General features: G+C 40.0%; 1 long non-coding RNA gene across 1 annotated transcript; it reads left to right on the top strand.

Annotated features, from left to right (window-relative positions):
- Positions 1-20,814: 20,814 nt before the first annotated feature.
- On the top strand, positions 20,815-51,490 carry LOC140463226 (uncharacterized). Its single transcript, XR_011954638.1, has 3 exons — positions 20,815-20,892; positions 26,606-26,801; positions 51,349-51,490. It is a non-coding gene; the product is annotated as an uncharacterized lncRNA (long non-coding RNA).
- The last annotated feature ends 20,599 nt before the right edge of the window (positions 51,491-72,089 follow it).

Here is a 72,089-nt window from a genome sequence, read left to right as displayed (position 1 = left end):
TGAAATTTTGGGGTGCTTTATTTATTGCAATTTGTAACGCATGGAATTGTACATTAGCACAGATTACCTATGGTACATAGTACAATGACTATTTTTCATTAGAGCCAAAATTTGAATTGAAAAAGAAATATTAAAAGATTATAGTAGATTCCCTGCAGTGTGGGAACAGTCCCTACAGCCCAACAAGTCCACACCGACCCTTTGAAGAGTAACCCACCCAGACCCATTTCCCTCTGACTAATGTATCAATTTACCTGACCTGCACATCTTTAGACTGTGGGAGGAAACCCACACAGGCTATGCAAACTCCACACAGTCGCCCAAGGCTGGAATTGAACCTGGGTCCCTAGTGATCTAAGGCAGCAGTGCGAACCACTGAGCCATCATGCCCTGCCAAGTGGAATGTGTTTTTACTTAATTTGCATGCAAAAAAAAGAGGCAACATCATTTCACAATCATATTTAATTTGTTTCACAAAATAAAGCGTGTAAAGTGATCTGTGAAAAATAGTCTGAAACTTCTAGCTTCATAGGTTTTTTCTGACAGTAACAAACTTGAGTTTGTTTTTGTAAACATTTTTGTTAACTGAAGTTCATAATTTCATAAGATACAACAGAAGAGCTAGGCCATTCGGCCCATTGAGTCTGTTCCGCTATTCGAACATTCCTCAACCCCATTTTCCTGCCTTCTCTCCATATCCCTTCAACCCATTACCAATAAAAATCTGTCTAACGTTACCTCCTTAAATTTACTCACTGTCCCAGCAGCCACCACAATTCCACAATATCACAGCCTGTTGGAGAAGTAGTTTCTCCTCAACTCTGTTTTAAATTTGCTATCCCTTATCCCAAGACGATGACCTCTCAAGATGCCCCACAAGAGGAAGCATCCACTCCACTATTTTATACACATCTTTTATCATCTTGAATACCTCAATTTGATCTTCCCTTATCCTTCTAAATTCCAGACAAAATAGGCCTAAATTGTTTAATCTCTCTTCATATGACAAATCCCTCCTAAGAACTGCCTCCAATGCCACTACATCTTTCCTCAACAAGGAGACTTAAATAGGAGAGAGTGTAAACTAGTTACTATGATGGAATTTCTTTCTAAGTAATGACATTCAAATGAATTGCTTTATGATAATAGCCCACACACTACATTGGATCTGAATGAAGTGGTGGGGCTCATTAAAACTTAGCTGTCTTATCTGTCTGCCTTTGTCTGACTTGAAAAAATTGCAATAATAACTATGCAACTGTTCTTCATTTTAAGCAATTATGCAGAAAAGGTTAGTTCACAGTTACACTTTCATCTGGATTTTCATCAGCATTTTGTGACATCAATATCCATAAAATATTGAACTAATCATAGAGGAAAATGTATAGTCACAATAACAAGTATCTGTATATTGACATTTAGCAATAAGGATAATAATAACAATAGTAATAATTGAAATAGTTTCTACTCTGCATAGCATTACATTATCAAAAGTGTGTCTATCAATTTTGATTGTGATTTTTGTGCAAGAGCATTTGAACAGCTTGTGCAATATTTTAAAGCTACTGTATTGGGGATTTATGATCCTGGACAAATGATGGAGATTCAAAGGATTTCCAGTATAATTAATATAAAATTATAAACATCAGCCCAGTCCCCCCAAAGATGCAAATTAGAGTAGTTCTTTTTATTCATTCACGGGATGAGGGCGTCAGTGTCTAAGTCAGCATTTAATGTCCAGTCCTAATTGCCCAGAAGGCACTTAAGAGTCACCTACATTGCTGTGAGTTTGGAGTCACATGTAGGCCAGAGCAAGGAAGGATGGCAGTTTCCTTTCCTAAAGGACATTAGTGAACTATGTGGGTTTTTCTGACAATCAACATTGAATTCATGGTCATCATTAGCCTCTTAATTCCAGATTTTTATTGAATTTAAATTGCACAATCTGCCATGGCAGGATTCAATCCCAGGTCCCCAGAATATTACCTGGGTCTCTAGATTAACAGTCTAGTGATAATGCTGTTTTAGGTACTTTATGATGTGGTCTAAGAGCACCCTAAAAAATTGTATCTGCATATGTTTATTTTGAAGGTCAGTTCAAAAATGTTAAAAATTGTTTAAATGGTCTTGTGTTCCTAGATAATGCAAATGTTTGGGAAGTTGCATCATTTTTAGCTGTTATTAAAGCCCTTTGTGCTCTAAAAGGCAGCCTGCTAAGACTTTTTGATGCATTACTTTTAACAGTGTTCCAAATACATGTGGACAAAAGTGTGAAGTAGTAGTAGCAAGTATGCTGTCAATTATTGAGATGAACCTTCAATGTAGTACTATGTTTCCACTTGAACAGGTCATTACAGAATCATAGACATGGCAACCATCATTTGCAGGCATGTGTGATGTTTTCTTCTATGCTATTGAAACTTAAATGGTTGCCATGATGTTGCTTTTCTTGACAGCACCATACAAACACAGGATTGTCAAAGAAGGGGCAACATCATCATCAATTATTTGTCATCGATTATTTATCGAAGATCAATTATCACCTCAGTGAGTGTATGGACAGACAATGTCATAAAATGATACCTGAGGAACTGTGTGAGATGTGGCTGAGCTTTACCAAGGATGCAATTCCACATATCTGTGGAATGCTGCATGGCCTTTTCGGTGGTGATAAAAGTTATTACAGCCTTGAATTTTTTTTTTGCTCATGGTTCATTTCAATGTGGAAATGGAAACCTGTGCAACATTTCATGTTTTGCTGCAAGATCCTGCATTAACCAAGTAACTGATGCAGTCTTCCATATGGGTTTGGCATTTACTGACTTTGACAAATTCACTGTGAAGTAAAATTAGAGGGTTTCTAGCTTTCTGCGGGATTGCTGGCTTCCTGAAGATGATTTTGGCTATTGATGGCACACAATTCTATTGAAGGCACCACAAATGGATACCATTTCATTTATCAACAGGAGAGGATTTAATTCTTTGAATGTAATAATTATGTGTGGCACAGGATTGAGGATTCTAATTGCAAATAAATGTGATAACCAGGGAAATGTGCATGACTCATTTCTCCTGGCAAACTCAAGGTTGCATTAGGCTATGACTTCGAAAACCAGGAATCACAGAGTGACTTCTGGGTGACAGGGGGTACTAATTAAAAACATGGTTCATGATACACCATTTTGCAGGAACACCACAGATGCAATGATGCAATATTTCTCATGCAGCAAAGGGCCAAGTGGTAGTCAGGACAATTGGAATACCGGAGCAGGAACTGGAACAGCAAATGGATGAGATACATGAAGATCACATGGAGCCTAAAGCACCTATGCCTCTTGGAGAACATGAGGCAGCACAAGAACCTACTGCTGCAAGGCAGTAAGAGATTGCCTCGTTGCTACAGCATTTATTTCTTAAGTTTGCCACACTATTGTGTTTGCATCCCTCTGTGAGCACTTCCTGTGTACTTCTCCTACCCCACCACCCTCAGCCTTATCTAACTCCCTCCTCATGTATCTCCCTCACTTCCTTGTATTTGAATCACCTCTGTGTATCTTCCTCCCAGACAATGTATCTCCCTCTTTCCCTTCTGGAATGATAAAGAAACTGCTGACAAATGTGTAAACAAATGGCTTTTATATAAAAGTGAAACATTATCCATAGGTAGTCACGTATATTACATATCTTCCATTGTGTTTATTTTTGATTTTTTGCTCATATTCATGTTAAATAAACTCTATTATACAAAGCAGTGCAAAAATGTGTCATTAGCATTTGAATTGTCATGACATAAATAAAGCAGCGCAAAATGATTTTACAGTAACAGTTGTTAACACACAAAAACAATGGAAATGACACAATATAGATAAGGGATTTGAACCAAGAGCCCAAAAAGTCCAATACTAAATGTGCCATTAGAAGTAGGCATCAACATAAATGGTAAAATGTTGAAATGGGCAGAATATTCTCAGGTATAATAGCCAAGCGGGGAATTGGTTGCAGGAACATTATTAGGTGGGATTCTTTTACTGATATGGACCCTTGATCATCCTACATCTGCCCTTTCTTTGTGAAGGGACCTCCTCTGTTCTGTATGTGAGCTCAGGACCAAGTGTCATCACTCTGGGCTGCATCTGGTCAGAAGCTATGAAGGGTTGCTCTTGATCAGATGATGCAGTTGCTGCAGTCCCAGCTAGAAGTTGCCGCTGGACACACTGCAGAAGCTGCCTCTGAAATTTCAACTGCTGCTGATGGTGATGCTGTGGAGATGGCTGATCCTGTGTTGACAATGCCACAGAATTCAGCACTTTTCAGTTGAAGTGACAATTCTGTCCAGGACCAAAGGATTTTATAATGTCTCACAAAATCCATGTCATTCACTTTACAAAAAAGCCTCTTATCAAAGTCAACAAATGATATATGTGTGGCTCTGAAAAATTATTTATACTCAATAATTCTCAAGCTATTTGAAGTCTTTAACGTAACTGACCACATCATCTTTTCCAATGTCTCTCCAGTATTGTCAGTTGGGTGCAACTGAAATTGTCTGATCCAAACTTTTCTAATTAATACTACAAGAAAACCTGCAACTCTCTTCCCACTCCCACATCTTGATACACCCAGAAGCAAAAGTCAAAAACGATCCATTCCACATGAAGAAGATTGGATTAATCAGTGAAATGAAATCTTAACCTGCTAGCAGAAAGAATTAACTTAGAGACATAGAGTCATAGAGATGTAGAGACCCTTTGGTCCATCTTGTCCATGCCGACCAGAAATTCTAACCAGCACTTGACCCATATCCCTCTAAACCCTTCCTATTCATATATCCATACAGATGCATTTTAAATGTTGTAATTGTACCAGCTGTTATGAAGGTGTGGAGGTACTGTACCTTTAAGAGAGTTGAAAAGCCGGCAAAACTGCCTGACACAGAACAAAATGTTCTGAACAAGATAACAATGTAACAATTGGTCGAAACAGCTTGCAGTAGCTGGGTTGCCATGAGACAAGAACAAATTCAAATTCGGTCAATCAGTTTAAATTATGCATTGAAAAATGTGGTGCTGGAAAAACAAGCAGGCCAGGCAGCATCCGAGGAGCAGGAGAATCGATGTTTCGGGCATAAGCCCTTCTTCAGGAATTTATGCCACAAGATACCAAATTCCAATCAAGTTTGAATTTAATATTTTGATAATATTAAAACCGATGAAACGATCTGATGTTTTGGGGTAAAAAAAACAGACATTTTTGAACAGTTGAGTTAGAACTGCCAAAAGACCAACAGCTGTAGACTGTGAGTTTAAGAGCTCTCTGAAAGGTACCTGTCTGTAGAAGACGCTTGCATAACTGAACATAGAAACTGACTTGGAAAGAATCTACAGAGAAAAATCTACAAAGGAGATTCGGCAAAGCTGATTGGTTTTGAAACGTGATTAATTTTTTTGTAAATCATAATCGGGATTTTTTATCAGACTAGTATTGTAGAGAGGATGGTAAAAGATAGGTTTAAGAGAAAATAGTTGTAAGTAGTTGTTAGTTAATATTTTCTGTTAGACTTAAAGAATAAAGTTGTTATTTTTTACTTCACATAATGACTTTTGGGATTGTTCTCTGCCTCTTGAATTTTAACATTAAAATTAGCAGAGGGGTTTACCCCATATCGTAACAGTTTGGAGGCTCATCCGGGATTAGAACAGTTTGGGTTTCGGACTCGTGATTTAAATAAGTTTGGACAGATTTGAACAGATTAGGGTACAAAAAAGCATAGTAGATTTAAACACTTGCAGGTTAGTGTCCTAGATCTTTAAATAAAATGTAGGTGAGATAGTTTATTTAATTTTGGTGACTTGTGGTTGATTAAATTAAAATTAAAAGAAATGGCTCTTAAAATTGCTAAGGAGGTCCTGGGATTTGAAGATGATTTTTAAATTTGCCAAGAATGTTTAGAAGGAAAGAAAAAGGCCATACTTTTAGAATTAGCAAAGTAGCTAGATTTGGGTTTAACCAAGGGCAAAGGTAAAACGGAAATTCTAAGGGAATTACTCAAATACTTAGGTGTATCAGAGAAACAGACAAGTGCATTAGAGGTTGAAAAGCTTAAATTAAAGGAAAATGGAATTAGAAGATAAAGAGAGAGAGAGGAAAGACAGAGGGAGAGAGAAAGAGAAAGAGAGAGAAGAGAGAAAGAGGAAAGAGAGAGTGAGAGAAGGTTATTTGCTGAGCAAAGAGAGAGAAAAGAAAGGGAGAGACAAAGAGAGAAAAAGGGAGAGTCAAAAAGAGAAAGATTTGAACTTCAGAAGTTGTGATTTAGTCAGCAAAGTCAAGTTAACAGGATGGAGATTAACAGAGGAGGTAGTGATATATACAAATATGTCAAAACTCTGCCACATTTTGATGAGAAAGATGTTGAATCCTACTTTATTTCACTTGAAAAATTGACTGGGCAGATGGAGTGGTCCAAGGATTAATGGGTAATACTAGTTCAGACTAAATTGGTAGGCAGAGATACTGAGGTATTTGCCTCACTGTCAGATGAGGGATCAAGAGATTATGAAGAGATCAAACAGGTTCTTTTAAGTGCTTATGAATTGGTACCAGAAGCATATAGACAGCGGTTCAGAAACATAAAGAAGGAACTAGATCAGACTTATGTTGAGTTCAAAAGAATTAAACATAGTCAATTTGATAGATGTGTGCATGCCTTAAAAATAGATAGGATGTATGAGGTTCTAAGAGAGATTATTCTGCTAGAGGAGTTTAAAAACTCACTTGCAGAGATGGTAAGAACTCATGTTCAAGAACAGAAAGTTTAGGAAGTGAGAAGGGCAGCAGAATTAGCGGATGAGTATATGTTGGTGCAGAAGACAAGCTTCCGGCCAGAATTTCATCCTGTGAGGGATAGAAGTTGGGAGAAGGGGAGATCCTACACTATGAAACTAAGAGTAAAGAATACTGGTAAGAGTTTACCACAGGTTAAAAAAAAGCCCACGAGGGTGGAAAAGCAGTGAAAGACTTCTGGTGTTTTGACACAAAAAATTACTGGTGGTTTCTGAAGGGAACTGGGAAAAAGTGTTTTCACTGCTAGAAAGTAGGACATGTAAAGTCACAGTGCTGGTTGTTAAAGAAAGGCACTGGAGGAAAAGATGTGGTGAAAGAAGCTAACGCACTGGCATTAGTGAAAATAGTAAAGGAAACCCCAAGAACAGGCGAAGAACTGCAGGAGAGTGCACAGCCTAGGAAGGGGTTGGGTATGGGGTTAGTATCTGATCTCTATAAAGAATTCACCTCTGTAGGTAAAATTTACACAGAAAGAATTTGGGGAGAAGAGCAAGAAGTTATAATTTTGAGAGATACTCAACCAGTTGCTGATAGTAAGAGATGAGCGAATTTGCACTCTTTCTGATCTGTTACCCAAGAGTGTGATAATTTGTAGGATAGATGGACAGAAATTTAGCATTCCGCTATGTAAGATCAGGTTGGAGTGTCAACTCAAGACTGGGGAAGTTACAGTGGGAGTGATTGACAGAGTGTCAGTTCCAAGAATTTGGTTTATTCTTGGGAATGATTTGGCAGGATCCAAGGTGGAAGTGACACGCTTTGGTTTGGAGAAGCCCGAGGAAGACCAAGAAACTGAGCAGTTAAAACAGAAATATCCTGATATTTTCCAAGACTGTGTAGAAACCAGATCCTGCTGTCATAGGTCACAGCACAAAGCAAAAACTAAAGAGAAAGGTGAAGGAGTTGAGGTTCAGTTAGTGGACACCCTGTTCACGTAATGGTGCAGGATAAACCTGCACAGGCAGATGGTCAGGCAGAAGTGGGCGGCACGGTGGCACAGTGGTTAGCACTGCTGCCTCACAGCACCAGAGACCCGGGTTCAATTCCCGCCTCAGGCGACTGACTGTGTGGAGTTTGCACGTTCTCCCCGTGTCTGCGTGGGTTTCCTCCGGGTGCTCTGGTTTCCTCCCATCGTCCAAAGATGTACAGGTTAGGTGAATTGGCCATGCTAAATTGCCTGTAGTGTTAGGTAAGGGGTAAATGTAGGGGTATGGGTGGGTTGCGCTTCGGCGGGTCGGTGTGGACTTGTTGGGCCGAAGGGCCTGTTTCCACACTGTAATGTAATCTAATCTAATCAAAGTGTTTAGTCCTGAAAGGCTAAGGGACTTGCAACAGAAAGACAAAACTATAAAAGATATATATGTGGATGCGTACTCTGAAGATGAGGATATTCCTGAGGGTTATTATCTGAAAGGTAGAATCCTAAGTCTGAAATGGAGACCACGGCAGGTTAGTGCAGAGGAGAAATGGGCCGAAGTGCACCAGATTGTGGGCTGGAAGCATACAGACAGGAGGTGTTACGGGTAGCATATGAACTACCTGTAGAAGGTCACCTAGGGGTAAAAGGTCTCAGGCTAAGGTACAAAAACATTTCTATTGGCCTGGAATGCACAAGGATGTAGTTAACCTTTGCCATACATACCAAGTGGTGGGGTAGTAATAGGCAGTAATAAAGCCAGCGCCTTTGTTACCAATTCCCGCATTTGAAGAACCTTCCATGCGGGTTATAATTCGATTGTGTAGGCCCCTCCTGAGAACTAAAAGTGGGAACCAGTACTAGTTAACCATAATGGATATGTCTACCAGATTTCTGGAGGCAATTCATTACAGAATTTCAAGGCAAAAGGGGTAGTAAGAGGAGTTAGTAGCTTTCTTCATACGGTATGGGCTATCCAGAGAGATTCAGTCCAACCAAGGATCAAATTTTACTGATAGCTGTCTAAGGAGGTTATGCATAGCTTAGGTCTACAGCACTTAAAATCCAGTGTGTATCATCTTGATTCTCAGGAAGCTTTAGAAAGGTGGCATCAAACCTTAAAGACCATGTTGAGAGCATACTGTCAGGATTAACCGAATGATTGGAATAAAGGTATCCCATTCGTATTGTTTGACATTAGAAATGCTCCAAACAAACCTATTGAATTCACTCCCTTCGAGTTAATATTCAGGCATGAAGTGAAAGGTCCTTTGAAATTAATTAAAGAAAAATTGACAGGACCAAAGTTGGAGATCTCACACTTAGATTATGTATCGGAGGTGAGAGAGAGACTAAATCGAGTAGGTGAGTTAGCTAAACAGCACCTAAAGAGGGCACAGTATAGAATGAAACAGGTGGCAGATAAATGCTCTGAGACACGGATGTTTTCCCAAGAGGATGATGTATTAGTACTGTTACCAGTGATAGGAGATCCCTTCAAAGCCAGGGTTAGTGGTCCCTATCAAATTGAGAAAAAGTTCAGACAGGTGAACTATCTCGTAAAGATGCTAGATAGGAAAAAGTGGTATCGGGTATGTTATGTGAAAATGTTGAAACCGTATTATACTAGGGAGAAAGAACTGGAGAAACAGGTGTTAGTTACTTCCTCACAGAGTGAGGCATCAGATCCAGATGATGTGATTTTTATGTGCCTCAAAATAGATTAAAAAAGAAGATATCCTTGAGGAGTGGGATAGGTTGGTAACCTATCTGTCTCAGGAGCACAGAACACAGCTGAAAGGTTTGTTACTGCAGTTTAAGGACATATGTAAGAATCAGATGGGGAGGACTAATGCTATTGTACATGAAGTAGACATAGGGAAAACTGCTTTGATAAAACAACATCCCTATTGGCTTAATCCTTTCAAAGCCAGAAGGAGGTGGAGGCCACGCTAGATAAGGATATCATCAAACCGAGCCAGAGCCCGTGGAGTTCGCCAATCGTCTTAATTCCCAAACTAGATGGGACTCAATGATTTTGCGTAGTTATCGGAAGGTCAACGCTTTTACAAAATCAGACTCATATCCAACTCCAAGATTGGAGGACTGTATCAAGAAAGTTGGACAAGCCAGTTACATCGCCAAGTTAGATTTACTGCATGGTTACTGGAAGGTACCTTTATCAGACGGTGAAAGACATTTCTGCGTTTGTAACCCCAAATGGACTATATCAATTTAAAATGATGACCTTTGGAATGAAGAACTCACCTGCCATATGCCAAAGACCCGTGAACAGAGTTGTGGTGGAGTTAACAAATTGTGCAGTCTATTTGATTGATGTAGTGATCTGTAATAAGTCTTGAAAAGATTGCATGGTACTAGTGGCAGAGCTCTTTGAATGACTAAGAGAAGCAAAACTGATAATAAACAAAACTGAATTGGCAAAAACAAAGGTGACGTGCTTGGGACATAACATTGGTCATGGAAGGTTGACCCCTCAGAATGTAAAGACAAGGCCATCGAGGAATGTCCACAACCAACCTCAAAAAAAGAGCTGCTTTGATTCTTGGGAATAAGCGGATTCTATCGGAAGTGTGTTCTTACCTTCAGCAGTGTAGTGGCAGTGTTAACCGATTTGCTGAAGAACAACACAAAGTTTCAGTGGAGAGAACAAAACCAGGAGGCATTCAACAATTTAAAAGGAATATTAACCACTGCACCAGTTTTAGCTACACCAAACATTTCAAAACTTTTCACAGTTGCCATCGATGCTTTTAACATTGGAATTGGAGCTGTAGTGCTACAGGAAGATGATGATAGGATTGAACTGCCAGTTGGTTACTTTTCGAAGAAACTCAACATCCACCAGAGGAAATACTCCACAACAGATAAAGAACTATTGAGTTTGGTACTGGCCTTACATTTTAATGTGTATGTCACAAAACCTCCAGTGACTGGAGGTTCACTGATAGTGTTACTGGTGACGAAATGTCTGTAAATGAACTTTTCAGTTTAGTGAACAAACTTACATACAGAACCTCAACCTGACCCACCAATCTTCTGAAAACTCACCAACTCCGAGAAAATCCATTCTTATCAAACAAAACATTTGCTTTTGAACAAATGGAACAAATATTTTATCATGAATTATTGTTAGGCCATTTTGACTACAATTTTGTACAGAGAGATTTCACACTCATTTAGCACCAACAGCTTTAAAACGTACAAAATCAGACCACTGAGAGTTAATTAATCTTCACTGGTACCAACATGGTGACACAGAGAACTGAACAACCATAAAATAAGTAGAGACAACATACATAAGTTCTTTTTTCAATACTAATTGTGCTAATTCTTTGCTTTTGGTTTAAAATGATTCACAGAAATTAGGAATGAACTCCAAGTTCTCCTTTACCTGAACTTTACTTGTGGCTTGGTGGAAGTCAAGACAATACTTTTCTTTGTGTTCAACCACAAAAGCAATTGAAGCATGACCTGCTTAAAGAGAGGCTCATCTCTTATCTGAGCAATTAGCAAGTTTTGCTGCCGACAGGACATCTTCAATATCTGAAGAGCTGCAAATGGTTCTGAACACTGTGCAATTGTCACTTCTGACCTTATGATAGAGGGATGTCAGTGATGAAGCAGCAGAAAATGACTGAGCCTTCAACATTAGCATGAAGAATTCCTACAGCATTGCCCTGCACCTGAAATTAATGGCCGCAACAAGCTTTGTGCTTGATATGTTCTAACCAGTGGAGAATTCCTATTGACTTCAATTTTACTAGGATTTCATGCTGTCACACTCAAGTCAAAGTCTGTCTTGATGTCCACTATAGCTCAGTGGTTAGCATTGCTACCTCACAGCACCAGGCTCCCAGGTTCAATTCCAGCCTTGGGTGACTGCCTGTGTGGAGTTTGCACATTCTCCCTCTTTCTGCATGGGTTTCCTCCCACAGTCCAAAGATGTGCAGGTGAATCAGCCGTGCTAAACTGTCACAGTGTTAGGTGCATTAGTCAGAGGGAAATGAGTCTGGGTGGGTTACTCTTTGGACTTGTGTTGGTGTGGACTTGTTGGGCTGAAGGGTCTGTTTCCACACTGTAGAGAATCTAATCTAACCTGGCATCTTGAATTGAATTCCATTGCCCATTTTTGAACCAACGCCATAATGAGCTCTGACACAAAGTATCATTGAACAGGTTATTGCTGACGAAGAGCTTTTTGATAGCACTGGCAACAACATTTTCCATCACTTCACTTACAATTGAAGGTAAACTGATGAGGTAATTGACTAGGTTGGATTTGTCCTTCCTTTAGTGGGCAGAACATACTTGCAATTTTACACATTGATGCCAGTTTTGTAACTATAATGAAACAGCTTTGTTAGGGGTTTGCTTTGAAGCACACGTCTTCGCACTACAGTTTAATGTTATCAGGACCCAGAATCTTTGCTGCATCCTGTGCCTTCAGTCATTTCTTTATATCACATGGAAAGAATTGAATTGTATGAGAACTGGAATCTATGATGTTGAGGCTCTAATGACAAGACCAAGATGGATCATCCACCCCACACTTCTGGTTGAAGGCAGTTGCAAATTTTGCTTTTTTGCACTGACTTGCTGGCCTACACTGTCATTGAGGATTATAATATTTGGGGAACCTACTCCTCCCTTTAGTTGTTTAACTGACCACAACTGGATATGACAGAATTGCAGAATTTTCATGTTATCCATTGTTTTGTGGTGGGTCATTAATATGCTGTTTCTAAAGCACAGTATGTTTATAGCACAATATTATCAATTACTTTCTTCCAAATCATCAATTAGGTTGATGGAAGAAGAATCAGTTGTTCCATGAAACAACAACTACACACCAATTCAGGGTCTGTCAAAGCCACTCGTTAATGTAAGCACAGACATGGACTCAAGGGCTAAGTGACAAATAAGAGGTGGTATCTGTCCCCAAAATCCAAGATCAAAATTGTCCAGGGATAGCACTGAAGGTCAATGTGGGTCAAAAGGAAAAGAGTACATTCTACAGAGTAATACCTAATACAAAAGAAGACTGTCATAGTTATCAGAGAATAATCAAAGTCCTAGACATCACTGCTGGAGTTGCTGCTGAATGCTTCCCACCATCTTCAGTTGTAATACTAATGATCTTCCTTTCATCATAAGCTTAGCAATGGAGCTGTTCTCTGAGAATTCCACAAAATTCAGCTCAATTATTTTCTAATAACTCCTGCAAGGGTATAACGGGATTTGAACAGCCAGATTTGGCCAACATATGGCAGGTATTGCACTACAATGATGCCAGGTGATATCCATCACGACAAAAGAAAACTCTCCAATGACAAACACCTGCTCCTCACCTTGGATGATTTAACTGACCGGAAGTTTAGTTGGATCATATAAATAATAACTAATAATGTGCATGAGTGCTGAAATGAAACAAAAAGCAGTGGAAAGAATCAGTCAGTTGCAAAGATAAAGAAAACAGCCAACACACCAAGTACCTAACTCTCTACTACAGATGTGTTTTCTTTTTGGACACATCAAACTCCTTCCCTGTTCTCTTCAGTGTCAGCTCTGATGAAGAGTCACGTAGACTCGAAACATTATCCTGCTTATTCTCCATGGATGCTGCTTGACCCGCTGCAAGCCAGGCAGCATCAGGAGGTGGAGAAGTCGACGTTTCAGGTGTAACCCTCCTTCAGGACTGGGACTGGGTGTAGGGGGAGCTGCAAATCATTCCCTTTGACAGTATTTGGTTTGCACCACTCTCCCCACCAACCCCTCTGAACCTCCAGGTACCATCCCCTGCAACCAGAAAAGATGCAAAACCTGCCTGTACACCATCCCATCACATCCACCCATGGTTCCAAACAGTCCTTTTAGGTTCACCTGCCTCTCTTCCAACCTAGTTTACTGCATCAGGTACTCCCAATGTGGTCTTCTCTACATCGGGAAGACCAATTGTAAATTTAGGAAAGGCTCACCAAGCCAGGCCCGCAGGGGCTAACCGGACCTCCCAGTCACCACTTAATTCCCCTTTACGCCATGACCATCTTTGGCCTCCTCCATTGCCACAACGAACTAAATCGCAAATTGGAGGAACAACACCTCATCTTCCGCCTGGGCAGCCTACAGCCCAGAAGACTCAACACTGAGTTCTCCAATTTCAAATAATGTCCCTTCCCATCTTCCAATTCTCTTTACAGCCCCTCACCCTCCCTTCCACTCCTCCTAGCCACCTACCAGATTCATTCCTCCCATTGACCAACCAGGTCGTACACTCTACTTGTCTTCACCCACCCCCACTTCACCACCCTGCCCTTGTCACACTCTTTATCTGCAGCTCCCCCTACACACACCCCCAATCCTGAAGAAGGGTTACACCTGAAATGTCGAATTCTCTACCTCCTGATGCTGCCTGGCTTGCTGTGTTCTTCCACAGTCCTGCCTGTCTACTTTGGATTCCAGCATCTGCAGTTTTTTTGTCTCTGACCCACTGTGATCTCCATCATTTTTTGCTTTCAGTACAGATTCCAGCATCTGCAGTAATATGCTACTACATTCAGAATAAAAGGCAGCAGAATGTCCAGGTGAAAATGATACATAAATGCCAGTGGAAGAATGAGAAACAAAATAAAAGTAGGAGATAGGAGAGCAGAAAAACATTGAACATGGTGAATGAATATATAAAGTACAGGAATTCAGTTAAACAATAGATAACAGTGCAGAACATTTAATAGCCTGTATGAAAATGTGATATTCCCCTATAGTGTGGCAACATTAAAAATTCAGTAACTAATGAAAATACATTCTGTATGTCAAATATATCAGGAAGTGATCATACAATGTCATACCAGCAGCGGTGTTTAACCAAGAAATCATGTTAAAAGTTATAGAATTATTAGTAATATTAAACTTTAATAAGGTCATATTCGGAACCCTGTGTTTAGTTTTAGACTTCATGTTGAATTGTCAATATTCAAATAATGATACCCATTCAGCATAGATTTATTACGACACTGCCTTGTACAATGAAATGAAAGGAATTGAAAAACCTGGAATATTTCCATCAGAAGAGATAATTAAGAGGTATTTCAAGTATGGGATAGGACAGACTAAGTAAACTGAAGCAAATTGTTAAAATGCAGCTGCATTCTGATGTTTTGTTTATTGGAAGATTCACCAGAAGAAGTTTTGTGTATCCAGCACTTCCTAAAAGGAAACTGGAGGGCAGGTATGCCAGGCAGTTAACTATAACTGTAACTTTAATACAATTCACTTCCATTCAATAATCCATAACACGTTCTTCATTGAATATTCATATAATAATATGCTTTCAAAGAAACTCATTAAAGTAGTAAATTACATTTTTCAACAATGCTTTCATTTAAAAATCAGGGGACCGACTTTAAAATCTGAATTATGATCACTTAGGCGATAGTCACTCTGTATTGGTACTCGTAAAAGCTTTATTCCTAATGCTTTGTACTTCCATATGTTTAGAAGGATGACTTAAATTTAACATACATTTCAAAATAGAGAAATTCTTTGTTTCATCATCTCATAAAAATGCATTAACTTTTCAAGAATAATGAATCTAAGTACTTTTTTTATTACTCTTATGCAGTAATAATGAGAATATGCAAATTTCATTTTAGAAGCAGCAATTGCAGTTCAGCAATTCTGAACCTTAAAGGAAATGCTGTAGATCCTTCCGTGAACTAAATAAACATTTCTCCTATTGATTTCCATGGAACCGGGAGGATCATCAATACATCTTGTTGCCCTCTGCTGGTGTCCTGGTGTATCACCCTGATGTTTACTGTACAGCCATGCCACTGATTTGCTTGAGGCAGGTCTTCTATCCCCTTTTGAAGGAATCCCTGCCACTCAATCAAATGGTTGGCAGCTCTCTTGCCCCGATGTGTCTTTGGGAGTGGTGGCTGCTGTTGGGACTGTGGACAAAAAACATGTTTTTGCCAGGGTTAAACTGGCAAAATGAGGCACCCTCCACTTGTCCAGCCACCAGTTTGTCAGGTTGAACCATGCCAATCTTTCATGCCATGTGTAAAGTCCCAGCAGCAGTGGGAGGAGGCCCTTACGTGGCCATTAATTGGTGGGTTAGTCACATCGCCTGGCAAATACATAGTGGCAGCTGAGAGAACTCAGGTAGGCAATGGGTTTGACACTACTGTCACAATGCTTAACTCTAGGTTCCATCTTCCATCACCCTCTCTTAGTTTGCATCCTATCGTCTGGTGGAGAGGATGGTTTAAATCTAATCTATGCAAAAGCAGGGCTGACAATCATTGCAGATTTGTAGCTGAACGTAAGAAAAAGACAGATCTAATATGCTTCGTGCCTCAATATCATATCTTCTTTAAAACATTATCAAACCATAATTGAATAAGTTGTTCCATAAAAACATAAGTAACTTCCATATTCCAGTAATACTGACATCAATAAAATAACTTGACCTTTAATTTACCTCAGGACAAACATATTAATATCAATTAATGGGAGTACCTCAGCAGAGACCTTAAACAAACAGTCCAAATTTTCAAATGAAGACCACACACTAAGACCCTCTTGTGGTGCAGTAATAGTGTCCCTATCCATGACGTTCAAGTCCCACCTGCTTCAGAGTTATGCTATAATATCCTTAAACAGGTTGATTTGGAAAACAGGTTAAACCAAAGAAAGTAAAAACCATGCACTTCATCCTGGACGACACAAGAAAAATACAATTGACATGTCGAAGTGCCATAGACCCTTTCATGAATTTTACATTTCAAAGAACAACCTTTACAGAGAAACTGCCCTTAAGAAACAAAAAGCATAATTGAAAATAAACTTATCTGCATATGTATGACAGGGTAGGGAATTATTTGTCAGTTAACAAGGTCAATTGTAGCTCTGGTACAGACTTAATGATGTGTCAAAATTATGCAATTAGCTGTATTTACAGCCAAGACAGCTCCAATTCCTTCCTACATCATTACTGCATCGCTCCAAGGTAATACTTTAAACATTGATATTATGTTATTTAGTAATTATTGTCCTTCAGAAATTACAGCTTCTGTACTTCACTAAAAAAATCCACAACTTTGCTCCAGAAATAACGCTGCATTCTATTGTATAATATTTCACTGCTAATAGATTGTAGACTTAAAGAAATTGTCTGTATTACAAGTTACCAAACCAGCTGGTCACAATAGTATCCAGATGGCATCAGTAAAATCCATATTTAAGTTCAATTATCCACAAAATAGTTTATTATCATTATCAATGCTTGTTAAGTTTGAACTATTGGAGGAGAACCAGTTAGCTCTGCATTTTCTACAATACTATGGTAACACTTCGTAAATTCCTTCATAAATTATGTCAAGTAAGACTGGATTATGACATAAATTATGTCAAGCCTAAGTGGCTCCATAGCATAATCAAAAAAGTACTATTTCAATAGAAAAGATGATAGAAATAGGAACATCAAAGCTTTACATTTGCATAAACACATAGGCAAAAGCACAATAACAAAATGAATAATCAAACTAAAACATATATCATGCAATAAGCTTATGTGCATTATGAAATATTTTTAAATGAAATTACTTTAAATTTTCTTAATTAGCAACTTTCAAGCCACAGCAACTTGAACAAAGCACATACATAAAATTTGGCAAGTTTTATTTTGTGATCTTTGGACAGAAAAGCCACTGATGATGTCCTCCAATTATAAACTGCAAGGCCATCACACTTCTGCTCAAGATTTCCTGATATTTGTGAGTGAGGCTTCCCCCCATAGTTTGCATGTAGAACATTGTCAACATCATATTTTCCTAGACTGCATTTGGCACTATTAGTGATAAGGTGCAGCTATTCTGTTAATGCAAATGTGACAACATTGTTCTAAATTACATCAAGACGTAATTTCAGAATGTTAAAACTTGACATCTTATTGGATATAACTATAATGTTATCAAAACAACTTCAGAATAGGTACTTCTAAAGCTTTAAAAAGGCAACAGGCCTTGAGTGGAATTCTGTTCTTAGGCCTAAGAATGCATTAAATTTAAAGAATGATCTCTTGGCCCCAGCTGGCCTCCCGGACAGGTACACACTGCTGGCTTCATCTGGGCATGAAGGAAGCCGCAAGTGATTTTCAATCCGCTGCTATGATTTTACATTCCACCATTGGGATCTTCTGACTCAAGACGTATAATGGGGTTGAGTTTTTACAGTTAACCTTGCCCATCAGTTGTACATTGAAAATGTAAGTGCATGGAAAATTGTGGACAGAGCATGCCTGGATTTTGCATGTGATTCTGTTTCCCTGTTGGAAGCACAGAATTGTGAGATTGCCTATAATTCCAGCAAATTCCAGTCAATTCTCGAAAATTTAAATTACCATGTGGGAGACATGATGGTTATTGTGGAATTACACTGTGCCAGGACTGTAATACATTGCAATAACTTTACTTCTGTGATATCAGATTTCAATTCTTTGGCTCAACTCTCTAGGATTTGGGAACACCATACTGTAGTGCTTCTTGCACTGAATAAAATATTGTGCCAAGTTTTATAGCAGTGATTTTTGCTTCCATGTGTACCAAGCCTTATGCCAATTTGACTTGAAATTAATGAAATATTTATCACAGATTATATTTGCACCATAGCCATGTCAACAATAGAGTTATTTCTCAACTGTAATTTAATATCAGGTGAAAATTAGTTAGACTGGAAAAGGCTTATATTCTTAAGAAAAAGAAATACTCTTCTCAATTTATATTTTCATCAATTAAATAGGAAAATATTTGGGCCTTTCAAATTGTAATGACTACATGAGAATGAACCTTCCAATTCAGCTTCACAGGCTCCACTATGAGGAAATGAGTGAACTGCTTAAACACATTGGGATTGCGGTTTAGGTTGTAAGGTTGCTCGCTGAGCTGGAAGGTTTGTTCTCAGACATTTCGTCACCATGCTAGGTAACATCATTCATGAGCCTCCGCTGAAATGCTGGTGTACTATCCCACTTTCTATTTATGTGTCTGTTGTGGTGGGTGATATCACTCCTGGTTCTTTTTCTGAGAGGTTGGAAATGGGTTCCAAATCTGTGTTTAATAATGGAGTTTTGGTTTGAATTTCAGGCCTCTAAGAATTCCCATGTGTGTCTTTGCTTAGCCTGTCCTAGGATGGATGTACTGTCCCAGTCAAACTGGTGCCCGTCGGAGTCTGTGTGTAAAGAAACTAGTGATAGTTAGTCATGTGTTTTGGTGGCTAGTTGGTGCTCGTGTATCATGGTGGCTAGTTTCCTGCCCGTCTGTCCAATGTAATGTTTGTTGTAGTCCTTGCCGGGTATTTTGTTTTTGACGTTCATTCTGCTGGTTGTTGGTACAGGGTCCTTTAGATTCATCAAGAGCTGTTTCAGTGTGTTGGTAGGTTTGTGGGCTACCATGATGCTAAGGGGCCGGAGTAGTCTGGTCGTCATCTCCAAGATGTTTTTAATGTATGGTACTGTCGCTTGAGTATCTGGGCATGTTGTGTCTTCTTGTTTCGGTTTGTTGTGCAAGAAGCAGCGGACTGTGCTTATCGGGTACCCGTTATTTGTGTTTTTCTTTGGCATCTCATAGTTCCTGGTTGCTGCAGTGTGTTTTGGCTCATTTAAATAATGTCCTAATGCAGCTCCATTTGTGAATGTTAGGATGATTGCTTCTGCAGTTGAGTACCTGGTCTGTGTCTGTCACTTTCCTGTAGACACTGGCTTGCAACTCTTCACAAAAATCGCAAAAATTGGGACTGTATCAATGACTAAAGCTATCAAAAATCACACACTGACCTTGGTGCAATCATTTGATCATCATATTTTTGAATCTTTCACTGGAGCAGCAAGTGTCTATGGTTGAAATGAAATGAAAGGTAAACAGAAAACAGGATCTTACTGAACACATTAGTCAGTATTTATGACAGTAAATAGAAAAAACAAAGATCTCTGATTACTGGAAATCCAAAACAAAAATAAACAGAAATTGCAGGAGCAGGTCTGGTAGCATCTGTGTTCTGACGATGAGTGCTGGACCTGAAACATTAACTCTGCTTTGCTTCCACAGATGCTGCCAGACCTGCTGATTTCTTCAAGCAATTTCTGCATTTGTTTCTATAAGGGTAAAGACAAGTTACCACTTTGAGTGTAAGAAGGGGTTGGGATGGCACAGTAGCTCAGTGGTTAGCACTGCAGCCTCACAGCACCAGGGACCTAGGTTTAACTCCAGCCTTGGGCCACTGTCTGTGTGGAGCTTGCACATTCTTCTTGTGTCTGTGTGGGTTTCCTCTGGGTGTTCTGGTTTTCTCCCAAAATCCAAAGATATGCAGATCAGCTGAATTGGCCATGCTAAATTGCCCATACTGTTAGGTCCATTAGTCAGGGGTAAATGTAGGGGATTGGGTCTGGGTGGGTTACTCTTTGGAGGGTCAGTGTGGACTTGTTGGACCAAATGGCCTCTTTCCACACTGTGGGGAACCTAATCGAAAGGCTTGATGACTTTAGGGTTGGTTCATAACTTTGAAACAATTAACGTATTCTTTATCAATGCTTTTAATCTTTGTTTTTTTTTAAATTTGATTTTTCCCTTTATAAGTTGATTTCTTGTTTGTTTTTAAAACATAACATTTCTGTTCCAAACATCTCTATTCCTATTAGCTGGTGTAAGGCTGTGAAGATGTGTGCATGAAATTCATGCTCATATTTCCATTAAAACAGAATGTTAATGCTAAAGAAGTCACACTATGACGTGAACGAAAGATCTTGACTCCTGACAGTGATGTACTTCTCATTTCGGTTTAAGCCATTTGTTACCTCACCCTTTAAGACACCTTGTATATTGATTCTAAATGGTTCGCACCATGTCTTTACCTTTGAAAGAGTCCAGTCAAGGCTCCATCCTGACCCCCATCGAGCCAACGGTTACCATGGTTACTGAACCCCCCCCATGGGAAGGACAGTACTCCATCTCCATTGGCCGGCGGCCCAGCCAATAGGGCGGCGGCGGCCTGGGCAGCCCACGTGGTGGAAGCGGCGACGGAAAAAGTTTGTCGCCAAAAGTTTGGGGAAGTGGCGAAAAGTGAGTGAAGGGCCTTTGGGAGAGAGAGAGGGAGGGGTAGCCAGCTAGATAGCTAGCTTTCAGGGGCAAGGTGTGAAGTTGGACAGAGGCACCGAGGTCAAACGGTCGAACTTTCCCCCTCAAACGTATTCAGGGATGGGGTCTGCAAATATACAAAGTGTGGGGAGGCAGTCCAAGTTGTTGTATGTTTCTGGAAAGTAAAACCTTCACACGGATATATGGCAGCTCCTGGATTTTGAGGCAATTTCCAGCGTTTTTCTAACCAAGTTTTCCTTATTATCAAGTGTGTGTGTGTTGCTGATTAAGTGCGATGGTGGAATGTTCCTTAATTCAAAAATATCTGACATTTACACCCATGAAAAAATACCCGATAGTTTATTCTTAGATTTTATTTTATCTTCCTAGATCTTCGCAAACGTACTGTTGACTCAAACGAAATTGATCAGTGTGCCTTAATTTCACCACATGATGGCACCAAATGTCAAACTCTTAATATCGAAGACTGGCAAAATGTGTGCACTGAGTTGCCTTTATGAACAATTCTGCATTTTCAAGAAATATAAACAGAATCTATAAACTTATGATCAAGTGCGACATCTGGTATAAATGCTTTACCCTCTCCAGTGTGAATAAGTTGCCAGACTGTACTGGGGCCTAAACCCGTGTGTTCTTGCTGTAGACTTATGCGAGGGAAAATGTCAGATTTGTGTATTGCACACTACAAGTGAATTTAAGTTAATGAGAATAGCCATGAATGGTGCTACATTCAGCACATGTACACCATGGTAAGGACGTGACTACAAAGCAAGTATTAATTGTTTTAAGATATTTTATGTTTGCTTTCTTCATGGTTCTTTTGCCTTCCACAATACCCTTTCATATGAGAATGAGCTGGTTTCCGTTACAGCTACTCCCTCCCTTCCCTTTCAAAGGCATAATAATGTGCAAACTTACAGTCACCAATTCTGGTTTGACCTATTCCTAGAGGTTTTATTACTTACTTCCTGTCTCTGATTGTCTAATCCAGTCTAAAGTCTATTAAATATTTTAAAACTACAAATGAAAGTATTCAAAGAAGATTGAAAAACACAACTTAATTTAATGATCAAGGAATTTTTTCTCCTGTTTATAGTAGCATTCTGAAGGTTTACCTATAGTTCTTGCATACTGCAGGGATATTTTACAATTGACAACCTGAGTACTGAGTATTGCGAGAGACATCATGGATAACACTGAGGTATGGGATTTGGGTTTTTTTAATCCAAATAATTGTAAAGAGATGGAAATGATGCTTCAGTTGTCCAGAACCATTGTCATTCTCCACATTGAGTATCTCAGTCAATTTGCAAACTGCACTTGAAGAAAGATGTGTTTCAGGAATACAGCATAGATTTACCAGAATGATGCCTGGTAGTAATATGATGACATGTTGCATAAACCTCACTTGTATTCAGTTGTCTTTAGAAGGTTGGAAGGTGATCTGATTGAGCTGTTCACAATGGTAAAAACTTTCAATAGGGTGGACACAGAGAAATTAGTGTCTGTGTGTGTGTGTGTGTGTTACAAATAACTCTGACTCAGAGATGCTGTTGCACCTTGCCCTTATTGGCATATGTTGTAGTCCAGAGTTGTGGATAGCAATGTTAAAGGCTCAGGTTTTGTCTCCATCACATGCCTGACCAGGAATAATGTAAGGTAGGGAGATCCAAAACAAAAAAGAATACTCTTAAAATTAGAGTTAAACCATTCAGGTCAGATGTTGGAAGCAAATTTTCACACAAAATGTAACGAGAATCTGAAACTTTTTGCACAAAAGACTGAATGCTGGAATAGAGCCAATTAAAATGTTCAAGACTGAGATTGACAATTTCTGTTAGGTATTAAGAGATGTGGGTTAAAGACAGGTAATTGAAGATAAGGTACAGATCAGCCTTGGTGCCACTTTGGCACAGGAAGCTGGAGGGATGGAATAATTGACACTTTTTCCAATGAAATTAAGGGAAGACCAGCCTTCCTTACTCTACCCCAGTAAGTTATGCATGACCGCCAATGAAAGATGTGCAAGATCGGCTGGTTGACATGCACCTGATTTTTTTTATCCCTTTGGAAAGACTAATGCTTGCTACTTGGTACATTACTGGCACATCTGAAGCTGTGAGCCCAATCTCTGGGTATTATGGTGCAAATTAACATCCCACAACTTTGTCCAGAGTTGCTGCATAGATGTAAACATGGCCTATTTGTCAAACATGCCTTTAGTCAGCAAATTCTAGTTCCAATGCATCTAGATTTAGTTTGAATTAGTTCTAAACTTCGTAACACCAGTTAAGACATATGTTTCTCAAAGGCAACTAGAGACAATACAATGTGACCAGCAAAGTGTTAAAATGTTGTATAATTACCTACACTAGAATATGCATGTAGGGTACATATGTTGTTATGTTCTGATATTGCATGTCTATAGTCGAGAGCGTGGTGCTGGAAAAGCAGAGCAGGTCAGGCAGCGTCCGAGGAGCAGGAGAATTGGCGTTTCGGGCGTAAGCCCTTGATCATAATTCCTGACGGGCTTATGTTCAAAATGTTGATTCTCCTGCTCCTTGGATGCTGCCTGACCTGTGCTTTTCCAGCACCACAGTCTCGACTCTGATCTTCAGCATTTGCAGTCCTCACTTTCTCCTATTGTATTTCTCTCGATTGGTATAGATTTTGAAGATTGATAAAAGTAATCCATATTTTGTCTAATTATATTGCCAGATGCAGATTCACCCTTTGTTAACATTTGCAATATGCTAGAATTTCTTACCTTTTTCTTTGACCTAAAAATGTAGAAACATAGAACATAGGAGCAGGTCTGGTTGGCATGGATGAGTTGGACCATGTTTTTAAGCTGTATAACTCTAAGACTGTCTTTGGCCTTTCAAGCCTGCTCTGCCATTTGTTATGATCCTGGCTGATCAATCAGCTCAGTAGCCTCTTCCTGTTTTCTCCCATATCCTTTGATCTCTTCCACCCAAGTGCTATATTCGTACTCCTTCTTGAAGTCATATAATGTTTATGCCTTGACTGCTTTCTGTGAAAATGAATTCCACTGCTTCACCACTCTCTGGGTGAACAAATTTCTCCTCATCCCAGTCCTAAATGGTTTACCCCGTATCCTTAAACTGTGAGCTCTGCTTCTGAAATCCCCCACCACTAGGAACATCCTTCCTGCAACTACACTGTCTAATCCTGTTAGAAATTTATAGGGTTCTATGAGATTCCCCCTCATTCTTCTATAATCCTAACCAATTAAATCTGTCCTCATAAGTCAGTCCTGCCATTCTAGGAATCAGGTAAACCTTTACGACATTCCGTCTGTATTCAGAACATCCTTTCTCAGATAAGGAAACCAGAATTGCAGACAATATTCCATCATCAAGGTGCTGTATAATTGCAGTAAGATATTCCTGTTCCTCTACTGAAATTCTGTCACTATGAATGCTCACAAACCATTTGCCTTCTTTACTACTTCCTGAAACTGCATGCTTATTTTGAGTGGCTGGTGTACAAGGACACTCAGGTCTCCTTGCACGTTCCTCAATATGGATTTATAGTTATTCAGATAATAGTCTAGCTTCCTTTTTGGCTACTCAAGTGGATAACCTTATATTTATCCATGTTATACTGCATCTGCCCTGCATTTGCCCACTCACTAAGCTTGTCCAAATTGCACTTAAGCAGCTCTGCTTCCACCTCACAGCTCCTCCTCCCACTCAGCTTTGTGTCATCTGCAAACTTGGGGATATTACATTTAGAAAAGATTTGCAAGGATATTGCCAGGGTTGGAGGATTTGAGCCACAGGGAGAGGCTGAACAGGCTGGGGCTGTTTTCCCTGGAGCGTTGGAGGCTGAGGGGTGACCTTATAGAGGTTTACAAAATTATGAGGGGCATGGATAGAATAAATAGACAAAGTCTTTTCCCTGGGGTCGGGGAGTCCAGAACTAGAAGGCATTGGTTTAGGGTGAGAGGGGAAAGATATAAAAGAGACCTAAGGGGAAAAACTTTTTCCACTCAGAGGATAGTACGGGTTTGGAATGAGCTGCCAGAGGATGTGGTGGAGGCTGGTACAATTGCAACATTTAAGAGGATTTGGATGGGTATATGAATAGGAAGGGTTTGGAGGGATATGGGTCGGGTGCTGGCAGGTGGGACTAGGTTGGGTTGGGATATCTGGTCGGCATGGACGGGTTGGACCGAAGGGTCTGTTTCCATGCTGTACATCTCTATGACTCTAGTTCCCTCATCTTATCATTAACGTTTTTTTGTGAATACCTGGAGTCTTAGTATTGATTCCTATGGTACCCCACTAGACACTACCCACTATTCGGACAAAGACCCTATTCCAATATTTTGTTTCCTGCCCACCAATCAGTTTTCTGTCCATCTCACAACAGTACCCTCAATCCCATGTACTTTAATTTTACACTGTAATCTTCTGGTTGGGACTCTGTCAAAAGACTTCTAAAAATTCAAATAAATCACATCCACTGCCTCCCTCTTGTCAATTTTATTGGTTACATCCTTGAAGAATTCCACTCAATTTGTTAATCATGATTTTCCTTTCATATACTCATACCATGGCTGCTTTTGAATTTTTAACTCGTGGCATTTCTGTAGCCTTCGTGATCTCTTTTAAAACAGTGTTGTAGACAGACTTGATGGAGAATAGGGGAGATTTGTTTACATTGGGAAAATGTATGAATGAACGAAATAGTGTAATACGTTCAGTTTTCAGTAGAAGATTTTGGAAATTTTGGGAGGCGAAAGAAAACCTTTCAGTTTCAGCTTGGGGCAGTTTTATATACATCTTGCTGGAAGTTGGATTTGTAAAACGGCAGCTCCTGAGAAAGGAAGGTAGTCAAGAATGAGGTTATCTCTGTGTAAGGAGTTTATGTTAAAAGTTTCAGATCTGAAATAAAATCTCTGAAGGTTCCTCTGTAGCTGAGGAATTGTAAGGTCAGTTGTATGAAGCTCCTGGAAGAGGCTATCAGATACACAATTATAGCCGCAGTTAAATTAAGTTCTATGGATGTGAAAGAGATAGAAAATTTCTCTGTTATGAGTACTATAAAGGCGAATGTGGAGACTAATGGGATTGTATTTTACTGTCTGTTTTAAAATCTTAATTTGTGTTATATATAAATAGATTGGAAAAGTGTGGAGCTAGAAAAGCATAGGAGGTCAGGCACCATCTGAGGAGCAGGAGAGTTGGCGTTTCGGGCATAAGCCCTTCATCAGGAATGACAAAAGGCTTTTGCCCGAACTGTCAACTCTCCTGCTCCTCAGATGCTGCCTGACCGCCTGTATTTTTCCAACTCCACACTTTTCGCCTCTGACTCCCCATCATCTGCAGCCTTACTTTCTCCTTCTATGTATATAGTTTGGTCTTATCTATTTTATCTGAATTTCTTTTGCATAATAAACTTCTGTTTGATTGTTAAGGCCATATCAATAGCATTGTATATTTGTGTTTCAGTGTAAAATCATCTGGTTAGAATGGAAATGAAAATTATATGACAATCCAGTCTGATACCTGACTTGTTCAGTAGTATTAGTTGGGATCATAACAACGAAAAATACCATTTACTTGTTAATTTTTAGAGTTATTCTATATCAGATCTTATTATTTCATTTCTCTTTGCTTCTCTTTAGTTTTCTTACTTTTCCTTGCAGATGACCAGATTGAACGCAAAGGAAAAGACCAGATCAGGGATGCAAGAGATAACAAGAAGAGGTTAATTGATGACATCAGCAAAACATCTCTTATTTACTTCCTACCTGAGATGTAGACTCTACCTTGTTCATGGAAATACGTTAACAAAGACCATTTTAAACAAAATCATCTTTCAGGCATTCTATTTGGCTTCAGGTAATGCAAATGTTATGTGTCAAAGATTGTGTTATGCCCATGTAATTTGACACTTTTGTAAAAGTGGATTTTCACATAATACAACCATTCCATTACTTAATGTCAAATCATGGAAGGAAGTTAATTTCCATCACTCCCAGATTTTCTTATTCTCACTGAAATTAGTGAAAACTTGTTTGTATTTATATTGGGGGTATAAAATGTTTTGTCAGTCATAGGTAGATAGGATTGTGAAGAAAGTGTTTGGTATGCTTGTCTTTATTGATCAATGCATTGAGTATAGGAGTTGGGACCTCATGTTGCGGCTGTACAGAGCATTGGTTAGACCACTTTTGGAATATTGTGTGCAATTCTGGTCTCCCTGCTCTAGAAAGAATGTTGTGAAACTTGAAAGAGTTCAGAAAAGATTTACAATGCTGTTGCTAGGATTGAAGGGTTTGAGCTATAAGGAGAGGCTGAATAGGCTGTGGCTATTTTCCCTGGAGCACCCGATGCTTAGTGATGACCTTATAGAGGTTTATAAAATCATGAGAGCCATGGATAGGGTAAATTGACAAGGTATTTTCCCAGAGTGGATGAGTCCAAAACTAGAGAGCATAGGTTTAAAGTGAGAGGGGAAAAATGTAAAAGGGACCTAAGGGGCAACCTGTTCACGCAGATGGTGGTACGTGTATGGAATGTGCTGCTGGAGGAAGTGGTTGAGGCTGGTACAATTACAATGTTTAAAAGCTGGATAGATAAGTGAATAGAGGGATTAGAGAGATGTGGGCCAAATGCTGGGAAATGAGGCTAGATTAATTAACTGGTTGGCATGGACCAGTTGGATCGTAGGGTCTGTTTCTGTGCTGTATGTCTCCATTACTCTATGAGATGTCGAGGAAGCGACCATTGTATCTTGTAAGGGAAAATGGCTGAGCATTTTAAACAGAAGAGAGTGCTGAACTCTGGATACAGAATGGGCCAGTAGCATTAGTTTTGGATTTGTCTGACAGATGGCCTAGAAATCTTACTGTGATCATGATTGTATAAACCCCTCCCCCCCACCACCGACCAAGAAAACAATTCTATGTACTATCAATCCTGTGTAAGAAGAAATATTCTTCACCCTCTTTCTGTGCATTAATGGGGATTTTAAGGTGATGAACTCTCATCCCTAAAAAGTCCTTCTTGTTAACTTAAACATTTCATAACATAAAATAAACTTCTTAGCCTACTGCTTTCCAGCAGAGATGGATTTCAAGTTTATTTTCATACAAGTACTTTATCATATGTAATGTTTTCTGATGAAATCTACTCTGCACATTCTCTATGACTTTAATGTCATTGTTGTGATGGAATGTCCAAATATGTATGAATATATACTTGAATTAGAGAGGCCATAAGAAGTTTCACTAGATTAATTACTAGATGGGTGCTGATTTATGAGAAGAGGTGGAGTCGCAAAGTACTTTATTCTCTGGAGTTACAGAGAATGGGAGGTGATCTCATTAGATATATATAAAATTGCTAGCAACCTAACAAGATAAATGGTGAAAGGCTGTTTCTCATAGAATTCAGAACCATAGTCGCAGGATATGAGGTCACAATTTAAGACTGTAATTAGGACAAAATTCTTAAGGATTATGAGCTCTTGAAATTCTCTGCCTTAAAGGGTACTAATATTTTATGTAGTTTCAAGGCTGGCATCAACAGATTTTTGGACACTAAAAGTATCAAGGGATATGGGGACAGGGCACCACACTCTCAACTCTGATCTCCAGCATCTGCAGTCCTCACTTTCTCAAAGTTGGCTTGTGGACAGTGACATCCCTATACTTTCAACTACAATTTCTTCCAATCTTCAAGGGTGACTTTGTGGCTCTTACCATCAAATACACCTTGATTTCTTCCTTTACTCCTTTTTCACTTTATTTATCATCCTCTGTGTGCTTCAGTTTGTTTTACTCAGTTGGGAGAGCTATCCTACAGGTGAGTCAAACCACTGCCTGACATTGTCATATTCTCAGTGTCATATCTCACAGCCAATTCCCCTGATATCACCAATACCCTACCTAGGTATGTCCTGTCCCATTGATGGGACAGACCCACCAGATAACAGCACATAAGTCTCATGTCATCAGGTCAACATGCTGATTAACCCTCACCCCCCAACCCTCAGATGATGATACTTCGTATTTATCAATGTTGAAGACCACTTAGAAGAAGCATTGAGGTTTTTTATGAAATGTGGAGAATTAATTTGGAATTCCATCAACTGATTTAAAACCTGAGACTTTCATAGATTGAAGCAGTTTTCAACAAGGAACTAGGGGCCAAAAACAATAACTTAAAATGACCACCACCTTTCAACTGCCCATTAACGTTCGTCCAAGTTTCATGAAAATGATGTGGATTAAACCAAAGACAATCTGAGCTGAAATTAACATCTTCTGCAAGGGCAATAAAATCAGCCATATATCAAGAAACAAAAAGGTGCTTATCTCCTATTTGATTTACATCAAGATGAGAATCTTAACATGTTGGAAATCAAACATTTACTGCAATTACTAGCTTGCATGGAATATACAAACAACTTTATTTTAAGGAACTTCTTAGCAAACTAAGAGAGATAGAATTAAGAATGCAGCACAGAACACAGACTGAGAAGGCTCTCTGTCTCCCCATGAAATGTGTCTGGTTGACAGCACTGACTGGAAAGAAATGTCAGAGAACTGAGACCTTCAAAAATACCTGCAACATTTGCTTCTCTGTTTGAGTTTAATTTGTTGTTATCACATGTACCAAGATACCGTGAAAAGTGTTGTTTTGCGAGTTATACAGGCAGATCGTACCATACAAAGTGCATCAACGTAGCATAACAGAATACAAAATATAGTGTTACAGCTGTAGAGAAGAGATCTCAGAATTAACATTTGACAAATCTATTCAAAAGACTAATAACAGCAGGGAAGAAGATGCTGTTGAACCTGTTTGTATGTATATTCAAACTTTTATATCTTCTGCTTGACGGAAGAGGGTAAAAGAGACTATAATGAGGGTCGGAGGGATCTTTGATTAAATTGGTTGCTTTTCAAAGGCAGCAGCAAGTATAGGGGGAGTCAGTGGATGGAAGGCTTGTTTGCATGATGGACTGGGCTGTGTTCACAGTTCTCTGTTGTTTCTAGCAGTCTTGGGAACAGCAGTTGTCACACCATGCTGCAATGCATCCACATAGGGTGCTTTCTATAGTGGATCTTTAAAAATTGCTAAGAGTCATTGTGGACATGCCAAATGCCCTTAGCTTCCTGAGGAAGTAGAGACGTTGTTATGCTTTCTTCACCATTGCGTCAACATGAGTTGGACCAGGCCAGATATTTGGTGATCATCACTCCCAGGAACTTGACACTGTCAATCATCTCTACCTCGGCACCATTGATGCAGACATGGGCATGCCCTCCACTCCACTTCCTGAAGTCGACGGCCAGCTTCTTCGCTTTGCTGGTGTTGATGGAGAGAATGTTATCTTTACACCATGCCACTAAGAACTCAATGAGCAGTTCAATCAGTCGGCATCTGCTGACTGAATCAAAAAAAGCTACAAATCTTGGTCTCAGGTTAAAACCTTACTCCTCAAGGACACCCAAAGGACTCTTGATTTGATATAATCTTTTATCTGGATTTGTACGATATTGTTCAGTTCAAACTTTTAGTGTATGTTTGTGGCCCAACTAACTGCCATATATTTAATATTGCATCTTTATGTTCTCAAAATAATCTTTCTCAAGATTAGCACATAAATTTGCTTTCGTTTTAACTCAAGAAAACCTCATGATTGACTGCTACTGTTTACAGAAAAAATTAGTAAACCGTGTTTTCTTGGAGAAAGGTATAGGTTTGTGTGAAAAAGATCAACAGTTTGTTGTGACAAACTCAGGAAGCTGAAAAAAAAAGAGTGGAGCAGGTTCACCCCTATTACTCAGTCATAGCAGGAGGCAAATGCAAGGATATATTTTAGTGGAGATTGTGGTACTGGAAAAGCACAGCAGGGCAGGCAGCATCTGAAGAGCAGGAGAATCGACATTTTGGACAAGAGTACTTCAACAGGAATGAGGCTTGTGACCTGAGGGGGTGGAGAAATAAATGGGAGGGGGGTGGGTAGCTGAGAGTGCGATAGGTCGATGAAGGTGGGAGTAATGGTGATAGGTCAGAAAGAAGGGTGGAGCAGATAGCTGGGAAGGAAGATGGACAGGTAGTACTGTTCATGAGAGCGGTGTTGAGTTGGAAGGTTGGAACTGGGATAAGGTGAGGGGAGGAGAAATGAGGAAACTTGTGAAACCTTCCAACTTGGCTCCACCCTCCTCTCCAACCTATCACCATTACCCTCACCTCTGTCTACCTTTCACACTCTCAGCTACATTCCCCCCAGCCCTTCCCTTCTCTCATTTATCTCTCCACGCCCTCGGCTCACAAACCTCATTCTTGATGAAGGGCTCTTGCCCAAAACTTTGATATCCCTGCTCCTCGGATGCTGCCTAACCTGCTGTGCTTTTCCAGCACCCCGCTCTCGACTTTGATTTCCAGCATCTGCAGTCCTCACTTTCTTTTAGCAGAGAACCTCAATTTCTCTCACCGTGAATTGCCAGTGGCACCATCATTGACTGAGTCTTAAAGGACATAGCTGCGAGACTGGGTCTGAGTGAGGGAACCTATAGGAAGGAAAAAGCAACTTTACTTCATCCTATTCAACTACCTATCATAGATGCATCAGTTGGTGACAGTATCAGTAGGTCGTAATCACTGCACAGGAGACAAAATCCAATCTTTGAGGGTATGTTCCATTTTATTGTCTCATACTACTATTATGCACAATGGGATGGAATGTGAACAGCTGTAGCAACTTAAAATTGGGTATCCATGAGGCACTGTGCACCATTGTAGCAGGAAATTTATATTCAACTACAAATTGTCATTTCATGGCCAGGCATATTCTCCACTCTACCATTGCCATAAAGCTGTGGGATCAAGCCTGGTTCAGTGACAAACGCAGGACAGCATGACAGGAACAGCATTGGGCATACCTAAAGATGATGTGAGTAAGCTACAACACAGGACCACTTCCATGTCAAACAATGTAAGGAGTGCATATAATAGAGCTATGTGATCCTACAATCAAGGTTTATATCTCAATTCTGCAACCTTGCCAAAGTTAGTTAAGAATGGAGATGGAAAATAAAACAACCAACTACAAGAGAGGGCTCCACATTATACTCATTTTTAATGATGGGGACGGGACCAAGAACATTAGTACAAAATAGGAGGTGGAGCATTTGTAATTATCCTTGGCCAGAAGTGCCATGTGGAATGTCTATTTTGGCCTGCTATTGAGATAACTAGCATTACAAATGCCAGTCTTTTGCCAATTCGATTCACTCCATGTGATATTGAGAAATGTCTTTAAGGCACTGGACATTGCAAAGGATATCGGCCTTTATTACAGTCTTGATCCAAATATGGACAAAAGAGCTGAACTTCAAAGGTAAGGTGAGAGTATTTGCCATTTATACCCATGCATTCAACCAAGTGTGGTATCAAGGAGCTTCAGCAAAACATGAACCATAGAGAATTGGAAAGAAACACTCAAATATGGTTGGTGTCATATCTAGCACAAAGAAATCTATTTCTGGTTATTGGTTATTCCATAACTTAACTGCAAGATTTTCTCAGGGAAGATATTTTCTCATCAGCTTGTCCAGATATGGAATGACATTATTCTCGAGCAGTTGGTACTTGAACCTGGACCTCCTGGCTCATTTTTCTATTCAACCTGAGTAGTTATGTCATTACATATCTCTGGAGCAGGTGATTCTTGAATCCAGCCCTCCTGGCTCAAAGATACAGACATTACTACTGTGCCACAAGAGCCTTATTTCCTCAAGGCAAATATTTTCTAACCAACCTAATCAGAGATGTTATTAGATGCCTCTAGAGCAGGTGGGACTTAAGGACTTTCTGGCTCATGGTAAATTGCCACTGTACCACAAGAACCATATATTTCCTCAGGGTAAATTCTTATGTTTAACTATCTTAGCTGCTTCAATGACCTTCTCTCCATAAAGTCAGAAGTGTGGATGTTCACCGATAATTGTACAATGTTCAACGTCATTCATGACTCCACAGATACTGAAACAGTTCATGTCCAATGGCACGAGACCTGGACAACCTACAGACTTGAGCAGATAAGTGGCAAGTAACATTCACAATACATAAGTGCCAGGTGATGACCATCTCCAAAATAAAGAATCTAAACATATCCTATTAACATTTAATGGCACTACTGTCACATATTCCCCTATTAACATCTTGAGGATTACCATTGACCAGAAACTGAGGTGGACTAGCCACATGATTACTCTGACTGCATGAGCAGATTAGAAGTTGGCAATCCTATTGGAGTACCTCACCTCAAGACTCCCCAGATTCTGACCACCACCTTCAACATACAAGGCAGGAGATTTTTATTCATTCATGTGATATGGGTGTGGCTGGCTAGGCCAGTATTTATTGTCCATTCCTGATTGTTCAGAGGACAGTTAAGAGTCAACCACATTGCTTTGGCTATGGAACCACATATAGGCCAGACCAAGATCACTAATATCCTTTAAGGATATTAGTGAGCCAGATGGGTTTTTCCTGACAATCAATAATGGATTCATGGTCATCATTAGACTCTTGATTCCAAATATTTATTGAATTCAAATTCTGCCATCTGTCCTGGTAGATTTTGAATCCAGGTCCCCAGGACACTACCTGGATCTCTGGATTAAGAGTCCAGTGATAATACCACTAGGCCATTGCCTCCCCATGTATGATGGAATGCCTGGACAATGAAATCTCCAACAACATAAAAGCTTGACACCATTCAGGACAAGGGCAATCTACTTGATTGATACCTCATCCACCACCTTCAACATTCATTCCCTCCATCACCGACACTCAGTAGGGGCTCCTTTCACAGCACCTTCCAAACCCATGACATCTACCACTTGGAAGGACAAAGGCAGCAGATGCATTGAAAAACCATCACCTACAAGTTCCTCACCAAGCTACACACTGTTCTGACTTGGTACTATGTTGCTGTTCCTTCACTGTCTCTGGTAAAAATCCTAGAACTACCTTACTAAGAGCTCTGTGAATATACCTATATTAAATGGACTGGAGCAGTTCAAACAGCTCACCGTCTCCTTTTCAAAGGCAATCATAGGGTGGCCAATGAATGTTAATACCTGAAATGGGCTAATTATTTAATAAGTAAAAGTTGGCCGGCTAGGCTGTATCCGCTGGTGTTTAGAAGAGTGAGAGGTGATTTTGATTGAAACTTAAGAAACTGAGGGGCTTTGGCAGGCTAGGTGTAAAAAGAGTGACTTCACTTTTGAGAGAATCTTGAACTAAGCGTCTCTGTTTAAAAATAGGGGTTGCCCATTTAAGACAAAGATTAAAGGATTTTTTTTCCCCCTCACTGAGGATCATGAGTCTTTGGAACACACCCTTTTCAAAAGGAAGTGGAAGCAGTATATTTGAATGTTTTTAAGGCAGGCTTAGATTCTTCATGGGCAGGGGAGTGAAGGATTATTAGGTTAGACAGGAATTTGGGGTAATCAGGTCAACAATGATTTTATTGAAACACAGTGAAGGCTGAAGGTGCCAAGTGGCCTACTACTCCTAGTTTGTATGTAATAGTACATAAAGCATTTTGGTCTGAGCAAAGGCTACACATACTCTTACTAAGTCAAGGTTGACACTATATAAATGCCTGAAATAACCAGGCGGTGGAGAAGTTCAGAGAGTATGTGAAGAGGTGGATCTGGAGGTCATCAGTCGAAATGTGAAATCTGATGCCGTGCCTTAAAAATTGACTGGTACCATGCCCATTTTTCAGATACTAAATTAATGGTGATAGCCTGTTTATGGTGACAGGAAGCACACATCTAAAACGGTCATTATAAGCTAGAAATGTACTGCCTGACATATGGATGATTGCAAAAATTAGGTTTCCAGGGACATTCATGAAAAATGCCTCACAGATCCTTTGCTTAATTAAATAATGAACTTAACATCTGTTTTAGACCTAGCTATAGTGAAAGATCGCCCTGACCTCATCATAAACCAAATGTGTACACGAAAACTAGGCTTAAGAGCAGCGTCAGGAAGATTTCTTGTCACCACCAGGAAACTGAGTGTTTAAAATATATTTAAATCAGCATTCCTCCTCGATCATCAGCTGACAACCACACTATCCACCTCAAACACTACCATCATTCTCTCACATAATCATCTATATCCTCCCTCCTTACGACCACCAATAGGTTCTCTCAGTAGTATTATTTTCCCAAACTTTGTGTCTTTTAGTTTGTCCCTTTCCAGGTGCCTTTAAAGGTTGAGTTAGTTCTCTTCTCCAGCAAACTGTCTATGAATGCCTATTACAAATCTTCTCAAAACTCGCTAAGCCTATTACATAACCCTAACTACCTGGATTGTTGATAATAATGCCCAGGCCTAACAGGACATGCAAATTTAGCCTACTCATTCATTCACAGGTATCATTCCTTCTATCCTCTGTTATGCATATCTGGATGCAAGTGATATTTTTAATCCTGTGCTTTCAAATGATCTTGCGGAAGGCCAGTAGATAAATGAGGAAGAGATCTTGAAGACGATAGTAAGGTCAACTATGCCAAAGACTGCAGAGGGTGGCGCATACATGGAATGAGTTGCGGGCGGAAGTGGTGGAGGCTAGTACAATTACAACATTTAGAATATGAATAGGAAAGGTTTAGAGGGATATGGGTCAAATGCTGGCAAATGGGACTAGGTTTATTTGGGATATCTGGTCGGCATGGACGAATTGGACTGAAGGGTCTGTTTCCACGCTGTGCATCTCTATGGCTGTATGAATTCAGGACTTGGGATTAGTGGTGCTGGAAGAACACAGCAGTTCAGGCAGCATCCAAGGAGCTTCGAAATCGATGTTTCAGGCAAAAGACCTTCATCAGGAATAAAGACAGAGAGCCTGAAGCGTGGAGAGATAAGCTAGAGGAGGGTGGGGTGGGGAGAAAGTAGCATAGAGTACAATGGGTGAGTGGGGGAGGGGATGAAGGTGATAGGTCAGGGAGGAGAGGGTGGAGTGGATAGGTGGAAAAGGAGATAGGCAGGTAGGACAAGTCAGAACAAGTCATGAGGACAGTGCTGAGCTGGAAGTTTGGAACTAGGGTGAGGTGGGGGAAGGGGAAATGAGGAAACTGTTGAAGTCCACATTGATGCCCTGGGGTTGAAGTGTTCCAAGGCGGAAGATGAGGCGTTCTTCCTCCAGGTGTCTGGTTGGGAGGGAGCAGCAGTGAAGGAGGCCCAGGACCTCCATGTCCTCGGCAGAGTGGGAGGGGGGGTTGAAATGTTGGGCCACTGGGCGGTGTGGTTGATTGGTGCGGGTGTCCCGGAGATGTTCCCTAAAGCGCTCTGCTAGGAGGCGCCCAGTCTCCCCAATGTAGAGGAGACCGCATCTGGAGCAACAGATACAATAAATGATATTAGTGGATGTGCAAGTAAAACTTTGATGGATGTGGAAGGCTCCTTTAGGGCCTTGGATAGAGGTGAGGGAGGAGGTGTGGGCGCAGGTTTTACAGTCTCCTGCGGTGGCAGGGGAAAGTGCCAGGATGGGAGGGTGGGTTGTAAGGGGGCGTGGACCTAACCAGGTAGTCATGGAGGGAACGGTCTTTGTGGAAGGCAGAAAAGGGTGGGGAGGGAAATATATCCCTGGTGGTGGGGTCTTTTGGAGGTGGCAGAAATGTCGGTAGATGATTTAGTTTATGCGAAGGTTGGTAGGGTGGAACGTGAGCACCAGGGGCGTTCTGTCCTTGTTACGGTTGGAGGGGTGGGGTCTGAGGGTGGAGGTGCGGGATGTGGACGAGATGCATTGGAGGGCATCTTTAACCACGTGGGAAGGGAAATTGTGGTCTCTAAAGAAGGAGGCCATCTGGTGTGTTCTTTGGTGGAACTAGTCCTCCTGGGAGCAGATACAGCAGAGGCGGAGGAATTGGGAATACGGGATGGCATTTTTGCAAGAGGTAGGGTGGGAAGAGGTGTAATCCAGGTAGCTGTGGGAGTCGGTGGGTTTGTAAAAAATGTCAGTGTCAAGTCAGTCGTCATTAATGGAGATGGAGTGGTCCAGGAAGGGGAGCGAGGTGTCCGAGATGGTCCAGGTAAATTTAAGGTCAGAGTGGAATGTGTTGGTGAAGTTGATGAATTGCTCAACCTCCTCACGGGAGCACGAGGTGGCGCCAATGCAGTCATCAATGTAGCGGAGGAAGAAGTGGGGAGTGGTGCCGGTGTAATTACAGAAGATCAACTGCTCTACGTAGCCAACAAAGAGACAGGCATACCCCTTTGGTCTGGAGGAAGTGGGAAGCTTCAAAGGAGAAATTGTTAAAGGTGAGGACCAGTTTGGCCAAACGAATGAGAGTGTCGGTGGAAGGGTACTGTTTGGGACATCTGGAGAGGAAAAAATGGATGGCTTGGAGGCCCTGGTCATGGCGGATGGAGGTGTAGAGGGATTGGATATCCATGGTGAAGATGAGGCGTTGGGGGCCGGGGAAACGGAAGTCTTGGAGGAGGTGGAGGGCTTGGGTGGTGTCTCGAATGTAGGTGGGGAGTTCCTGGACTAGGGGGTTAGGACAGTGTCGAGGTAGGTAGAGATGAGTTCAGTGGGGCAGGAGCATGCTGAGACAATGGGTCGGACAGGGTGGTCAGGCTTGTGGATCTTGGGAAAGAGGTAGACCTGGGCAGGGCGGGGTTCCTGGACTATGAGGTTGGAAGCTGTGGGTGGGAGATCTCCTGAGGTGATGAGGTTCTGTAATGTCTGGGAGATGATGGTTTGGTGATGAGGGGTGGGGTCATGGTCGAGGGGGCAGTAGGAAGAGGTGTCCTCGAGTTGGCGTTTGGCTTCAGCGGTTTAGAGGTCAGTGCGCCAGACTACCACTGCGCCCCCTTTATCCGCTGGCTTGATGGTGAGGTTGGGATTGGAGCAGAGGGATTTGTTCATCCACAGCTCCATCCATTTGCTCATTACTATTTTTCTGGTGATTGTAATTTCCCTGAGGTCTTCTCTCCCTTCCATTTCCCAATTTATAGCTGGTTATGAAAGTTATTTGTATCTTCTATAGTAAAGACTGACGCAAGCTATCTGATCAATTCAATTTGAGATCTTTTCCAGTTTTTTTCCCCAATTTCTATCTGACCACTGTTCACTTTGTTAACTCCTTAAAATATCTACAGAAACTCTTGCTATCTGTTTTTTGTATTTCTAGCTAGCTTTCTCTTACATTCTAATTTTCTTTTCCTTCTTACTCTTTCAGCAATTGTTTGAAGTTGTTTATATTTTCCCCAATCTCTGACCTTCCACACAGCTTTCCACAATTGTATGCTTTTTTTAAATTTGATATACTCTCTTTAACGTTTTTAGTTACCCATAGATCGTGGGACCTCTACTTAATTTTTTACTTTCTCACAAATTCGGTGTATTTTGAAATATTCCCTTAAACATCTGCCACTACATCTCAATTAACTTAGCTCTTAATACGTTTTGCCATTTCACTTCATCTAGCTCTGCTTCATCCCCACTTAATTGCCCTTCTTTATATATTTGAAGTATTAGCCTTGGACTCAATCTTCTCTCTCTCAAACTGATTGTAAAATTCAATCATATTATGATTGCTGTTGCTTCAGGGCAATTTCATTTTGAAGTTGTTAGTAAGTCTTATCTCATTGCAAAATACTAGATGCTGTCTGGATGCCTCCACTGTGTGCTGATCTAAGAATTTATCCTGAAAACACTGTGAACTCCATATCTAGGATACCTTTGACCATCTGATTTTGTTAATTTATATGGAGGTGAAAATCCTCCATGATTATTGTCATAATCTTCTGACAAGTTTTCACTATTTCTTCTTTTGGATTCTAACATATCATGTGGTTACTATTAACTGAACAGTACATCACTCTCACAAATTATGTCTTTTCTTTCATAATTTCTCATCTCTACCTACACCGCTACTACATTCTGGTTTCTTGAAATTAGCTTACCTCTTTCTATTGTGCTAATACTAGAATTAATGGCACTGTCAGTTCATCATTTTTGTTTTGAATACTCCATGCATAGAGATACAGAGTCTCTTGTTTTGCCCTCTTTATTATTTTTGTGACCTCTAGTCTATTGTTGATTCACTCTTAGATTTGTACTCTCTATACCCTCTTGTCACATGCTTTTTATCATTTCCTGTATTAATGTTTGTCTGTCTTCCCTTGTCTCTACTCCTTGACTTACTAACTCTTCCCAGATTTGACCCCTTTCCCTCACGAATTTAAAACTCTCTCTACTCCCCTCAGCTGGTTCAGGTGTCTACCATCCCCACAGTACAGCCTCCATTTTCCCCTGTGCTGGTGTTGGTGTCCCACAAAGCAAAACCCACTTCTACCAAGCCAGTCCCAGATATTCATTTCTTTAGTCTTAATTACCTTCTGCCAATAGGTATGTAGCGCAAGTATTAACCCAGACATATACCTTTGAGGTTCTTTTTCTTAATTTGGGCCTTAGCTCCTCATTCTGACTGCAGATCCTCTTTTCATGTCCTGCCAATCATTGGTACCTATATGGATCACGATAACTGGATCCTCCCCCTCCCATTATATGTTTATCTAATACATTTTTTAACAAATTATTTATTTTAACTCCTAGGCCTCTCTGTTTCTCGACACCCTTCAATTTATTTTAATTAAATTCGAACTTCTAATCTTTGTTTTTTTTTTACTTCACAGACATGTCGCGCATCCTGCCCATGTTCCTCTGAAGCTTGCTATAATTCTTATCAAATTTTGCAAAACCCCTTTTCATTGACATCAACCTTACCTCTCACTTTCAAATGCAAACCATTTAGGTAAATCAAGTAATATCGAAAGGTTGATATTTCATCCGACTTTCAGCACAGTAATGGTATTGCCATCATCTCAATAGTTGAATCATGGCAAAAGAAGATGGCACCCATTCTGTAATCAAAATAATCTTGAGTTACGACTGTAAAACAACTTGAAGCTTACCTCACCTGTTACAGAAGAAACAGTTACAGCCTGGCCCCAGTAAATCAAGTTTTGTAAACTGTGTCTGACATGTGCAGTTCACCAGTACATTATGCATTTAAATCGGTTTGGCAGGAGGAGACCACAGGCAGGTGTGATTCAGTACAAGCAGTTGAGTAGTCACTGATTAATGATTGCTGCACCTAGCACTGCTCACCATTAATGCTGACATCTTTGAATACAATTGGTTATCTTATTCAAATCCAAACTGAATTTAGATTAGTTTCATTTGATTAGAAGTTGCCACTTGGGGAAATGTATTTTGGCCCACAGTCAATCATCTCCATACAACTCTTTCTGTGATATCAAAAGTGCAAAGAAACCCTTGGCAATCTGCCAGCATTTCTGCTCCTTTTTGCCAGCTGTTAAAGAATAAATCCATGATAAATATAAGCAGTGGCTGAAGATAGGTTGATTGAGAAGAAATAGGTGCTACTGATTTGTGTGAGATGTTTGCACAATTTGGTGGTGTTTTTGGAAGTGATTGATACGGTTTTTCTTTATTCCATGCTTTTCCTCTTTTGAAATAAACAAAACACAGCAACTGATTTTCCCAATCAAAATAAATCAACTGATGACTGCCTAAACTTTTGTCATCACTGAGTTTAGTTATTGACAGCAGACAATAAATCCAATATGATAATTTTTCAGAAACTCTGAAGACTTCTTTGAAACTTGACTACTAAGCCAGATCCCGTGATGGGGTAATTCTACATTTTTTTAAAGTGCACAAAGTTGTGATTTAACTTCACTGAAGAGTCACAAGACTTATAAAAAGTGCTTTTATATTTAGCAATCAAAGTAAAATTGAAAAGAATGCAGCCAGTGTGGCTTTGGACAAACTCGGCATCTGTGTCTCAACCGAAGAGTGAAAACCGTGTGTATAGGTTCTTTGTTCCACTTTACAAACTTTGCATGTAAAGTTAAATTGGGAACATTTCAAATCGATGCTAGTGAAACATAAAATATTTGAAAAAACTAGAATTCTTTGTTTTTGATCATTCCTAATAATATAGAATAGGAAGTCTGAATAGTTCACAGGAACCTCCCCATTTATTTAAAACAGAGTTTCATGAAAATGCTTGCTTTTATTAGCGGATGAAATTATAGAACACAGAATAGTACCATTCATCCCCTGAAACAAATTACCCATCTTGCAAATGTAGTTTTTGGGTGTTTGCTATTACTTGGAACTTGATTTGTTCACCAGAATAACCAGTGCTCACATTTCTCAATTTACAGTGACTGTGTTTTTCTCTTCGAACAAAAAGTGATCCCTGAAAAGTAACAGAAGAAAAACAATGAACAAAAGAAGCACTGAAAGAAAGATGTTGCAATTTTATAACATATAGACCTATAGATTTTAGCATGCTGACCCTAGATTCACCCATATCAGGTCAGGGAGAAGTGATGAGCAAGATGCAATCCTGTGATTCCTGATCCAGTTCTCATCAAATATTATTTTTGGGACATGTGTAGAGTGCAGGTTATGAGCTGCACACAGCAATCCCAGTGTTTATATTGTGATGCCACCCAGTTGGGCAGATGTCTGAGAGGAAAATGGTTCATGCTAGCTTGGTGGTGTGGTGAACTATGGGGGAGGCCCTTTATGGAGTTGGGAGCCTTTTGACAGGTAGCTTTAAAATTAGATAATAACGCTGAAATGTTTGCTGTTTGATAAATGGAATATTTTGAGTGCAGTGATAGATGATAAGACTTTATTCAGTAAAGGTAAATGACCATTATAATGGTTAGCATTGTGAAAGCAGAAAAAATTATTCGGATACACTTAGATTAAGTTATCCATTGGGTAAAATGCTCTTCCTTATTGATCATTGTCAAGATTCAGCTTTTACCATACCAGTTTTACCCGGTGCTTTGATAATTTTATTGATAAGCAAGTTATCTGTTCAGACATTGAAGCAGTTTCTATTCTACTACTTCATAGGCTTCAATGTGTTCACCTCTGGAGGCCTTGGTGACTCAGTTGTGCAATGTAATCTTACTTTGAATGTTTAGTTGAACTCCAGATCCCTCTAATCAATTAAGGTCAACAGGTATTCTGAATGTAAGTTTATTTAGATTGACGATGGTATGAGTTCCTAAGAGAAATTTACTTTTTGAAGTAATTTTTGGATAGTTGTTTGTTTCTGTTGATCCCTCATGAGCACCTCAAAGATTTCCCAATGTTATTACAGGGCTCACGAGTTCTGTTCATGTTATGTATTAGATGAAGTACCATGAGATTTTTGAGGAGAGAGCAGGGGAAAATGAGAAGGCTTCCAGCTTCTGGAGGGGATGAGGTGGTTGGTGGAGTAAGGGGACATGGATGGTATGGGGATAGATGAGAGTTGAGGAGAACTAAGCACTATGGTGATAATACTAGAGTACAATCTGAGCATACGTTCCAGTGATTGAAGATTCGCATTTTAGCCAGGCCACCTCAAGATCTAGCCACCTTCATTTCTGTCTTGGGTCTGCTTCAAGAGTTGGTGGAAGGCCCAAATTCATCCTATCCCTGTCACCTAATGAAGCAAACAGCATTGGCACTGCAGAATACAAGGTGGGATCACAACATCGGGAGAGCCGTCCTGACTCTCAGTTTCCGTCTCAAAGGGGAAGGTTCAATTCCAGACTTCACTTTTTAAACCAGAAGCATCCATGATCTGGTTGAAAATTATCTGCCTTAAAAGAAGACTGAGAATGTATGAATTTTACATACTTATTATGTCGAAGTATCGTCGATCAATTATTTATCTTCATTAGTCTTCAATGCAAAATAATTCCTCACCTAAAACTGACCATAGCCTATGTCTTTGGGCCAGGAAATGTGACCTTTCAGTATTTCAACTATATTTTAAATAATATCAGAGCATAGATTACTTTACGTTTTGTTTTTAATTACAATTATTTTAATGTTTAAAATGAAATAACTCCGTGAAGGTCGGTATTCCATCGCCAAGATAGCCTTTTTTTACACCTGCATAGAAATGACATTGATCCAGCTAGCTCAGAAAGGTGAACAGAACCCCTGACACTCCTGTTTATATCTGTCAGCCAGGATTCCGTGATTGCACCAGATTAACAGCCCCAGTCAGGGCAGTCTTATTCTATGAGTGCCCTGACTGACCTTGTTCCAATCACTACAAGGTTGTGATATCTGCCATGTCCATTTTGTCCTCAGAGTTTTCTTCAATGCTAAGCAGAGTGGGAGAAACCACGGGTTCCAATACCCTTGCCAGATGGTCTGAGGGGCCGGGTATATTTTGCTCCTGCCTTGTTTGCAAGCTTGCAACTTTCATGTGTTCTACATGCTTGTTCAGGACTGCGTCACCTACCTGGACTTTGTACATCATAGGACCTGATCTCCTGTTAACCATGCCTCTTATCCATGCAGCGCCATTCCCATGGTTTTGACAACAATCTTCGTCCCCTAAAATAAGCTGCCTCTCCTGCTTAGAGGAGTCTCGTGTCCAGCATTGTTATTCCTGATACCATTTCATCCTCCCCCGCGTTCAGGAAGATCAAGTTTAGTTCAGTGCAGAATCTTCTCCCCATTAGCAACTCTGCTACAGCTATGGGTGGCACGATGGCTCAGTGGTTAGCACTGCTGCCTCACAGCGCCAGAGACCCGGGTTCAATTCCTGCCTCAGGCAACTGTCTGTGTGGAGTTTGCACATTCTCCCCGTGTCTGCGTGGGTTTCCTCTGGGTGATCCGGTTTCCTCCCACAGTCCAAAAATGTGCATGTTAGGTGAATTATTAGTGTTAGGTGAAGGAGTAAATGTAGGGGAATAGGTCAAGGTGGGTTGCTCTTCGGAGAGTTGGTGTGGACTTGTTGGGTCGACTTGTTGGTTTCCACACTGTAAATAATCTAATCTAATCTATCCCTGTAGTTGCATAAGGGGTGATCCAATAATCAAACAAAAACCAGGGCAGTTTGGTATTGATTGAAGCTATAGACTTCAACGTTTGGATTGTTTTTTCTTCCATTGGACAATGAATAGTATGGAGCTACCCTGATACGCCGAATACCATGTGACTTCAGGAAATAGTAGAAATTCCCTGTTGGTAATTAATGGCCCATTATCTGTGACCAACACCTCTGGGAGTCCATGTATTCCAAAAAATGCTTAAGTTTTTCAGTCTTTGTCCCTGTGTGTTGATGAACAAGTCTGTACACATCCAAACATTTTGAATGAGCATCCACAATGCCTAAGAACACAGAGCCCATGAAAGGATCAGCACAATTGATGTGTAACTGAGTCAATGGTTTACCCTGTCATTTCCACAATTGTGGGGGAGCTACTGGCAGTAATTTTTATCCCATTTTGGCACTCTGGGCGCTGCCCTACCAGCATCCAGTACTGGCCACCAGACATAACTTCTCACCAGCATCTTCATTTTGAAAACCCTTGGATGACTCTGGTGGAATTCAGCCAGTATGTGGCAGTGACCTTTGCTCGGAACCATCACTCTTGCTCAGTATAATAATATGCCATCCTGTATAGTGATCTGGTCTCGTCGAGTCCAGAAAGGTTTCATTTCTGATTGTGATGGCCCTTTTGTTTTCCTCATCAGCGCCAGCTCCTTCAGTTTTACCAGTGGTGAAGATCTATAGGGAAGTGGGTATTTTGGTAATATTTAGCACAGTACCTATGGCTTGTTTGATGCATGGCAAATCAGCAAATATTGCTGGTGTCCTCAGAGGCAATCTGAAATGAGCTAGTTTCAAAATTTGCTAGTGTCTGTTGCAGTCAGATTTGGTGTAGCACTTCTGATTGACATGGTCTTTAAGTCCATATCATCATGTATGTTAATTCAATGCAAAATGTTTCCCTTGTGAAGGGCAGCTTCCACTGGCATTGTTCAAACCAAAGTAGCCCAATATGTGTCTTTCCTACATTTTTCTTCACTATCCTTCTGTTCCTCCAGGAAGCAAACATAATATTATTGCTTACACTGTCCAGTGGGTGAGTATTATAACTTAAGGTCATAGAGTATTACAGCATGGAAAGAAGCCCTTCAGCCCATCGTGTTCATGCCAGTCATCAAGCACCTATCCACTCTAATCTCATTTTCCATCATTTGGCCCATAGTTTTGTATGCTATAGCTTTTCAAGTGTTAATCTCCATACCTCTTAAATATTGTAATGGTTCCCACCTCTGTCACCTTTTCAGGAAGTACTTTCCAGATCCCCACCATCCTCTGGGCAATAGAAAGTTTTCTTCAAACCTTTTCTAATCCTCCTGCCCTTATCTTAAGTTTATGCACTGTGGTTATTGACACCTATACTAAGGGGAGATGTATTATTCCTATCTTCCATATCGACATCCCTCATAATTTTATAAATCTAAGTCAAGATCCCCTTAGCCTTTGCAGCTCCAAGGAAAACAACCTCAACTCTCTCTGTAGCTGAAACACTCCAGCCTGGGTACCATGTTGGTGAATCTCCTCAAGCACCCCCTCTAGTGCAGACACATCCTTCCTACTGTATGTTGGCCAGAAATGCATGCAAGACACTAACTGTAGCCTGAGTAACTTCCTGCACAGCTCCATCACATCCTCTCAGCTCTTCTGTTTCTATATATGGTACCGTATTCCTAAAACATAACGTAGAAACAAAAAAATCAAATGAATCAAAAATAACAATAAGCAATTTAAAGCATTCTTCCTTTGGGGCTCTTTCAATTTAATTCCATCTTTCAGGTGTCACATAGCAATCTTCAATGCTTGCTATATTTAGTGACCTTACTAGAAAATATAAGCATCATGAAATCTGAAGAAGGGCTTATGCCCGAAACGTCGATTCTCCTGCTCCTTGGATGCTGCCTGACCTGCTGCGCTTTTCCAGCAACACATTTTTCAGCTCATGAAATCTGAACCAATGGGCAGAATTTGATTACTTCACCTTTTGAATACATTTGAGTTTGGTCACATTGGAGCAGTTCTCCTGGCCTTCATTTCGATGTTATTACTCTGCAATCCTGAACATGTTGATGTTGCTGAAAGATCTCTTTGCATCCAGCATTATTGAAAAAATTCAGTGTATGCCACATTCCTGCTGTATATCTCCTCTGAGATCCAACTTTGTTCTCATCCTGCTTTCTGGCATAAAGTGAAAGCTGGAGATGGTACGAGCACTGATTTCTCTTATTCCATCTAAACACATTTTCTTGGAGACTCCATTTCCATTTTGCATTTATGCTTTCTGACACTGAAGATCTGCTGCCTGTCTAATGAGTGCAGCCTCGTGAGAAAGGGGAAAGAGCAACACTGCATCTCTATGCAGAAAAGATACTGTCACTTGATCTGAAACTCACAACCACCAGCTTTGATAAATACATTGTGCATTCTTTAGAAGGTAGTATAAACAGGATCTGCAAATGTGAATTGGATATGAATGGGCTGCAGCATACCAGGGATGAGGGACAGTCTGCATGCCAGTTCCACAGGGTGAGACCGCAGAGGAAATCTGCTGCAAAGGCACCAAATATGAGTGTCAGTGGGGTGACATGCAGGATAATGCTGTTTAGTTCGCACAAGATTCTTAGTAAACTAGCAGGCGTATTGCCATTGTCACTGTAAAGGAGCATTGACTTCAGCTGTAATCTAGGATTTCACACAGAGATTTGGGTCCACCCTTTTCTGACTTGGAATTCAACTTCATGACATCATTTGCAAACCCATTAATGACATCTGGTGGCCAATGGCTCAGCTTCCATTGCAGCACATGCAAAAGCCACCCATCATAGAGTCATACAGCACGGAAATAGACCCTTCAGTCCTACCTGTCCATGCTGAACATAATCCCAAACTAAACTATTCCCACCTACCTGCTCCTGGTCCATAACCCTCCAAACCTTTCCTAGTCATGTACTTAACTAAGTGTCTTTGAAATGTTGTAATTGTGCCTGCATCTATCAGTTCCTCAGGAAGTTCGTTCCACACACTAACCACCTTCTGTGTAAAAGATTTGCCCCTCGTGTCTTTTTCAAATGTCTCTCCTCTCACCTTAAAAATATGCCCCGTCTTGAAATCTTAGAGGAAAGATATCTACCATTAACCCTGTCTATACCCCTCATGATTTTATAAACCTCTATAAGGTCACCTCTTAACCTCCCACGCTCCAGTAAGGAAAGGTCCCAGCCTATTTAGCCTTTCTGTATAACTTAAACCTTCCATACCCAGCAACATCCTGGTAAATCTCTTCTGAACCCTGTCTGTCTTAATAATACTCCAGAAGAGGCCTCATTAGTGTCTTGTACAACCTCAGCTGTGTATGCTGTATTGTAAACTCAGATGGATGTCATGAGATTCATGTTTGCCGCCAAGCAAAGTATGAATCCTTCCAACATAGCTGCAGACCTCAATGCTCAAATGGACTGTCAGGCTCTCACAATCTAATACTCTGTCCTCCAACAGATTACTAGCATTGTTGTAGTCCCCTCCCAGGGGAGTGCCAGTGGATCCATGAAATATAAACTTTCTCTTCACTTTCAGAATGAACCCATTTCTACTCTAAACACTGCCACTCTTGCTGTTGCGTTTGAGCTGGTCAGCCCAGAATAGTAGCGCTTATGCCAAGGTAGTACTGTCCAATTCTGGACCTTTGACCCCAAGAATTGTTCAAAGTTATCCTGTGTGTCACATTCCCCACTGAAAATCAGCAATATTCCACTAGTCATTCTGCAGTCAGTGCATCAGACACAGCCACAAAAGTGATGCTCAATGGTGAATACTTAATGTTTGTATATGATATTGGATGGTTTGTTGAATAAAGTTGCTCAGGACTCTGAAAAAGGGTATATTGTGATGGTTCACGGAAGGAGGGTTGATTGGTTGGGGATTGAGGAACAGTTGTTACGATGGAGGTGACGCATTAAAAGACCCAGTCTCAGGGAGAAGACAGCAGGTTTTTAAAGGCCACTGTGGATTACCACAATTTGGATCCCCACTCTATTAGGAGGTTTTTACTTCTTCAAATTATATGTTTATATTTTGCTTATCTCATGTACAACTGAATACCATGCTGGCCAGTAACCAGAGAATGGTTAACCTCTGCAGTCTGTCATCAATATCCTTATTTATTTCTTGCACAATGCTATTCACTTCCTCATTTCAGGGGCATGCAAGAAAAGCAATCATTAATATAGATGCAGTGTATTACTTTCCTCATCAAACTTTATATCTTTTTGATACGTACATTAGGAGCAGAAGTAGGCCATTCAGCCCTTTAAGCGTACTGCACCATTCAATATAATCATGGCTGATTTGTTTGTATTGTAAATTCCACATTCCCATCTATCACCAGTAACTTTGATTCACTTGCCCAACAAGAATCCATTAAAAGCAGCCATAAATATATTCAAGCACCTTGCCTTCACATCCTTCTGAGGCACAGAATTCCAAAGTCGGGTGACCTTCTGAGAGAGAAAAATAAATTCTCTCATCTCCGTCCTAAAAGATCAATCAATCCCTAATCTTAAAACTGTGTTCTCTAGTTCTGAATGCACATCCAACAGTAAACATCCCTTCCACATTCACTTTATCAATTCCATTCGGAACCTTATAAATTTCAATTAAATCACCCTTTGCTCTTCTAAAGTCCAGTGATAACAAACCCAAGTTGTCCAGTCTTCCCTCCTAAGGCAACATCGCAATTCAAGATATCAATCTGATAAACTTAGTCTGAACTGCCTCCACTGTATATCTTGCTTTGAATAAGAAGATCAAAACTGTTCACAGGAACCACGATGTGGTTCCAACATTGCCCTATATACCTCAAACATTACATCTTTATTTATATATTCATTTCCTCTTGTAATAATTGCTAGCATCACATTAGCCTTTTTTATGCAGTTACTGCGTTTGAATCTATTGTGACTCGTGCACTAGAACATCTAGACTCCTCTGCACCTTGGAATTCTGCAACCATTCTCCATTTGAGTAGTACTTTTCTATTCTTCCTGTGAAAGTGAATAGCTTCACATTTTCCCACATTGCGTTCCATCTACCAGATTTTTGCCCATTCATCTCACGCATCTACTTCGTTCTGGTAGGCTGCCACCTTCACAACACACTTTCCTACCCATGTTTGTGTCATCTGCAAATTTAGCCTCCATGCATTCAGTTCCCTCATCTAAATAATTGATATAGATTGTACAATGTTGAGGGCCCAGCTCTAACTCCTGTGGGACCCCATTTGTCACTCCCTGTCAATTTGAAAAAGATCTATTTTTGCATACTTTTATTGGTGCCAGGCTCTCAATTCTCTATTTATTCTAGTGTGTTGCCTCCTATATCATGAGCTCCTACTCTGTTATGTGGAATCAATGTTAATGCCTGTAACATAAAAGTACTATATAATTACTGGTTCTTCAACCTAGTAACTGTTGAGCATCAGGAATCCTTTTCCAGATCTCTATATTCATTTCCACATCTATTTTAAATGCTTTAAAGAAAACGTCCTCAATATTGAGGTTTTTGGCAACCAGGTCTAAAGTCTTGCGAAAGTTCCAGTTCTCTCTTGTGGTCTCATGAAGGATAAAATATCCAGTTAGCTAATATTTCAGAAAGGATCTTGTCAATTAATCGGCCAAGTGTAAAAGGTGGCGTGTGGTTAGGGGAAAACCTTCATTGTGTAAAGAATATATAATAAAACAGAGGTAGATAAGTTCTTAATTGCCAAGGGGATCAAAGGTTACAGGGAGAAAGCATGAAAATGGGATTGAAAAACCTATTGGTCAGAGCAAACTAAATGGGCTGAATGGCTTAATTTCTGCTCCTATGTCTTATGGTCTTATAATCCACAAATATTTCTACATTGCTAACAGAACTTGCTCATCTTTATTCAGATTTATTTTGTAAGATATTTGAGGGTTCTTTTTTAAAGAAAATTTCCCAACCAATAAACGTAATGGGTAAAAGGGGATTTTTTTTGTGTGAGTAACCTTCTCTCATTTTAGCTTTTTGTATTTTGTTATTTTCTATTTGAGATCGCCTTACAAAGCTGTCCTGTTTGCGAGAGAGCATGATTAATTGAGTAGTTTACATATCAAAATTTTCATAGCCTTGAAGACAAATGTAGTTGAAACTGCAAATGATAATTAGTACATTTCTTTTAAATGAATTTAAGTTGAACTGAAATACCAAATGAAAGTCACTGAAGTACTTGAATGTTGTGAGATTTGGTGTACATGCTGAAAGTGAAAGCAAACTGTTACAGTACTGAAATCACTCATGTTTTGACAGCTTAAAATGTTTTTGAATTAACTCATCAAAAGTCTACAGTAAAACAGGACTACAATAGCTGTGTACTGGTCCTCTGCCCTACAGCTATTATTTGGATCTATTCAGTTACTTCACCACTAGGGTATGATATCATTTGTGCACTCTGATGCTGTGAAAAAAAGTTTTCAAATGTTTTTGAATGGACAGCATTTTCATTGTGTGGTCGCTATGTATGGCAGAAACTCAGACAGTAAGATTTCCCAGTTTTCAGGATCAGCTGATGTTTGGAAAGTTATCGACAGTTTTGTTTTTCATAACCGGTTTAGAGTGTTCAGTGTTTGTGTTTTTTTGGTAAGTTTGCCTTTGACTTTTATTTAAAACAGATTTTCAAAGCAACTGTAAAGAATCATGTTTAAGTTATCCTTGAAGAGTTTCTGGCTGTTCTAAAGAATCTACTCAGGTTTCCTGATTGGATTTGGGATCTGATTATTTTCATACAAAATAATGTCAAAATTGTTGTAGATTTTATGTACAGGTATTTATGTAGCAGGTGAAGGAACCTTGACTTTGGAGTTCTCAGTGGTTCTAACTGTTAGCAAGAAACCACAGTTTCTTTGTATTCTGTTGATTTCAAACATAAGTATGACTGTTTAGAAATAATTATTTTGTTGGAGTCTTTATCTGATATTTTAATAAGATACACGTGAAGTTCTAATACTTGAAATAATTTAATATCCTATTTGTTAAATAGGACAAATACAGTCCATCTTAAAAGTATTATGATGGCTGATTAAAATAGTTTATTGGTTACTTTTGTTTAATGATGAAACGAGAATTCAGTTAGAGTATAAGTCTAGAAAATTGACAAGTTGAGTTTAATGCTTTTGAACTCCACCTGTATAGAGCAGTGAATACTGTTTCCTTAATAGACAAAAATAGAAATTGCTGGAAAAGCTCAGCAAGTCTGGCAGCATCTATGGAGAGAAATCAGAGTTAACATTTTGGATCAAGTGACCCTTCCTCAGAACGTGGTTCTGAAGAAGAGTCACTTGACCCAAAACATTAACTCTCATTTACAGCATCCATAGTTCTTTCAGTTTTTACTGTCTCCATCATCATATTTAAAATAACATTTTGTGTTCTTTTTGAAACAGACAAAGATGAAGAATGTTGAGAAACTTGTCACAGTCAACCAGTCAAAATCTTACGAAAACGGCAATCAGAAATTAACAAAGAGTGAAAAACTGAATAATTTAGAGAATATTGATGAGTCAGATATGAACATCGAATATACTGGTAAAGGTAAGGGCTTTACATTCAAGCTAATCATTGCTATTTTGCATGTGACATTTTTGAAGCTGCTAATCAAATTTGAGCTCCAAGGAATTTAGTTTTGAAGTCAAAAGTTTTCAAAACAAAGCATGCTATTTTGCAACAGTACAAGGCTGGTTTTCACAGGGTCACTATTATAAAATAGTATTTTCTATGTGATGTACATACACGTATGACTGTTCAGCTATTCTCACTTCTTTGTACCAATAGTATTGATAAGGATACAACTTAGTGAAATACAAGCAGTCATAATTTCCAAAGGAACATTAATTAATGAAATGTGATAACGACTAAGACAATAAACGTTTTAGAATTACAGTTATTTGCAAGACCCTTAAATATATAATGAAGCACAATTTTATCTGAGGAAGGAGCAGAAAATATAATCCTGCTTTGTTTAGACTCATTACTTATGGTTTATTTGCAAAGGACTATCACTGAAAGCAGAAATCCTGTGACCCAATGCTTAACAGGCTTAGTTTGAGTGTCTATTATCCTTGCTCCTACCAGAATTTTAGAAGCTTGTTTAAGTCCAGCTCCACATACTTTAACTTTGCTACATTGTTTTCATGTTGAAAGATATTATTTTATGAAAACATAATGACAAGTTTGGCCACTTTTGCCAATCCCGCTGTGATAGACACACGACACAAGCCATTTCACACTAAAATTTACCTACTTTCACATTGAGTCAATTTGCCGACTGTTCTGTAGTTATAAATCCCCACAGGCCATAGTCATTAAATAGAGTTCAGATGATTAGTCAATGAGTAGCATTAAATACAGGGGAACCTCAATTATCCAAAAATTGGATTATCCGAAGGAGATCTCGAGGTGCTGATGGAAACATTACATCAAAGATGTGTTTCCAACAGTGATTGTGTCTTTTGTTGCAGTGATTAAACAGGCACCGTCTCCAAATAACTGATCTCCCACCCCCCCTCTCTCTCCCCACACATTTCCTGGAGTTCTACAGAGGGGTGTACTGTAAAGGTGTGTGGCCGTGGCTATGTCTGTGTGCTATTTGGAGACTTACCCAACAAAGGCAGCTGCAGCAGCAGCAGTCTTGTTGTTGGTGTGCAGTCCAGATGCCCCAGAGAGGGGCAGGCGGTGGACAGAGGAGGGTGGCGGGGGCGGTGTTGGGGGTGGAGTCTCGTGCGCTCAGTGCTGGGGACTGGGTTGGGGGCGGGGGGGTGGGTTTAGACCGGTTGGGGGCGGAGGGCAGGGTTGAACCGGGTTGAGGGGGCGGGGTTGTACTGGGTATGGGACAGGATTGTACTGGGCGGGGTGCGGGCAGAGGGCGGTGTTGGGTACGGGGGCTTGCACGCTTTGTGCTGGGGGGTGGGGGATAGTGTTAGATGGGGGTGGGGGGTCGGGGGGGAGCGGTGTTGGACGGTAGGGGCAGTGTTGGGGGCGGAGCCTTGCACACGGTGTGCTGCTGCTAGTCTCCTGAACGAGGAGCAGACTTTAAAACTCCGAGCCCCAGCGGAAAGGCATTTTATCGATTTTCCGAATAATCGATTATACGAACGAAACAGTGCCCGCCCATCTCGTTCAGATAATTGAGTTTCCACTGTAGATACACAACAGGATGTAATAATGCATTGAAAAATAAGGCATTGAGCAAATCAAATCTACGCAGCTGTTTGTCCTGTAGACTTACAATTAAGAGCTTGGTGTGACTCGATGGTTCTTTTTGAATGACAACCGAGTCACGTAATGCACCCTGAAAGCACTTCATATTCTGTATAACTTGTTCAGAAGTGTCAATTTAGAGTTTTCACAATGTTACTTACATTTATAATTAAAAATCTAAAATATTTTGTAATGTATTGGCACTGAAATTTCACTGAGATAATAGCATATGAAAGTTTAATGAATCTGCCAGAAATGCCTTCCTATGATATTTTCATTAAGTTCCCAATTTATTTAAATTGAACATTTGACTGAAATAGCGAAGGAAGGAATTTCTAAAAGCCGAGTTATACTTTTACATACTGGTAACCCACAGTATATCTATTTTGTGAGATTTGATTATACACCAGATAGAACAAATAACATTATTTGCAAATACATATGTTACAAAATCCATTATTTTAATCCATTGATTGAATTCAATTTCTGATTGAAATCAACTTTTCACCAATTAAAATAACAGCATTTTTAAATTTTTTGTACCATTTCAACTGAATGGGTATAGCAATATCATTTTGCTAACTGAAATTCAACTGATCAAGATTTTGACAACTGCTGCAGATTGATTAGTCACATTATAGACTGAAGATACAGTTGTTGCAATAAAAATTATGGAATGACAAATTCCGGTAAAATAAATTTTTGACTGATGGTAAAAGCTATCTATGCCTTTAACAGTGCTTAGAATTAACAGTGGTCTGTTAGAAGCTAGTGAATTTGGCATTGGACCAGTGACAGTCGAAGTTGAACTGGCCATTGGATCAGTGAATATATTCTAGCGCTGATCCACATTCACTGTATTTGGCTTTTGCGCACAACAACAGGCTTCTTGTCTAGGCTTCAGTAGATATCAGTGCGTTAAAAGGTGAGAAGTTTTTAGTTCTTAAAATGTTGGCGCTATTGATTTTTGCTTTGGACCAGCAGTTTTTATGAACTATTCATCCCACAATCCGAGTGCCTTAAAAGTGAGTTTACAGAATTCTACTGAGTGATTGCAAAGAGTAACTATTGACTGGTATTGCCAGTCAATTTTAGATATTCAGACTATGTTATTAATTTCTGTATGATTATGTAGTTTTGACTTACTGTTTGTCTATTAAATTTGCAGTCCTGTTGGGAAGGCAAATTGAACAGTTACAGCAAAATGATTTAATTCATTTGTGGTCCTAATTACTTTAAATTTATCAAACAAAGACTGTAACAAAATTTGATATAATTATGTGCTTGAATGGTTAGTGAGTGGGGGCTGGTGTGGTAGGACTTAAACTGCTGGTCCATATTAGTCAGGTACAAGTTACTTTTCACCAACTGTAAATATCATAAAACTGTTCATAATATAAATTTTATGATGTTTCAGTTTAGAACCCGAGAAGTTTGAAAGAATTTCAATTCCTTGAAACATTTTCACAAGTGGTTCTTACAGCTGACATAGATTTAATCAATGTATGGAATGAATTAAACACTGCCTTAAAATACCAACAGTAAAACAGAATGCTACACAATATTATCAACACAGCAGAAGATAAATCTGAGGCTGCCATAGCAAAGCTCTGTGGTGTCCTCATTAGGATGATTGTAAGTGCTGCATTCTGGTCTGGTCACTGAAAGGGAAAGATCTAGGCACTGTAAAGCATGCAGTAAAAGTTTGCAAGACCTACCCTCAATGGCAGAAAACTGCGGAAAGATTAGACAAGCTCAACTTCTTCAGTGTTGACAGGAGCTAAATTGGAGTGGACTTAAGGTAGCAATTTCAGATACTGAGTAGAATAGAGAAAGTTGATCAAGAGTATGATTTCAAGTTACCACAATAATTATGCAAGGGGCATTAGTAGTGAAAAACAAAATCAGGATTAATCTCAGAAAGCACCTTTTACTGCAAGGGCTATCTATGCCAGACTGACCTGTATTTAGGTGAATGAAGATAAATAAGTGCTTTATATGGTTGAACCCATATTGAGGGATCATGCAAGCAAGAAGGAACTTGAAGTAATATAGCACTTAATCATACCTCACAGGAATGTCCCAAAGTATTTCATGAACTTTGTGTTATTTTGCACTGTAGTCACTGTTGCTACACAGCCAATGTGACAACAAGCTATCAGAAAACTACAACAGTAGCATGAATGTGCAGTTAATCTATTATTGATGCTGTTAGTCAGAGAGGAGTGGGTTGGCAAAAACAATAGGATTTCCTGGCTTTTCTTCAATTATCCTTGATCAGCATCTTTAAGTTCACTACAAAATTGATTCTTTAGAAATGAAAAGCTTGTCTTCGGAGGAGATTGAACAGTTTAGGCCGATTCTCATTAAAGTTTAGAAAGGCGAGAGATCTAATTGTTAAAGAACAATAGAACAATAGAACAATACAGCACAGAACAGGCCCTTCGGCCCACGATGTTGTGCCGAACTTCTATCCTAGATTAAGCACCCATCCATGTACCTATCCAAATGCCGCTTAAAGGTCGCCAATGAATCTGACTCTACCACTCCCACGGGCAGCGCATTCCATGCCCCCACCACTCTCTGGGTGAAGAACCCACCCCTGACATCTCCCCTATACCTTCCACCCTTCACCTTAAATTTATGTCCCCTTGTAACACTCTGTTGTACCCGGGGAAAAAGTTTCTGACTGTCTACTCTATCTATTCCTCTGATCATCTTATAAACCTCTATCAAGTCACCCCTCATCCTTCGCCGTTCCAACGAGAAAAGGCCGAGAACTCTCAACCTATCCTCGTACGACCTACACTCCATTCCAGGCAACATTCTGGTAAATCTTCTCTGCACCCTCTCCAAAGCTTCCACATCTTTCCTAAAGTGAGGCGACCAGAACTGCACACAGTACTCCAAATGTGGCCTAACCAAAGTCCTGTACAGCTGCAACATCACCTCACGACTCTTGAATTCAATCCCTCTGCTAATGAACGATAATACTCCATAGGCCTTCTTACAAACTCTATCCACCTGAGTGGCAACCTTCAAAGATCTATGTACATAGACCCCAAGATCCCTCTGTTCCTCCACCTGACCAAGAACCCTACCATTAACCCTGTATTCCGCATTCTTATTTGTTCTTCCAAAATGGACAACTTCACACTTGGCAGGGTTGAACTCCATCTGCCACTCCTCAGCCCAGCTCTGCATCATATCTAAGTCCCTCTGCAGCCGACAACAGCCCTCCTCACTGTCCACAACTCCACCTATCTTCGTATCATCTGCAAATTTACTGACCCACCCTTCGACTCCCTCATCTAAGTCATTAATAAAAATTACAAACAGCAGAGGACCCAGAACTGATCCCTGCGGAACTCCACTTGTAACTGGACTCCATGCTGAATATTTACCATCTACTACCACTCTCTGACTTCGACCGGTTAGCCAGTTTTCTATCCAATTGGCCAAATTTCCCTCTATCCCATGCCTCCTGACTTTCCGCATAAGCCTACCATGGGGAACCTTATCAAATGCCTTACTAAAATCCATGTACACTACATCCACTGCTCTACCCTCATCCACATGCTTGGTCACCTCCTCGAAGAATTCAATAAGACTTGTAAGGCAAGACCTACCCTTCACAAATCCGTGCTGGCTGTCCCTAATCAAGCAGTGCCGTTCCAGATACTCGTAAATCCTATCCCTCAGTACCCTTTCCATTACTTTGCCTACCACAGAAGTAAGACTAACTGGCCTGTAATTCCCGGGGTTATCCCTATTCCCTTTTTTGAACAGGGGCACAACATTCGCTACTCTCCAGTCCCCTGGTACCACCCCCGTTGCCAGTGAAGACGAGAAGATCATTGCCAACGGTACTGCAATTTCCTCTCTTGCTTCCCTTGCTTAAAGATATATAAGATTCTAAAGAGTATGATAAAATAGACATACAGCAGATGGTTCCATTTGTGAGGCATTCTAGAGTGAGTGGTCATAGTTTTAAGCTAAGGGGTGGCAAATTTAAAATAGACATGAGGAGGAATTAGTTCTCACAAAAGGTCATGAATCTGTACAATTCACTACCCCCGGGCATTGTGGGCACCAATACACTGAATAAATTTAAGGAGAAGGTAAACAGATTTTTAATTAGTAATGTGGTAAAGAACATAGGGAGTGGGCAAGAAATTGGATTTGAGCCTAGATGAGATCAGCCATGATTATATTAAATAATGAAGCAGGCTTGAAGGGCAGAATTGCCTTCTCCTACTCCTAGTTCTTATATTTTTATATTTAAACTCTCAAAATAAATGAAAGGGCTGCAGTTTAACACATAAGCTGAAGAACACTCCATCAGTATTGCTGGCATCTACTGAAGGCTAATTCTACATAACTTGAGTAGTCTTTGTCATGTTTTGAGATTTTTTGACCACCTTAAGTAGATAAATTTTGAATTGCTATATGGTAAGGTATTGTATTAACTAAAAGTAAAATCACACAGGATTAAATATACACATCATTCTCTGCTTCGAGCCAAGTGGATTAGATACAGAACATCCTCACCATTCTTCTGTGGGAAGCTAGAGAAGTGATTGCTGGGCCTCTTGCTGAGATATTTGTATCATCAGTAGTCACAGGTGAGGTGCTGGAAGACTGGAGGTTGGCAAACGTGGTGCCACTGTTTAAGAAGGGTGATAAGGACAAGCTAGGGAACTATAGACCGGTGAGCCTGACCTCGGTGGTGGGCAAGTTGTTGGAGGGAATCCTGAGGGACAGGATGTACATGTATTTGGAAAGGCAAGGACTGATTAGGGATAGTCAGCATGGCTTTGTGCGTGGGAAATCATGTTTCACAAACCTGATTGAGTTTTTTGAAGAAGTAACAAAGAAGATTGATGAGAACAGAGCAGTAGATGTGATCTATATGGACTTCAGTAAGGCATTCGACAAGGTTCCCCATGGGAGACTGATTAGCAAGGTTAGATCTCAGGGAATACAGGGAGAACTAGCCATTTGGATACAGAATTGGCTCAAAGGTAAAAGACAGAGGGTGGTGGTGGAGGGTTGTTTATCAGACTAGAGGCCTGTGACCAGTGGAGTGCCACAAGGATCAGTGCTGGGCCCTCTACTTTTTGTCATTTACATGAATGATTTGGATGCGAGAATAAGAGGTACAGTTAGTAAGTTTGCAGATGACACCAAAATTGGAGGTATAGTGGACAGCGAATAGAGTTACCTCGGATTACAACAGGATCTGGACCAGATGGGCCAATGGGCTGAGAAATGGCAGATGGAGTTTAATTCAGATAAATGCGAGGTGCTGCATTTTGGGAAAGCAAATCCTAGCAGGACTTATACACTTAATGGTAAGATCCTAGGGAGTGTTGCTGAACAAAGAGACCTTGGAGTGCAGGTTCATAGCTCCTTGAAAGTGGAGTCACAGGTAGATAGGCTAGTGAAGAAGGCGTTTGGTATGCTTTCCTTTATTGGTCAGAGTATTGAGTACAGGAGTTGTGAGGTCATGTTGCGGCTGTACAGGACATTGGTTAAGCCACTGTTGGAATATTGCGTGCAATTCTGGTCTCCTTCCTATCGAAAAGATGTGAAACTTGAAATGTTTCAGAAAAGATTTACAAGGATGTTGCCAGGGCTGGTGGATTTGATCTACAGGGAGAAGCTGAACAGGCTGGGGCTGTTTTCCCTTGAGCGTTGAAGGCTGAGGGGTGACCTTATAGAGGTTTACAAAATTATGAGGGGCATGGATAGGATAAATAGACAAAGTCTTTTCCCTGGGGTCAGGGAGTCCAGAACGAGAGGGCATAGGTTTAGGGTGAGAAGGGAAAGATGTAGAAGAGACCTAAGGGTCAACTTTTTCACGCAGAGGGTGGTACATGTATGAAATGAGCTGCCAGAGGATGTGGTGGAGGTTGGTACAATTGCAACATTTAAGAGGCATTTTGATGGGTATATGAATAGGAAGGGTTTGGAGGGTTATGGGCCATTTGCTGACAGGTGGGACTAGATAGGGTTGAGATATCTGGTCGGCATGGACGGGTTGGGCTGAAGGGTCTGTTTCCATGCTGTACATCTCTATGACTCTATGACACTACCTAAAGCTGATGCATAAGACCAAGATAGTATTGGTAGGAGTAAAACTGTACAGATTTGTGGGGATGAAATCCCATCTTCATAATAATGATACTTTTGCTGGGTTCTGTGACATCATCGATGTGCTAAATTGCATAATTTCAAGCTGGTATAAAAGCTCAAAACTGGGAACCTATGAGGTGATAGGGTCAGCAGTAACAACAAAATAGTATTCAACAGCAATCCGTAACCTTGTGACCTGGCGTTTCCCCTTTCCACAATTACCATCAAGCCAAGGGATAAACCTTGGTTCAACTAAGCGTGTAGGAGGGCATGCAAGGAGCAGTACTAGATATTTCTAAAAATGATGTGGTCAATCCAGTGAGGGACAAATCTAACCAAGTCAATTACTGTCAATAGACAATAGGTGCAGGAGTAGGCCATTCTGCCCTTCGAACCTGTAACACCATTCAATATGATCATGGCTGATCATTCTTAATCAGTTACCTGTTCCTTCCTTATCTCCATAACCCTTGATTCCACTATCCTTGAGAGCTTTATCCAACTCTTTCTTAAATGAATCCAGAGACTGCGCCTCCACTGCCCTCTGGGGCAGAGCATTCCACACAGCCACCACTCTCTGGGTGAAGAGGTTTCTCCTCATCACTGTCCTAAATGGTCTACCCTGTATGTTTAAGCTGCGTCCTCTGGTTCGGCACTCACCCATCAGAGGAAACATGTTTTCTGCCTCCAGAGTGTCCAATCCTTTAATAATCTTATATGTCTCAATCAGATCCCCTCTTAGTCTTCTAAACTCAAGGGTATACAAGCCCAGTCGCTCCAGTCCTTCAGCATAAGGTAGTCACACCATTCTAGGAATTGACCTCATGAACCTACCTCCCTCAATAGCCAGTATGTCTTTCCTCAAATTTGGAGACCAGAACTGCGCACAGTACTCCAGGTGTGGTCTCACCAGGGCCCTGTACAGCTGCAGAAGAACCTTTTTGCTTCTATACTCAATCCCTCTTGTTATGAAGGCCAGCATGCTATTAGCCTTCTTCACTACCTGCTGTACCTGCATGCTTACTTTCATTGACTGGTGTACAAGAACACCCAGATCTCTTTGTACTGCCCCTTTACCTAAATTGATTCCATTTAGGTAGTAATCTGCTTTCCTTTTCTTACCACCAAAGTGGCTAACCATACATTTATCCACATTAAACTGCATCTGACCACTCACCTAACTTGTCCAAGTCACCCTGTAATCTCCTAACATCGTCCTCACATTTCACCCTGCCACCCAGCTTAGTATCATCAGCAAATTTGCTAATGTTATTACTAATACCATCTTCTATATCATTAATATATATTGTAAAAAGCTGCGGTCCCAGCACTAATCCCTGCGGTACCCCGCTGGTCACCGCCTGCCATTCCGAAAGGGAGCCGTTTATCATTACTCTTTGTTTCCTGGCAGCCAACCAACTTTCAATCCGTTAGTATTTTGCCCCCAATACCATGCACCCTAATTTTGCTCAGTATACTCTCAACCAGCAGCAAACTCACAGAAGGTGTTCAGGACACTGCTATCTCACTAACTCAGCAATAACTTGCTGACTGACACTCAGTTTGGGTTTAGATTACATTACAGTGTGGAAACAGGCCCTTCGGCCCAACAAGTCCACACCGACCCGCCGAAGCGCAACCCACCCATACCCCTACATTTACCCCTTACCTAACATTACAGGCAATTTAGCATGGCCAATTCACCTGACTTGCACAGCTTTAGACTGTGAGAGGAAACCAGAGCACCCGGACGAAACCGATGCAGACACGGGGAGACTGTGCAAACTCCACACAGTCAGTCGCCTGAGGCGGGAATTGAACCCGGGTCTCTGGCACTGTGAGGCAACAGTGCTAACCACTGTGCCACCGTGCCACCCACCAGGGTTTATCCAGGATCTCTCAGCTTCTGGCATCATTACAATTTGGTCCAAATGTGGTAAAACGAGCTGAATTCCAGAGATGAGGTGAATGTGACTGGTCTTGACATCAAGTCCATATTTGATCAAGTATGACATCAGGGAATCCTTACAACATTAAAGTTAATGGGAATCAGGGGAAACCTCTGCACTGGTTGGAGTCATGCCTGCCACAAAAGTAGATGGTTGTGATTATTGGACGTCAATTATCTCAGTCCAAGAACATCGCTGCATCTGTGCCTCCTGGTAGTATATTATACAATCTCTATAGTGTGGAAGCAGGCCATTCGGACCATTGAATCCACACCAACCCACCAAAGAGCAGCCAACCCAGACACACCCCATCCCTAGATTTACCATGGCTAATCCACCTAGCACGCACATCCCTGGACACTAAGGGCAATTTAGTATGGCCAATCCATCGTTGGACTATGGGAGAAAACTGGAGTACCTGAAGGAAACCCACACAGTCACAGATGCAAACTCCATACAGGTAGTCACCCGAGGGTGGAATTGAACCCAGGTCCCTGGTGCTGTGAGGCAGCAGTAGTAGCCACTGTGCTGCCCTTATGCCCAGCCATTTTTCAGCCTCTTCCTCAATGGCATTTCCTGCATTCTAAGATCAGAAGAGGGGATATTTACTGATGATTACACAATGTTCAACACTATTTGTAACTCCTAAGATACTGAACCAGTCCACATCCCTAGGCAACAAGACATGATAACATTTGCGCCCTGGACTAATAATTGGCACATTACATTTGCACCACATCGTCACCAGGCAATGTCGATCACCAATAGAAGTGGCATCTCCCTTGATATGCAATGGTATTGCCAACACAGAATCACAATGGCCAGCATCTTGAGGGTTCACATTGATGTGAAACTAGAACTGTCACATCTATATATTAGCTACAAGAACAAGTCAGAGACTAGTAAATCTGCAGTGGGTTACTCAGCTCTTGACATCTGAACCTGTCCACTATCTGCAACTTAAGAGTGGGATACAATACTTTGCACTTGTCTAGATGAGTGCAGCTCCAACAACAGTCAAAGTTCAACACCATCCAGCACAAATTAGCTTGCTTGGTTGTCAAGCTAACTATCACTTTCAATATTTACTCATTGTATTACGGATGCACAGTGACAGTAATGTATACCACCTACAAGATACACTACCACAATGCGCCAGAGTTCGTTTGACAGCACCCACTAAACCTTTGACTTCTACCACTTACAAGGGCAAGGGCAATAAAGTATGAAAATACCACCATCTGCAAGTTCCCTTGCAGCTTCTGAGTTGAAACTACATTGCCATTGTTTCACTATTGTTGGGTCAAAATCTTGAAATTCCTTTCCTATTGGTACCATGAGTAGACCTTCCATCACAAGGACTGCAGCAGTTCAAGAAGGCTGTTCACTGCCACCTAATGAAATGCACTAGGGATGTGTAATAAATGCTGGCATAACCAGTAATGTTCTCATCTCATTAATGAATGAACAAAAAGAGCATTTGTCCAGGTTTCTTTCTTTCACAAAATGTACCAGTACAAGACAGTGAGGTTTCTTAAAGACATTTTAGTAGCATTCATAGATGTGTTTAAGTAGTTTTATGCCATGTCCGGGGATGGGGAAATGCAAATGAGTAGAGGAGTTCAGTTAACTTTCCAGGGAAGCATTAGCAGATTTGATTAATAGTTCAGCTGGCTCATCTTTAGATATGGTAAACCTAGAAAGGGTAAGTGAATCTTTGATGGGTTAGTGGGGGTGTTAGAAGTGAAGTCTTTGCCTTCCTGTCTAGCACAGGCGAAAAGGTCAATCTGCAACTATTGCAGCATCAGCACAGATTATTCTCTTCAAAAAGTTTAGGGCAACTAACATTAGGGAATTTACTAGACTGTCATGTTGAATTTAGACCAGTAAAATTGGGGAATGCATTATGGTTTGCCATTTTCTTTGCTGAGGAATGTCAGGGAATCGATGGAAATAAATTGAAATTACGTCCTGTTCATTCATCTATTTTGCGTACAATAAAAACACTGATTGTTCTGGATCATTTTTTCAATCCATTTTTAGGAAATAGAACACATGCATATGACAGCACTTACAAGGTTACAGCATTTGTGAAATAATGAAGAGCTTCATAGCTTGATCCTGGGGTCAAAGCAATCCTAAGACTATCTATATGACAATTGAGGTAATTCCTGTTTGTAGACCCTGTTACATGGCACTGTTATACACGACACAAGGGAATATTTAATGCTGAAATTTGTAAAGTCTCCTTCATTTGTTCTTGACTTCTTTGACCTTCATGGAAGTGTTTGTTGTAGAAGTTTTTAAGAAAGGTAGTACAAGGATGGAAACTAAACATTCACCAGCTGTGAAAGAATCGAAGCCTAGCAGCTATTGTTGCTGCTATTAACATGTTAACATTTAGTGTATTTTAAATAAATAGGATAAAACCTCTGCTAAAATAGAGAATTGAGGAATTCATTATGACTATATTAAGCATTTATATCTTAATATCTGAAATTGTGATTTCTAGATTTAAATCAGGGAGAAAGTTTTATGGTTTGCAGAAAAAGCTTTATGATTCTGATTAAATTTCACAACGTTGCCAGTAAGATCCCTTTAAAAATTTATTTCAAGCAAGTTACTATCATATGAACTTGCTACGCCTATGTTCACTAATGTGACCAACACCAATTTTTAATCATTCTGTACTCAATATCAAGTTATAAAAATCAGCTGGTGCTTTGATTAGTATTTGATAAGTATTTTTATTAAATTATGTTTATTTTTGTGTCACAACTTCTGAATAATTGTCCCTGATTTAGGGCTTTCAGTGAGTTTTCTAAGAATGCAGTTTTTCTATAGATAACTAGCTGTAAACTACTGAATTACCAAGTCCCAAAAATGACACCAGAAGATACTAATATGTAAACATTGTTGCTTTTTTTGAAATTTCTCTCACCAGTATTTTAGTAGAGGTATTAACCAATGTATTTAAAACACATTACTGGTTCCACTAAAATAGCAATCAAAAGAATTTCAGATAACCATAATACAATTGTATGAAAGCATATCTCATGGCATAATTTCACAGCCATTATATTTAAATAGTTTTTGTACAAAACCATGGCACATCTGTGTTAAAATGAAATATAAGATAGAGTGGTACAACAATAACAATTTGCATTTATATAGTATTTCTTCAGAAAGATGAGTCAGAGTACTTCAGAATAATGCAAATTAAATACTGTGGACATAAGTGTTTGGGAATGGGTGAGAAATGGAGAGGCTAGGAATGGGAACCAAAGGCGTTCTTTACAGTGATATCGGAGAAAACACTTAGCAGCTTAGTGTGCTTGTCGCAATTACAGATATTGTGAAATACTTGGATCCACAAATAATTCAGAAATACTAGGAAAATTTGCTGAAACAAAATTATTTTTTATGCATTCATTGAGAACACTTGATCATAGAACCACCTCTTCAATTCCCAAGCATATTTTTGCATACCTGTTAGTAGTTTTATTTAGACAGCAACGTCGATCCTTAGTTTGTAAGTTACTTTAGAGTACTCTTATTTGTCGCATTGATTAAAAATGGTAGAGAAGAAAATAAGGAACAAGCTCTTCATTTGTGTTTGCATCAAAAAATTGAAAACAGAGAATGCTTTTGTTTGATTGTTAAAAGCATATGGGGAATATTTTAAGTGGCAAAGAACTTTCTGTTCCATTTTCCAAATAAGTGAAAAATTAAACTACGTGCATGTGAAACGCTCACATATGTTTCCCAGCATTGGCGCTTTCTAGTTATTTTCCATACTGGAGGAATTATGGATGGAGAACATTGTAAAGTTTTTTTGACAGCTATTTGTTGGATGTTAATTTTTAGAAAATATACCATTTATGTTGAATATGAAGCCAAAAGCACTTTCCGATAGTCAGTTATTTGAAGCATAATCTGACCAGAAAGGGCTTTAGCATTGGGACTTGTCTTTATATAGGGGAGAAATTGTGATTTTGATACTTTAGACTTGTCATGTTCATGTTTAACTCTTCAATCATTGATGTGCCCTAGTGGCTGTTGGTGGATATCCAGCTTTAAGAGATCTCAAGTGAACACTGATTGTGTGCTACAAGAAGAAAAAAATTGCTTCAATAAATTTCATCATATTTTCTTCTGGCATGGATGATAAACCACCAGTTGAGTCAAGTCAGAAAAACTCCATGTGTTTTTTGTGGACATGACTTGTTCAGCAGAATCTATAATGTCTTAACTTGGATTTCAGAACTGCCAAGTTTGCATAACATATGGACAAAGTAAAGAATCTTGGTCATCATCCTGAGGCATATGAAATTAACCTTGAATAATGGTGTCCATGAATTAATACACAATTAAGTAGAATTACACAGGACCTACAGCATAGGCACAGACCTTTCAGACAGTCGATCTATAACGGTATTATGCTCCACAAAGAGCGTCTGCACAGCAATCGTCATGGAACACTTCTGGCATTTCCTTCTGAACCATTTTACTTAATCGCAAATTGAAATGGGGATTGCTTTTGTTTATGTAAAGAATCACCGTTCTTCGAATTTGGAAACTTCCATAAACCAGTCCTCCTAATTTTATGACTTTTGGGTTTGCCTTATAAGATTTTCTGTGTGAACATTTTCTGGATATAGTTATTAATTTATGTATTTTTAATAAAGATATGACTCCATGCTTCACCCCAAAGAAAACAATTATCTGTGCAAACAAAGGCAAAGAATCTTGGGAGTATGCCATCAATAAAAGGTTATTTTAATATGCCTCTTGTAGATAAATGCTTTGAAGATTTTTTTTAAGATGCTCTTTTAAAGTATTCAGAATCTGACTGATCTTCCTTTTTGGATCAATTATTTAAGCTTTTTAAACATGATGCGATCTTGTAATACGTAAAATTATTCTAAAAGGGCATTTTTATTTTCATCTGATGCTGGCCCTAACATTGTTACCAAAGCAATACATGATTTAGAATAAATTAAGAATGCTAGTGATTATTGTTTTGTTGTTGCTTTGTAGATCATACTGACATCATTAATTGCAATATGTATTTGTGTAACACTTTGATGTAAAGTTTCATAGAATCTACAGCAGGTTTACTCACTGCATGTGTTCCCTCCCATTGCTCTTCAAAACCATATCAGCATATCCTTCATTCCTTCCTTTCTCATGTGCTTACCTTGAATGCTTCATTTAATTTTTTTTAAAATCCCAAATAGTAACAGAAAATGAAATCTCTGCAGTGAAAGGGGGGTGGGAGTAGGGAAGAAGAAGAAAATGCTGCCCCCGAACCAATTGAGGAAATTCCTGTCCTGATCATGGGTTCTCTTCCTTGGTACCAAATGCAGGGATCTCAATCCCCTCATTGCCAGAGATGACCCCAGGTGCAAGCTTCTCTGATTGGAGGTCCTGTCCACTTGCTGGCCAGACCATTTGGCACAGCAAGTAATTTTTTTTAATATATTGGTATTTTAGTTTGAGAATTTGTATTCAATTAGGTAAAGAGTTGGATTCAGTAAAAATGAAATTACAATGATAGTCCTCAGTCACAATTGGTTCACAGAGGCTTTTCAGGGAGGAGAACTGCAGTTTTACCTATTTTGGCTAACTGTGACTCCTAACTGCCTTTTCAAAAAGCCTACAAGGCTAAAAGGCTTTCATTCCTGGTAATATCCGAAGAAGATTCTGAATGTGGAAAATTCATTTCTGAATTTAACAGTAAATTAGACTTAAAGCTAAACATAATTTTGATTAACTGCTAGATAACAAGAGATGAATTTCTGTTGTGCCTCCTGAGTTACCCAAAGAAACCCCTGCCACTGCTGCTTCACCATCTTCCCTGCTAGTCTCCCGTTCCAATCAATTCAAGTCAGCTTCTCCCTCCTGTCTTTGTAATTACCTTTACTCAATTGTAATACTGTTACATCTGATTCCAGCTTCTTCCTCTCAAACTGCAGGGTGAATTCTATCATTATTAAGATCACTGCCCCCTCAGGGTTCCTTCACCTTAAGCTCTCTTAAGTAAATCTGCCTCATTATGTATCACCAGATCCAGAAGTGCCTGTTCCCTAGTGGAGTCTACTACAAGCTGCTCTGAATAGCTCTTCTCATAGACATTCCACAAATTCCTTTTCTTGAGATCTGCTACCACCCTGATTTTCCCAGTCCACTTGCATATTGAAGCTCCTGCATTCTTATTGTACAGTGCCTTTTTTATATGCTTTTTCTATCTCCTGATTTATTTTGCATCAGATTCCCATCAGTCTTTTTTTCCTTTGTAGTTTCTCACGTGTACCCACACAGATCCTGTACCTTCCAGCTCTATATCACTTCTGCTATCAATTTAATCGCATTCGCTTAAAAGGCAACCCCACCCCAACCCCCCCCCCCCTCCCCCATTTGCCTGACTTCTCAATAGGACACGTATCCTTTGATATTTAGTTCCTATCCCAGATCCCCTTGCAGCCAAGGGGCTGTGATACCCACAACAGAAATAGATCTGTCAATTTTTGAATCTGATCAGCAAACAATGTAAATATGTGGTATTTCTGTGTTTAATGCATGTTCAGAATCAATCAAAAAGCTGTAAATGACTGTTTACCCCCTCAAATGTCTTCAGTTTTCATTACTTGAATATTTTTCTGTATATGTAAAGAAGTGATGCTGTGCATAAATCATAAAATTTATTTTCTCAAACGACTATCAGAGACTTTATAATTGGATGTCTTGGTGCTTGCATTTACTATTCCTTGATGATACTGGTTGATTTTATGCTGTAATCAACTTGTATCGCAGAGCTTTCCTATAATAAATGTTTCAACAAAAGGAATATTTTTGGCCAGTCCCTAGCTATCAATTAGATTCTTCTCCCTGTCAATAGTCTGAGATTAATCCAGTCTGTTTATGACCTTGGTGTCATATTTGATCCCAAGATCAACTTCAAATCTAATTTTCATGCTATCGCTCAGACTATCGTTTTCCACCTCCCTAACATCACCCTGTATCAGCTCATCTGCAGTTGAAACACAATTATAGCTCCACTTCCTCTAATCTAGACTAATCTAATGTACCTTGGTAGCCTGAATTTTACTTCCTGAAAATCTGAGATTATCTATTACCTTGCTGCTCAGATTCCCCTATCACCTCTGCTAACTCATATTGCCTCCTGATCAAGCAATGTTAAAATTCTCATCCTGGTTTTCACAGCCTTCCATGGCCTCATTCCTCCCAGTCTCTGCAACCTCTTTCAGCCCTGTCAATTCTTCAAGAAATTTGCAGTCCTCTAATCTGTCTTGTACATGTTCAATTGCTCCTGTAAAGTGACTTGGTGTGGTACATTACCTTAAAAGTGTAATATATATGTAAGTTTAATTACAATTATTGAGTATTTAAAGTTACTCAATACATTTACCAGGCAAAATAATCAGAGCAAAACTTAGAGTGTGGATTATCTAATTGTTTCTGCAGGAAAAGAACCGATCTAACTTGCCACAAGGATTTACAAAGTGCCTGCACAAGATTTTGTTTCATCATTATTCATAGTTGTTATGCTTGTTAAGTGAGGTGCTAGTGCCACCACACAATTTGACCAGCTACCATAAACCATATTGTGCTATTCTCTCTCCAGAAAAATGATTTTCTTGGGGTAAGGAAACTTATAACCTACCCTTCTAAATGTCAGACTGCTTCCTCTGACTCCCTGCTTCCATTCCTCAACTTCAGTGTCAGAGATTGAGTTTTTTGAGAAGGTAACCAAAAAGATTGATGAGAGCAGAGTGGTAGATATTGTTTACATGAACTTTAGTAAAGCCTTTAGCATGGTTCCATATGATAGACTAATTAGTACAGTTAAATTATCCGGGATTCAGGGTGAGCTTGCCAATTAGATATAAAATTGGCTTGACAATAGGAGACAGAGAGTGATGGTGGAGGGTTGTTTTTCAGACTGTGACAAGCAGTGTTCCACAGGAATCGGTACTGAGTCCACTTTTGTTTGTCATTTATATAAACCATTTGGATGGTAAACATAGGAGGCACAGTTAGTAAGTTTGTGGATAACACCAAAGTTGGTGGTATAGAGGGCAGTGAAGAATGTTATCTAAGGTAAAAATCACATAACACCAGGTTATAGTCCATCACGTTTATTTAGAAATACAAGCTTTCGGAGTGCAGCTCCTTCATCAGGTCGCTAGTGGTGCAGGATCATAGAACAAGAATTATAATAAATAGTATAAATTTACTATAAATTCTGTGTCCTATGATCCTGTCCCACTAGCTATCTGATGAAGGAGCTACGCTCCAAAAGCTTGTACTTCCAAATAAACCTATTGGTCGATAATCAGACATTGGGTGACTTTTAACATTGGCCACCTCAATCTAGCACTGGCACCTCCACATTATCTAAGATTATAAAGAGATGTTGGGCTGAGGAGTGGCACATGGAATTTAATTTGGATAAATACAAGGTATTGAATTTTAGTAAAACGAACAAAGACAGGACTTACACAATTAATGGTAGGGCCCTGAGTTTCAGGTACATAACTCTTTGAAGTTTGCACCACAGGTAGACAGGATGCTTAAGAATGTCTTCAACGTGCTTGCTTTCTTTGCTCAGACCTTTGAGTATAGGAGTTGGGACGTCATGTTGAGATTGTATAGGACATTGGTGAAGCCTCTTCTTAGTGTACTGTGTGCAGTTCATGTTGCCGTGCTATTGGAAGGATATTATTAAATTGGAGAGGGTTCAGAAAAGATTTACTAGCATGTTGCTGGGAATGGATGGTTTGAGTTATAAGTAGAGGCTGAATAAGCTGGGACTTTTTCACTGGAGCATAGGATGTTGAGTGATGACCTTATGGCGGTTTATAAAATAATGAGGGGCATAGATAAGGTGAATAGCAAGTTTTTCCCTCAGGATGGAGGAGTTCAAAACTAGGGGATATATTTTTAAGGTGAGAGGCAAAAGTTTTAAAAAGGACATGAGGGGCAAACCTTTTTACACACAGAATGGTTCATATGCGGAATGATCTGCCAGAAGAAGTGGTGGATGCAGGTAAAGTTACAACATTTAAGACTTTTGGATAAGTACATAAATAGGAAAGATGTCCTGATGTGGAGGTGCCGGTGTTGCACTGTGGTGTACAAAGTTAAAAATCACACAACACCAGGTTATAGATCAAACAGGTTTCTTTGGAAGCACTAGCTTTCGAAGCACTGCTCCTTCATCAGGTGGTTTAAATAAATAGGAAGGGTTTGGAGGAATATTGGCCAAATTCAGGCAAGTGGAACTAATTTAGTTTGGGAACATAGCGTGGACTAGTTGGACCGAAGGGTCTGTTTCCATGCTGTATGATTTTGAGAAGTCACAGAATTTCTCATCTCTGTGTCCTCCTCTGTCTTCCACAAACTCAAATCACAACTTGATCAAAGCTCTACCTTCTCTGCAGTCAACTACCTGACACTCACCGGTCACGTTCTTTATGAAATCCCCCTTTTGTTTTCTTGATTCACTCCCAATGCATTAACTTGATGTACAATAAACCTTCTTTGGCCAAACATTCATTAATATCAACAATTAATGTATTTCCTCTGATTCTGTCAACCAACTGACCCCACAACAAAGCTGAACTTCAATCTTTCTTCTTCTCCAAAAGGTACACAATGTATGACCTTCTTTTTCTCTTTTAACATTATTCAATGTGATATCGATGAGGTCCTCTTAAGAATGTTAACTGTCCATCCTTCAAGTTATTTCCTTCGTCAAGATGCTGATATCCTCCATGGTGTACTAACATCATCCCTGACTTCACAACCCCTTTGCTCAACTTCAGTTTGTGGATTGGTAAGAGATGGCCACCAATTTAATATCAACTAGATAAAAGCCTCATTTTTAAAACTATCATGTGTAGAATTGCATAGAAATCACATAGTGGGCAGAGGTTGTTCAACCAAACCAATCTGTTGTTTATTTTCCATCAAGCAGCAGTCCCAGTCCCCACTCATTTTGTTCCCATACATTTTTTCTTTTATTTAATGTATTCCCAAATGATAAACCTCTACTTCAATCAATAATCTGAGAGTCCACAGTTTCATAACCCTCTTTATATGTAAGAATTTCTTACTGTTTGTCCTGAATCTCTTACATTTCATCTTATATCTACACCTCCTCATCCTAGACCTCTGAATTATTAGTCAGAAGCAGTTCCTCCCTATTCAGTCCTACTCCATTCTAATTTTATTGCTATATTGTTTCAGTTGAAATTTTCAAAATTGAAAGCAATAGACGTAAGGATATAAGTGATCTAGAGAAAAGTTAGATCTGCAGACCTAAGCCTGAATTTTGCCAGAAACTAGTAAGTGTCTTGGAGGGTTTCCCCAGCATGTTTTCTCATGCTATCTTCCCAAACTCACCTCATTACCTATTCAATACATCCGCAGGTGGAAGCATTGGCCGCTTTCGAGACCTTCCAAGATTCCTGGAACCAGCATCATCTTTAAAGCCTAGCTATGCAACTAGTCTACAGTTGCTCTGCAGAGTTCCTGTCAATTGCTCCAGAAATGTTGTACAGAAGGAAATTTTAGCACCCCTCTTTATCAACCTGGTGGTCCTGGTGAATGGGGGTCAAGAGTGTGTTGGTGGAAAAGCACAGCAGGTCAGGCAGCATCCGAGAAGCAGGAGAATCAATGTTTCGGGCATAAGCCCTTCATCAGGAATGAGGCTTGTGGGTCGGGGCTGAGAGATAAATGGGAGGGGAGTGGGGTTGAGGGGAGGTAGCTGGGAAAGCGATAGGTGGATGAAGGTGAGGGAGAAGGTGATACGT

Source organism: Chiloscyllium punctatum, chromosome 37, assembly GCF_047496795.1.
Source record: "Chiloscyllium punctatum isolate Juve2018m chromosome 37, sChiPun1.3, whole genome shotgun sequence".
Classification (NCBI taxonomy): Eukaryota; Metazoa; Chordata; class Chondrichthyes; order Orectolobiformes; family Hemiscylliidae; genus Chiloscyllium; species Chiloscyllium punctatum.
The sequence above is the reverse complement of the archived record's forward strand: the minus strand, read 5'-3'. Positions and strand labels throughout refer to the sequence as shown.